The following is a 72,089-nucleotide window of genomic DNA, read 5'->3' as shown; positions in this document are numbered from 1 at the left end:
TTCTTTCTCTTCAAAGATCTCTGAAAACCACAGTTTTACTGTTCTCAGATAAGCCTTGCGTGTTACGCCTATAGCCGACCATCCCTTACGTCGTGGAAAATTGTGTGTATGCACAGCAAGGCATGGCTCGCAAATATCATTAAGGGGGACTACCCGCGACTCTCCTCACGCCCTATATTCCGAATCTGTGTGTTTCCAGACTATGCTCCCGTGGGTGCGATGTAGGTGCTAGGAAAAACCTAGATTAAATGCTCCCCATATTGTGGTTCGGATTTCATGAGGAACTAGGCCAATACAGGGATTATTCGTCTTGCATGGGCCATTCATTTTTGTTGTACCACTAAAATAATTTAATTAATAAGTATAATTCTGTTTACATTTAGCTGATTTTTCAGGCTGGTTCATCGTAGAACTCTGAAAAAAATTCCAAATCTAATTGTGAATATGCTCTTTTTTTTAATGCAGAGACGTGTGGGTGGTGACTTCAATGGATACATTTACCAGCCTTTTGGCAGGATTTACTATATTTTCCATTTTGGGAAATTTGGCCCATGAGCTTGGCATTGAGGATATTGGTGAAGTTGTGAAAGGAGGCACGGGTTTAGCATTTATTTCATATCCAGATGCACTTGCAAAATTTGGTGTTGCTCCTCAGGTAAGTTTTATGTAGTCCCTATCATTCCTTAATTCGGTGTCGATTACAAATTTTGTGGCATCAAAGTGATGTGCAATATTTGATTATGCATTATTATATTATGTAATAAAAATAATGTATACCAATAGAATACACTAGATTGAATTGCTATATATAAATGTTATGGAGTTTCTGGTCTTAATATTTACTCATATTGGGTGTTTTAGCTACGCTGATCAGGATCTCATTATCCTAAAATTCTAGAATTTTTGTTGAAGGTTTCAATAGAAAGTATTTCAATTGAAAATATTAACCATTACAATAAAATACAGAGAATAAAATTTACTTTTACTGTATAACGGTATTCACTAACGCACTGTGTGTAATGGTTACAGCCACATAGTAGACGCCAGAAGCGTATGTTTCTGAATCCCTGTCTCCGCGTACTCCGCGATACTTGCCGTTTAGTAAGCAGGGGGAGGGCTTTGGCTGTGTGGGTGCAGGAAAAAGAATTACTCATCTCTTTTTAGTTTTCAAAATTTTCGATAAAATTATTGCAATAAAAAAGCATATTCCAATCATAGGGCTAGAGATAAAAATTTCAAAGTTATTTTTCTTTATGAATCATTACTCCAGTGTTGCTCTCATTCGATGACTAGTGCACTGGTTTGATGCACGCATACTTTTTGTTATAAAATTGGTAGGCATTGTTAGTCGAGTTCTTTCTCCTGAAAACAGTCTGAAGTGGTTCAATTGAATTTTTAGAAGGAAATATACGTGCCTTAATATATAATTGAATGAATCTTGGTTTTGTGCCATTTAAATGACTTTGTTTTCATTTGTTGATTGTAGGTTTTCTCTGTCCTCTTCTTCATCATGCTGTTCACCCTAGGGTTGGGAAGTGCCTGTGCTCTCATTGGGTCAGTCATTACCATATACTCAGACATGATGCCAAAAATTCCAGTCTGGATCATTACCCTAATATCTTGCATTATTGGCTGTATTTTTGGCCTCATGTATATTACGCCGGTAAGTGATGTCAATTTGAATTAAGTAGACTTGTCATATCATAGTACATGTTTCACTTCTGTCTCAAATAACCTCAAATAATAGCTGAATCACCATCTAAAGAAAGAATGCCTCAGGAATTTTGTCTATGATACTTGACAGAAATAACTCGTCCAATTATTGAGTATTTTACCATTGACCTTTTTATTTTTAATTATTTTTTAGTACTCTGAAAGCCACCGTTATGGTGGCTTTCAGAGTATGGTGGCTTTATGGAAAAGAAGAAGCCTTTAATGACGTTTTATTGGCAAGAGATAAATAAAGTCTGTTTTAATAAACTTGGAGTAGTTTTTAACTTATAAAATCCAATTTTGAATTAGTACTTGCATTTAACAGCAAAATAGTTTTCAACAGGTGACTAAGCACTACTACGCCACACGTAATAACTTAGCGTGCGGCAACTTTCAAAGATGCTTTTCTTTATTGCTGTCTAATCGGCTAGCAAATATTCGTCAGCGGAAGGAATTGTTGCCTTAAAAATATTTTCATTTTAGGTGTTTGAAGAATAAGCATTTTCCTGGACACATAGGACACGTCTTAAGGACATTGAAGGGCTTAATTTGCCAATGAGTCAAAACAGAGTTACGTAACAGCGGGAAAACTAGCAAAGGCTAGAAATTTCGTCGACTAAAGTTCCTTCATGATTCATTCTTGAACAAATTGCTCACTTCTCTCTGTATGTCCAAAGATAGTAAATGTTCACTTCAAAGAGTAACCAGGTAGCCAGATACAGAACTGGCACATTTTTGGATATGTATCCCACCTTGACGATCAATTAGAGGGCATAATCGCTTGGGTTCCTGCAGGCAAACATTGAAGGGGGTTTGGAATGCAACGATAGACGAAGGAAAAGATGGCGATTAGGGGAAATACAGTCTAGGTACAAGGAATTGCCACGGGGAGAAAGCAATGGAGTTCTGTAAGAGACAGAGGTTAGTGATCACCAACACTTGGTTTAGACACCACAAAACGCGTAGGTATACATGGAAAATGCAGGTGGCTCAGAAAGGTATCAGTGAGATTATATTATGGCTAGGCACAGATTCAGACACACTGTGATCAATTCGTACAGCTTCCAGGGAGCGGATACGGAGTCTGACTACAATTTAGTTGCTATGAAGTGTAGAGCCCGTTTCAAAGAGATAAGGCAGAGGCGACGGGCTAGGAAATGGAATGCAGAAGCATTAAATGGATTGAAAAGGAAGGAGTACCAGCAGGCTGTGGAGAAAATCATGGAGGACGGTAAAGAGCTGAGTTATGTCGAAGAAAAATGGGAATGCATCAAGAAAGGGATATCGAAAGCCACAAAAGACACTATAGGAACCGTTAACGGGCAAAGGACAAGGAAACCATGGATCACAGATGAGATAATTACAAAGATGGATGAGAGGAGAAAATGGAAGAATGTAGGTACAGAGTTAGGCAAAATGAAGTACAAAGAATTGAATAATAAATTGAGGCGGGCAACAAATAAAGCAAAAGAAGCATGGTGGAAGACGCAGTGCGAGGATATGGAAAGTTTGCGGAAGGGTGGAATTGGTGCGCTATACAGCAAGGTTAAATCGCTATCGGGAAGTAAGAAGGTAAGATCTATGCCAACAGTTAGATATAAGTCCCGTAAGATAATGGCTGACACAAAAAAGATCCAAGAGAGATGGGAGGAATCTATAGAATAATTGAATGGTAAAGAACTTAGGCCAACAAGGTTAGACATAGAAAAGGAACGTGACGTAGAGGGAGATAGCTTAGGTCCAGGCATACTCGAAGACGAGATAGAAAGGGCATTAAGAGAGATGAAACTAAATAAGGCAGTGGGGGTGCATGACATTCCGTGCCTTGCGTGGGGAATCAAAATTATTGTTCTGTAGTCGTCACATGGTGTAGCCTTTACCTTTTTCGGAATGGGAACTAACATTGACTTCCCAAAGTCTTCCAGCCGGATTCCTTCCTCAAGGATACGACGAATCAGTCCATACAGCCTCTTCCTCCAACATTTTCCTAAGCATTTCAGTTGTGCCGCAGGAATGTCATGCACCCCCACGGCCGGTCCTGCGGAACAACTAAATTGCTTCGGAAAATGTTAAAACAATATCCCTACCGTGATTGTTGAAATATGTTGTATGATATAAAAAGAACGATCGATCATTGACGGGAGTAAAATTATTCATTTTGCAAAATGACTTGATTCTTTTCATTGTAGGGCGGGCAATTTATATTGACATTGGTTGACTATCACGGTACCTCATTTGTTGTGTATATTTTATCAACATTTGAAGTTATTGCTGTAATGTGGGTTTACGGTGAGTTGAATATATTGTATATGTTATGCATTTATAAGATGAATTATTATTTAATCTATGATAAGTCAATTATTCTTTCAAGGCATGGAAAGCTTCTGTAAAGATATTGAATTTATTCTTGGTCACAAAGTGAGCTCTTATTGGAGGATATGTTGGGCAGTTCTCATACCTCTGTTTTTACCTGTGGTATTAATATACTCGCTTGTAAATTCAAAGCCTCTGACATATATAGGCATTCCATATCCAACCAGTGCTGTGGGTAAGATACTAATGAGAAAGAAAATTATGTGAATATGATGCCATTTCGGTATATGTGTATTATTGGCAATTTTTACGTTTAATTTTTGTGAAATTATACATGATGATAAATAACTATCAATTTTCAGTTTGTGGTTGGCTGTTATCAACGGTAGGAGTTTTGCAAATACCAATTTGGGCAGCAAGGGAATATTGGAAATCCAATGAAAATACACCTTATGAGGTAGGTGGAGTGGTGAATATTACTGGTAATTTTATTATGTAAATCCGTTGAATCAAAATTCATATTCCTCTTAGGGTGATGCATTGTTATTATAGATATTGCAGAATACACCTGTTGAAATAACAGCATTAAGTGAGTTTGTATGATTTCTGACTAACTTTGGAATATATTTGACAGCCATGTATCGTGAAGACAAACAAATTAGAAAATTTAATTAGAGTATTATGCATGCAATGCTTGATCCTTTCTGAATCCTCTCCTCTCTAAAAAATAACACATTCTTTGCCCAAAAATCAATATTAATTAATTAAATAATATTCATTTTATTCCAAGAATATTTTTACGTAGCTCTTATAACTATCCCATTATTTTATTCATTCTATGGCCTGATTACCTGCAAATGTTTCCATGCTTCAAAAATACATGAGGTTCAGTGGTGGAACACCCTTTTGTGCGCCTCTTTTCATACTTCTGTCGTACTTTTTGCTTCATTAACAGTAGCCGATGAGTCAAGGTAGGTTTTGATGGACTGAGGGATAGAGCACTGTTACATTACAAGTTACGCCTAACACTATTTAAAATACCTTAAAACAGTGAGCTACGGTAAAAATATTTTTTAACTCGGCACACCTACTCCAAACCTACCTCCTACGGACCTAATCTTTTTCTCTACTGCTTCCTTGCTTCTCTTATCCTACATCGTCCCATAATGCCCGGGCTTCAAATTCAAATGCCATTCGATATGTCCTGCACCAATTTTCTCACTGTCGTCGAATTTCTACCAACACCAGGCCTACTTTAATTAGCTTTATTCTCTACCAGGCCTACAACGCGTTCGTTTGTTTTCCTTTCTGCCCATTTTATTTTACATTTTAACCTTAAGGCTCATCATGCTGTCTCAACGACCAAGTTTCACAGCCGAACCCAAATACCCTCCATTGCAAAGTTTTCATAAATCTTACTGATTTTAGCTCCTCGCCTACTTGTATTCCTACCTACAGCCCATCCTATTCCCCCCGAGCCACTTCACTGGTGTATACGATGAAATACACACGTTAAAATGGATAGCTCTCTCCTATATCCCCGCATCTCACTGTCAATCATTGATTCTCGATCGGCTGCCAGCACTGTTGTAAGGTTTACAAGCTGGGTCATTGAGGAAAGGGTGTAAGCGTGTATTGGAGGATTTTGAGCTGTGGGTTTGAAGAAGAATGGAAAAAATAGACGGGCAGAAAGGACAGGGAACGCTGAAGTTTTAGAAATTGTAGAGTAAGAGAGAAGGCTGTTGGGAGAAATTCGAAGTGGGCAGGATAGAGTTATTCAGAGGAAATGGGTCGTTGAAAATAGCAATAGAGAGGAGTCATTTGGGTAAACAAGGTCGAGGTAAGAAAAGATATTTTGTACGGATTGAAGGGAAGCAGGAAGTATGCTGAGTAAAGAATGTTTTATTGTAACTTAGGCTTTAGTGTGTACATGTAAAAAAGGCGGGGCTCATAAATGTAGCAGTAGTCATGTGGTGGATAAATAAAAAATCTGCCTTTACCGGTCGACTGCTTTTGAATATAATAATATACGAGGGTCATCCGGAAAGTAGTACCCGTTCGTGAAATAAAGACACAAAAGTAAATATTAACAAACATAAAAAATTTTATTTGAAAGAGGATACTTTAAACTACTTCTCAACATAATCTCCAAGCAAATTAAGGCATTTGTCATAACGTGTGACAAGTTTCTGTATTCCTGCTGCATAGTCCTTCGCCGCCAGCTCATTGAGATACGCGAGGGACCCATCTTGCACAAATTTTTGCATAATGCAGATGGTGTTTAACAATTTCATGAACAATTGTTCGAGAAACATTGGGAAAATGCTCACAGATGTCATCAATTGTGACGCGCCGATCGTTCCTCACGAATTCGTCAACTGAGCTCACCAGTTGGTCTGTAATGACAGACGGTCTCTCCGAACGCTCATCGTCGTGTGTGTTCCCCCTCCCCATGTTGAAGTTGCGACACCACCGCCGAACAGACGACTCGTCCATTACATTGTCTCCATACACCTCCTTTAATTGGCGATGAATATCACATGGGCGAACGTTTCTTGCATTGAGGAATTTAATCACTGCCCTCACTTCACAACTGGCGGCGTTCTCAATTTTTTTAAACATTGTAAACAATCACAGAAACAACACAGGCAATGCTAGCGTCACGCAACTTGGCTCAGAGAAGGCAGACAAGCCACTGAAGCTATCTGACCTCGTCCAGCGGCTACTCGCGTCGTCAGCACTTCATGCGGCACGAACGGGTACTACTTTCCGGATGACCCTCGTATAATGTAAAGCATCAATTTTTCTTAGTTTCGCACAATTTTTTAACCTTCCGGTGCAAGGCGTCCATTTCTTACGGTTTCTGTTAACTCCCCATTTCCTCGCACTGCTGTCCACTAGGTTTTTTACAGGATTTAATGTTTCGCTTAAGTTAATTATTTTAATTCTTATACTTTTTACCCCATAGTTCTTTATTTAGGTTCTTTTATGGCCTTCTCTTGCATCTTTTCCTACCAATCAATGTCTCTTTTCATCTATTACTTCAAAGTTCTTCTCCTATTTACCGTTATACAGTTTTGTTTTCAGCTTAAATTACTCCACTATTTTTAAGATATTTGCAAATCTCTTCTACTATACTGTATTCATAGGATTTCCATTATTCACCATTTTTTCACCTAATTTGTGTTTTTCCTTCCTTTTTGTCCCGATTAAAGCCACTTTCCATTTTTATTTTATTTATAATCTGTTTGAGGTAACGCTTGGCATTTGAATCCGCATCCGTCCCCAGGAGACTGCGAATTATGATGCTGCTCCTGGCTATTTTCCTAGCCATTATATGAATTAACGGATGCACTTCTTATCTTCCGTCATTTGCCACGATACCAACGTTTATTGAAGTTTTAAACTTGGCGTTAGTTATATGTAAGCTATTTCTCTTATATAACAATATTACGTTTCCCCACTGTTCAATTCTGATTCGTAAAACTTAATCGCCTACCTCACTTGTACCGCTCCCTTTGTCCACCTTCAAATTCCCATCCGCTGTAAGCATAAATTATTTTCTTCCATGAAAAACTTGATTAAGAATCAAACTCTTTCGCTGTACTTTTATCTCTAGGTTACATTGTGCAGGTGTAAGTTTGGAGGTGGTACACGTACCTTAAGAATTGCGAGTGTGGAAGTGATATGCCTTAAGTAACCTTGAACATATACATAACTTGTCCAGAAATAACATGTTTTCCTATTATAAGAGCTTAAGTATAGATTCCATTGAAAAAATATTTTTAGAATTTCAATGGAGTTCTGACATAATGTAGACACGTATGACTAATATTGTTGTCGCTTCAGTGTCAGTTGACGACTTCTTTATAGTCATTATTAATAAATGGAAATATCGCTATTATTTTCCCCTTTGACGATTTTCATTTTCATCCTTTACCGATTAATTATTTACCTAATGTGCTAGTTTAGAGCAAGATCCTAAAAATAAATTGATAAAAAACGCTACTCAACTAGCGCTATTTGACTAAGGCAGTTGCATTTCTCTATAGTTCTCAATAAACATCGGATAAAAATAAAGAATTTCTCGTCATGGTTAGAGAATTGAAATATTAAAAAAAATATTTGTACTAAGGAACCGTTTGAATTGATATAATTTTTACTCATCACAGCAAAAAAACTCTACACTATCTGAATACTGAATAAAATATCAATAAAAATTCATATTTTTGAAATTTTAATAAAAATTAATTTTACATAAATGTAATCACCAATATGCTTATTGAGTTCCCTGTCGTACTAATTAGCGTGGCATGCCTTTTAATATCCCTTGATGTTAAAGCATTAGTAAGGGGAATCAGTGGGGAAATTCTTGCTGTAGGAGAGGGTGTTTTTAGTTAAATTAAATTGTAAATTAAAATGAAGGTGAAGGATTTTGCCAAGTGTGTCAGTCTTGGTTTAGCGGCATTATAAAAAGATGAAAGGCAGCTTCAGATACATCCTGCCCTGAATGATGGCCCCCGAAGATAATGTTTCAATGTTAAAACATGTGATCTGCTAATAATTTCTTACTTTGAAATTGTAATAAATGTGCGCTTATGTTTTCCTTTTTGATATCTAGAATAATAATTGTATTTTTTTTAGAAGTTAGCATCTCTGTTCAGATCCAGTAGTAAATGGGGACCAAGAAATCCTAAAATTAAAGAAGAATGGATGCTGTATAAAGCTCAGTTTGTCGAACAAAGGAATAAAACTAACAGGCTGAAATACATGTGGCGAGTATTGCTTGGAATAGAAGAGGAATGATTGTGTTAAATAAAAAAAACTTAAGTTATGCTTTGTTATTTTGAAAATATATTAATGTGTATTCTTTTGAAAAATACAGTTTTGTTTTTGTTCCTCTACACAAATGAAGCATTTCTTAATCAGTATGTTTGGATAATTAAATTATAATATAATGTCTCTAGAGTTTTCACACATGGAAGTAGTAACCACTATTCGCATTAGTGGAACGAACTTAAAGCCCGTGAAAAAAAACAAATTCACACTTTTCCACAGGTTTATTGGCAACGTAAAACGCGTTGTACGTTGCCAATAAACATGTGGAAAAGTGAGAATTTGTTTTTTTTCTTATAATGATGAACTTTCTCTACACCTCGCCTGACTCTGTTGAATGTGTTTGGAACAGATGGATTTTGCACCGGATAGACTTTCAGAGGATGGGTGGATTTGGAAATTTGTAAAAAAGTAACAAGTTATTATAAAATATTACGCCCTAGGAAATGGTTTCGTAACTATTGATCCTCCGGATTTTTTAGAAATAAATTTTATCTTACATTATATGTCCATCTCTTTTGAGGACTCAGCAATTTACGATTTTGAACAAATTATGCAAAATCTTCAATCAACCAAGCACATACGTGATTTACTTGAAAAAATAACATATCAATGCTCTTCTTAGGATCAGTGAATAGTAAATGTCTGTAAGTAAAATAAAAGTAACATGATAGCTAAAACTAATGTAAACAGGTCACTATGAGAGGTGTTGCGTTCAACGGGTGACGGATTCACTTGGATACGAGTTCAGCTTGGAAACGAGGGCAAGGATTCAGTTTGGATTCACTGGCGTCTCATCATTATGCTATTCATCGTGTACCTCAAGGATGCTTTCCAACGATTGTTTAAAAAATATAAGTACCACAGTCAGTGAATAATGGTTTGATGCCAATACCTATTCGGATAATGATGGAAGCCAATATTTGTCGTGAGTCTATGGTTGTGTGTGCCCGGCGGAATGAGGTGCAGGAGCTATAATGAAGTATATGTAAATATGTATACACAATACATTTTGTACATTTTTGATACAAAATAAATTATGTAGCACATTGATATCTGCATATTAATTAAAATACTTGGCGCTGTTATTTTATTACGGAAAATTTTGAACCTTTAGTCATCAATTATTTCAATGATCATAACAGGTCTATCGATTTACAAGTTATTTGAAAAAAGAATTAGATATTATGTAAATATTTCAAGTTTACCTACCGAGTAATATAGCTAAGTATCAAGTCATTATCATACGTATGGTGTTCTACTTAATGGCGGGTCCTGCATACCATTAATGTACCATCCACTCTTGTTCCAGGGCTGTCACTTGGTCTCGTTTTATCCCCTTTCTCTCTTAACATCATCATCCAATTCTCTCTTTCAACATCATCTATAAAGTTTAATTTCCTTCCCCTTCTCTTTTACCCATCTGCTCTTCCCTCTATAACCACTGCTACCCTCCCTTTGCATCTTGTCACATATCAAATCCAGTTTTCTTTCCTCTTCTTAATGCCGTTCACTTGTGTTCTGGCTTCCCTGACCCCGTTGAAAGTCTTACATCTGCCCGCCCATCTTATTCTTTCCAACCTCTACGCCTAAATCTCAAAAATATCGAACCTGTCCCTCACTTCCTCAAGGCCCTTGCCTCACATCCATGCATCAGAGCACTCCCTACATAGTGTTTGGACAATCTCTTCCTCATTTCTACATAGTTGCTGCATAATAAGCTGTTCTTCTTATTAAAGGCCTTTGCCATGGCTATTCTCTTTTCAACCTTAACCTCTTTCTTCCGATTTGTCGTTAACATCCTTAACATGTCGTTAACATTCCCAGATATCTGTGCCTTGCAACCTGTCCTATTTTGTCACCATTCTTCATGACACTCATGTCTTCTCAGTCGTTTATTTTCATTACTTTTTAGATTCCCAACAACTATTCTCGTCCCATACTCACTCATTCTCTCTTATACATAACATCATCACCATTCTCGGGTGTTGGAAAGTCCGATCAGTGCCATCATATCTTCAGAAAATCTCATGGCGTTTATCTTCCGTCCCTCAAGATGTTACGTACGTACATCTCATGTCCTCAAAATTAATATTGAGTAAGTTTGACAGGGAGCAATCCTGTCTCACTCCTCTACCCAGATCAATCCAGTTTTTCAGACTTTTTTTTAACTCTTACGGCTTCTTTTTTTCGTGAACAATCCTTTTTTTACTTCTGTTTCTTCAATGCACACCCTTCGTTTTAAGAATCTCCATCAACATACTATACTCCATCCTATTCCGTTAAACGCTTTTTCCAAGACTCTTCCTTTTCCTCTTTCTCTATATCGTCTCATCCTCTTTAGAAATCAAGACGTATCATTCTCAATTCTCTTCAATTAATCTTAAGAATCTCTGATTTAACGATTTCCGAGTATTTTGGTAAAATGCACTGAGTAGGCTTATTGTACTACTTACAATATTTGATCCCTGCTTTTTTTTATTACTGAATTGATTACTCACTCCAGCCTTCAATATTTTAAGACATCTACCATTATCTGATATCTTCTCCTCCATTTCTTTGTCCAATGCTTCGACTTGGATTTGAATAATTAAAAAAAATGAATTTTCAAGAATATAGTAATTGTGCATGTATTCTCGGCTTCTACCTAGACTTAATAGAAACTGAACTTAATACCGAGAAGAGCGAGCACATTAATGCGCATTTAAATATGTGCGAGATGTGAAGAAATATACTATATTAAGGAAGTTTAGACCTGCTGTGAACGTATTTAGATCAATATTTTACAGTTAAAATTTCTCTGTCTGAAAATGAATATTTGAAAACGGTTTATGTGATTCCATGCAATAGCCTACTGGTTTGAAGTTTAATTTAGTCTGCAATGATTCGTAGTAACCACAATTTATTCAATTATCAAAGTATCATTATGGGGATGTGATAATACAGGGGGTAAGGTGTTAGACTACTAACCGCAAGGACCAATTTCCATTCCCGGGGACACTTCTGGGGACCCTCAGCTTCACACAAGCTGTGCGATTTTTCGGGTGCCTGATCTTTCCGGAAGCCATAGGCGGCACAGTGAATGGAACTGGCCCTCACCCTGATATGCGTATTTTACTGGGCCTTAGCACTAGGTGAGCTCTATCCACACCAATCAAACCAACCTACGAGTTGAAAACTGTGGTAATGTTACGAAGAAAGGACGGGAGTTTGACTCTTATTTTGAGCGAAAGTCTCGTGGAACTAAGACATGCACTATTGAGATTAGTACGGAATAATACACATGCATATCTTCACGCATAAAACCCACTTTTGAGTATGATTTTATTACTAAGGATATTCATTTTCATGTGAATCGCATGTTGCGAGACAACTTGGACATACAGGGTCGCACCCAAAAGTGGTAGGACTGATTTTTTTACAAGAATTTTATTGACGATATACTTACATCGACTTAATAATCTTCAAAGTATGCTCCTTGAGCACACACTTAGTATAACGTTAGCTACACACTTAGTATAACGTTGCTCCCATTCCCCGTACGCCCGCTGGAAATTTTCTTTGGGGATGCCGTTGATGACCCTCGTCGAAGTCTCTTGAATGGCCTTTATCGCGTCAAAACGTCGTCCCTTGAGCTGTCTTTTCATCAGGGGGAAGAAGAAGAAGTCCGGTGGTGCCAGATCGGGAGAATAGGGCGGGTGCGGCAACGTGGCAACGCCATATTTGGCCAGGAGACTCAGAATTTTCGTCACCATCTTGGCGCACACCTTGCGCATGGCCAAATCCTGTGAAATAATGCGTTGGACGTTGGATGCAGACAGACCCAACTGGTCTGCAATTTCTTCACTGGTTAAGCGTCGGTCTGTGTTCAGCAGTGTCCTCACTCTGTCCACATTCGTGTCGGTTCTTGCCGTCGACGGCCGTCCGGAGCGATGGTCGTCTTCAACGAGCTCCCTACCCTCTTTAAACAACTTGTGCCACTCAAATACTGTGGAACGGCCTAAAGCAGTGTCCCCATAAGCCTGCTTGATCATATCGAGGGTCTCAGTCGCCGTCTTCCCGAGTTTCGCACAAAACTTCACGGAATAACGTTGCTCTAAATTCAGATTCATTTTGTTTTTCGACGCGGACAAAAAACTTGCTTCACTAAAAACGGTGTCCTCACTCAACGACAGCCCGCAGGCGACTGAGGTTGGTGTTGGTCTGTTGCTAAGAGCTCCCTCCACCTTACCCTACCAGGCAGACCCCCCTCCATCGCTCCGTTCGCGCTAGAGAAAATCAGTCCTACCACTTTTGGGTGCAACCCTGTATATCAGGGATAGGATAATATAGCTAACCCTTATCTAAGCGATCGTGAGAAATAACAAGTAATAATGGTTTCCTATCAAACCTGTTGCGGTGTCACCTCTTAGGATTAATGTAATTACGGAATTTGGGGTGGATGGATGAGCTGCTGTCAATTCTCTAATATTTTCTGGGAGGTTTACTCTCTCTATCTGGAGTAGTATGATCTAATTCTCTCAGTTTTAGGAGGCTAGTCGAGTTCCCAATGCCTTTCTAAAAGTCTAAGTCTAGCTTGATCTATTCGTGACTGAAGGAACTCTCACCCTAATTTCTCTAACAGCCCTAAAACACTTTCTAGCCCTAATCAGTTATAGAAGATCTAGCGAGATGTGTCTGAATCGAGCACCAGGTATTTACCACATTCTAAAACTGCTTATCTAACATAAATGAACTCTTTTATTCAATAAATTCTGCAAAGCACTAATCAGATGAAATAAATATGCATATTTAGGAGAACCTGAATATTCTACTAAGGTGTGTTCTCCTTGAAAAGATGGATAAATCGTAAGTACTTGAGGTGACCCGAGTTGCATAGTTCAATCTCAAACAGCATATACATAATTCTGTTTCCTTATCTTTCACTATAATATTTCATAAAATTTTACTTTACTCTACTGTATTGACAACATTTCGGAATTTTATTCCCATCTTGTGTGGTCTAATTGACTTTACTATATTTCAAGATGTGATAATTCTTCTTTTGAAATTATCTCCTTGTGATTGCGAACGTGAAAAGTCATGGAATTATCGTTTATTATGAAGCATATTTGTTTATATGCAGTCACGTTATCCATGACATTCCTCATTGAAATGCAAATATGCTGAATTCAGTGGTTAAGAAATGCATCCTATTGGCAGCCAATCTGAAGAGCTAAAACTGTCTGCTTACGTCAATTAAAGTCTCCAAGAGATGCCATTTAAATTACGCCAGAAACCAGGACATGAAAAGCGTGGGAATATGATTAAACCGGGATATGAGTATAACCCAAACCCTTTACGGCTTAAGGAAATACTATTTAATTGAGCCCGTCTAAAAAGAGGCCGTAAGAAGCTCACTTTGTTCTTTCCATAGCTCAAAAGTCATGCCAGCAAACAAATATGAGGTTGGGACGTGCTTCCCAACGCATATCGATTAAATACCTCCATTGTCATCCACCCGGTGCGAATAGAATCAGTGTGGTCGTAAGCAAAGGCATTCGATGTGCTCACTCAAGGTAATAATTTTTCTGCCTCGAGGGTGATCTCACCATGGGCGTCATTTGACACACTTTCACTCAAGAGGGCGCTTCCTTCAGCTGTTTTAGGCGGAGAGGAAGAATGAGGAAAAGGTGAGCGAAAGAGGAAGACAGACGAAGCGGAGACAAAACGAGGGGAAGCACGGAGCTGGGTGAAGATGAAGGTCATGCGGGAAGGAGACGGGGGATGGGGCCGACCGGAGAAATCTTGTGGTCCAGCCGGAGGGCTAAGTGGTTGTTGGCTGCAACGGCATGATGCGTATACTTTGAGGAGGAGTGAGGGGGAGGGCATCTTACTGCAGGGAAGGGAAGTCCTGGAATGGGGGCTGAGTTGTGAAGGACAGGAATCCTTACGTATGTGAAGGAGGGGAGGTTGGGAGAGGAGTGGAGACAGCTTCAGAATGTGAGGGAAGACATTAAGAGGTGGGGGAAGGGGAAATAAAGAGGGGAAACTGTTGTTAGGGCGAAAGAAAATTGTTGGAGCAGCTAGATGGCCCGCCAAGAGAAAAGGAAAGTGTTCCTCAGAGAACGGTAGGATCATGTCGGGTGCTGTCGCAGAGCGGGAAGCTCGTGAGGTGAGTCCAACACAAAGACATTTCCTCTCTTCTCTTATCCTTTCCATTGAAATATGTTTTAGTTTTTTTTGCAACTGCGAACCTCTCGCGGAAATGAAATTACCCCTTTGTAAAAACCGTAGGAATTTAAATCGTTGTATCTGAATTCTGGAAAAGGCACTGTAAAACTTTTATTCGAGAGTCTAGTATCGTGTGAAGTGTGACGAGCTATTTTTGACCTAGCAGTGCTGTGATCGGTGAAAACGCCAAGGCAGCTGGGTGAAAACGCCGCGACGGTGCCATTCAAATTTTTTTTCTACGATAACAAGAGGCTTGAAATACCCAAGGAACGTCTCGGAAGTGTATGCGCTCACATACGTCATGCATAGTGAACATTTTGACATAATTTTGCCCGGTATAGCTTTGCCAGAAATAATGGATGGTTTCCGGCGTAACTTTATGGAATCGATTTATATTGGAAATGAAACAATAGTAACTGTGATTCTACTGAAACTTTATTACGAGGCTGACGAGATAGTCTCGTAATAAATTTTCAGTGGAATCACAAAGTTACTATTACTTCGCCAGAAACTTCTCTCGCGTAACACTGGATTCGCCGGCCCTTTTTAGTACCGAAATCACCAGATCAAGTCTCCCTCGAAGGAAGTTTGCGTCGCGCTATTGCGAAAGGAAGTGGATCCAGCCTCATAGCCTCTGGCTATGGCGGATGATTCGTGATAACACCCTAATAACGCAAAGTAATGTTGTTCTTTCGTTGATGATAACGGCGATTTTTCCTTCCCTGAAAATCCCAAGGCCACCACTCCAGCATTGACCCAACTCGTTTGGTTCGTGATTAGGCCTTCGAGAGAGATGAACGCACGTGAATAGCTTTCAACGTTTGACATGCCGGATATCCTGGTTGTGAAATTAATCTGTGTGATTGCTTGCTTGCTGTTGTGGTAAAATTAACCAATGGAGTGCGAAAAATTTAGTTTTCCGAAACACTCTTGACTGTTTTTAAAAAACTTAAATAGTTTATATTTTACCGAAATGCTTCGCCTATAGTTAGCTGAGCCCGGAGGTGGCGGGATACCGTCTCCGTCTGCCGACGCAGAGGTCGTTTCAAACAAGCAATCCCTCAATCTAGGGGATGTGTGTTTGAATATATCTTTGCTATTATTTTCGTGTTAAAAATCCGATGTGAAGGCTAAAAGGGCTTTTGTAGGAATTATTTGAATAAATAAAACATAAAATCAGCCTCATATTTAGTTCATGAGCATTTGATTCTTTTTCCTGTCGAATAATTATGAATAACTTGCTCTTAATTTTTATACTATACATGGAGATGATCGAATGCTATTTATCGTTAAATGTTATAAATTTGTACGTGAAATACACCTTATCAATTTTTAATAAGCAAATTTGAAAAATCAGAAGGTCTATTCCTAATCCTCAAATTAAATATTTGAAATTGATTGGCTAAAAACAATGAGGCTTTAAGGGTAAGAGCTGTTTTGTTACGAAGTGTGCAGTTAAGATTATAACGAATGATTTTAACTTCCAACGGAACGTAAAATATTTCTCCGGTACAATGAAAAAAGATAAAGGACAAATTTTATTTTCTTGGGTCTATGCAGACTTTGTTGCTCCAATAGAATGTTTCATACTTGACCGTTTTCCATAATATGCTTCATAGCTAAGAATATTTTACGTTATATCCGAATTAAATCATTAAATATTAGATCCATAAAAGTAGGAATGTACTTTAATGATACATTAATGTGGTAATTGATAGAAGTAGATAGTTACATGTATTTATTTACTTATAGTTCTTTAAATTTTGAGTGTAGTATATTTTTGCATAATTACTTAGTCCCTACCATTGTGTCGCATGATGGATGCTCTCGGCTCATATCATCTCTGTTCCGGTACCGCTGAAGGCTTTCCTAGAACTGATCGCATCATTGACTGCGTTGACGTCACCACCAGCGTCCCTCAGCTCTGAAAAGAGCTTTCGCGTGAAAATTCCGAGTACCTTGAAACCAAATTATTCGTGGAATGAAGCCAAATGGATCAATTCCTTAACTCTTTGATGTTTGTTTCTCATGTACTAATCGTGTATTTTGAAAATTCGCATTGTCATTGAAAAGGAAAAACGAATTAACTTAAGCCATTTATTATTTTTTCACTAATGTTATTCATCTTGCCTTGAAAGCTGGGTGACGGAAAATTTACATAAAGAGGAATGTTCAGGTCTATAGAACTTTGACGGACAAGTGTGTTGTATTAAAATAATGAGTCAGTTGTCATTGTGTTGTTGATACATACGGAAGTTGCAGCTACCAAATAAACTAATACTTTACTTAAAGTAGTTAAGTATTTCGATCAAGTGCCCTAGAATAATAATGGCTTTATGAGCATCTTAAATTAAATGAAAAAAGGCTCTTTTAGGAAATTCCTATTGACAAAGTTTTATAATTTTGGCACTAAAAGTTTTCTCATTAAATTTTTTTACTGACGAAGAAATCACTAGAAATCCTAGTTACTATTTCATGAATGAGGATAATCTGTAATATTTTTCCGAAATTTACGTAAATATTTCACGAAAACTTTAAGTTGAAGAGTTCAGAGCAAAGTTATTCAACAATGTTAATGAAATTACTAAGCCCTCTGGTTTAGGTACGTGTATAAATACGGTTGGAAAATTATTGCTTTAAAATTAGGAGAGGAATTACATTTCAATATATGTAGAATAGCGCTTGGTCATTTTAAGTTCGATATCATCGGCAGAAAAACATTGAGAAATAAAAATGCTATTAATTCCGTTTGAACGCATATGAATGCATATTTGAACACGTGATGCATCTTCTGTAACACATATGCGGACCAATGAAATGATAGGGCCATTTGGATTTCAGAGGTATAGTCTACTAACGAAACTATTTCCTTAGGATAAATGTCATTCAAATAAGGTAATCAACTACTTAAATGTTTTGAATGCGATTATGTTAGTGACGGAGAGATAGTCAATGAATTTGCTCATGCTTTTTCGCTTTCAATTTGTACTGTTTAAGAATGTTGCAAATTTTGTCCCTAACTGAATTTATGAATACACGCACAAGGAAATACGATGCTTCTCCCAAAGTTTTTTCTCGATTGCCTTCTTTTAACAAAAAATGGGTTATACGTTTAGTTTGTTATTATATCACAAATACTATTTTGATTATATAGCAAGGGGAGATAGGCGGAGAAATCACTTTTTCCCTACTCACCAGAAAAGATACCTGGGAGTCTGTAGTTTATCTTATTCCATAGGCGATGGGCAAAGGGTCTTTTATGGAATATATTTGTGATCCCTTATCTAATCTTCGACCTCTAGGATTGAACCCATTCTCTCAGTAAGCACATATAAAACGCTAAATCACCCCGCTAGTATGAACACGGAAAATATTGGTTTGTGTTTAAAGAGTTGGCATTCTGTCCAGTGTATTATAAACGAATATTATGTAGAATTTGTCATTCGGTTGAGGATATTTAAATTCCCATAAAATAATCGGTGTTTAAAAAGGATCTCATGTGAAAAAATTCCAAGATTATCCTTGTCGTAATAATATGTTCATCGTTGGCTGTGTGACGTCAAAAATTTTCGGTATGTCATAATGGTTTTCCTTCAAATGAGAAATAAATTTCGAAGAACGTCGAGCTCAAAATTTCCTCGAATTTCGAACGCTTAGGGTGCGCGAGCGAAGGTGAAAAACAATCCTCAGGAAATTGGACAACACGAAAAAAATCAAGTTAGATTTTTGTGTTGAATAAGTCATGAGGATCATATTTAAAAGTACCATTCGCATGGTAATTCTTCCATTTAGAAGATTGCTATTTATATCAATGCGGATTTCCCAAAAGTTGATCCTGGCTATAAATAGAAAATTATGTCAGACTCTATTCAATTAAAAGCTCGATTTTTGCATTATACCCCTTCTATTTTGTTATTTCAGGTGAATGGAATACCGAATTTAGCGTTTGACCCGAAACCTGAGAGCAGTACAACGGTCGTCGATGTTTCCAAGGAGAAGAATGGGTATCAACCAGATGGAGTTCGAAATGCTGCATCCGACGCAAATCATGACGGATCAAACCTACCCAAGAGACAGGAATGGGATAAACCCGTCGAATTCCTCCTATCTTGCATAGCTATGTCCGTGGGATTGGGAAATCTCTGGAGGTTTCCATTTACAGCTTACGACAACGGTGGAGGCGCATTCCTCATCCCATACATCGTAGTTCTTTTCGTCATTGGGAAACCGCTCTACTATTTGGAAATTGCCATCGGGCAGTTCTCGAATTCCGGGCCAGTAAAAGTTTGGGAAGTTGTTCCGGCATTAAGAGGTCAGTCTTTCTTTCGGCCATTGATAAAACTGCAGAAAGTGTGCGCCTCTAAATTCCAGTGTAGAAGAGATTCAAAGGCACTCTAAAAAAAATTGTTATGGTACAAACCATCAATTTGTGTAAAATTTCTCTTTTGAGATGCTCAAAAGATATTTGTTTCATAACTTTCGAATAATGCAAAAAAATGAGTTTTGGTTACAATATACGATAAATTAGTTTCCCACAGGATTAATTTTTATTAGATTTCATGTATTGAAAAGGTCATAGAGTAAGACAATGTGTACTGTAAGTACATTATGTAAAAAGTAAGCACACTTCGGTAGGAATTCCTATATTTGGTGGATAATATGTTTCTGTTTTTTGAATATATTGGATTTTGCAGTAAGGATATTATAAATAGTAATATAAATTTTCCTCTAAGAGAATAAACATTATATTTATTCTACTCGGACGCTCTTACAGGAATTGGTGTGGGGCAGTCAATATCCGTGGGCTGGGCTCTTTCATACTACTGCTCACTCACCGCCCTGGCAACTTTTTATTTCTTCGCCTCATTTTCCGAAGAGTTGCCATGGTCAACATGTGATCCATCATGGAGTGACTGCTTCGACTCCAAGCCTCGAACAAATCTGCTTGAAGATGTTGGATATTCCGTGGCATCAACAAATATTTCTAATACTAGACGCAGTTCGTCGGAGTTGTACTTTTTGTAAGTATTTTTCATCTCCAAGCTTTCTTGTTGTTTAAATTTTGTCAATAAGATGAAGCTAATTTTTTTTCTTTTTAAAGTCTACCTATATTTACGCATTGTTTTCCTGAACCATGTTTAACTCTTTAGTATAATGCTAAAGACATTGATTTTTTTAGCAATTCACTTCAGTAGCTACTTTTTTTAGACCTCTCTGTGTTTAAAAAATACTTTGCGCACTGTGATCATTCCAAATAAATGGGAATGTAGGACTAAATATCGACCTTATATTTTCTAGCTAATTTATGTCGATCAAAGAGGAATTGATTTTTCGCATAATTTAATACAGGAACTGATTTTAATGGTATAATCCATTTATTAATGCAGGGTTTCTGTAATTCCCTATCAAGTTTTGTTGCTTATGCTTGTATATTTAGGTTCAAGACTACATTAATGGAATCTCCAGATACTTAATGATATCTTTTAATTTAAAAATGGAAAAGTACTCAATGTCAATGAATTTTGGCTAAAGAGAATAAGTCTTGAATTGCACATTCGTTCTAGAGTTTTAGAGTTTATTTCCTGATGGCGACTTCCGGTATCGCTGAGAGGTCTTAGGAAGTAGCAATTAGACTTATCACTAACTTGGAATTAGTTCAATCGGCACTCTTAAATCGGAGAAGCCTTTGGATTTACAAAGCTAGTGCTCTTTATCCACTTGATAATCAGAGAGTTCTCAAATGTAGAGATATTTGTGATGGGAAGTTGAGATTCAAGAGTTGCTGGGCCAAGTAAATGATTCCGATAAGAGGACCACCAAGCTGCTTGTTTACTAGTTATTGTACTATATTTACAGTGTTCATTACCATCTGGTTTAAAAATAAAGGATTAGGTTATTTTGACTACAATTGAGGGTGTTTAATACTATTTTCACCTGTATATCGATACCCTATGCCCCATTTCCATTTTGTTTCTATAAAATGTACAGATTAATCTCTGTTTGAGTGAATTAAAAGATTTTTGTATTACTTTTTGGACTTCATATTAGGAAGTACGTTAGGTAGAATATCTGCCATTTTCAAAAACCCTGAAATGAGGGGTACTATCTCTTTGTATGTCGTAAGAAAGTTTGAAATCCAAATTAGTCCATCAGTATATTTTTTTAATTCGACACTTTAAGGGTTTATGTAAATAGTAACCATCGAAATATACTGATGGTGTTTAGTTGAGGTTTTGCTTGGACTTCAAATTATCATAAGCTATCAGTCCTGGGATTTGTTTTCCACTGTCTACCGAGCTCTCCTCGCTTTGCCAAGAATTTCATTTCTTCTCAGAAACTTGCGCTGACGCCTTTAATGTTCCTTGGCTATGAGTCCTTGGCTATTTTCTGTCCTTCTTCATTGATCCCTTCCATCATTGCCTTTAGTTGTGAATCATCGTCCTCAGCATTTGTTCACATAATTCTTCTCTTATTCTTTGCACTCTCTTCCATAGTGTTTTACCCAATCGTTACAGGACTTTCTTTCTCTATTGCTCAGTCAGGTATCCTTTATATTTCCATCATTCTTTGTTGCTGCAATATTTCCAATGCTTCTAAACTTCTATTTGCTTCTGCTTATTCGCTTCAATTCTGCTTACTGCATAGTAAACTCCACATGCCTAAGGGTTTTGAAGAATTGTTCGATAATGAAACTTCTACCAACATTATTATCTATTGGAAGTTATTTTGTTCTAAGGCGGAGACTTATTCGTTTTGGCTATTGTTCTTATCATTACGTTCTGGACAAATATTTTTTTTGTCTAGGCTCTGTAACATATTTAGGGAGCTGGAAATTTCTTGAGTTGTCCCGAAGAGTTAGGGAAAATTAAATTCACTTTTACTTAGGAACAATTGAATTTTTTCAATGGAAAAGTAGGATGGAGAGGTTGTATTATCTGATATTCACGTGTTCATTAATTAGCGCAAGAGTAGGGCCATAAATTGAGGGAAGTATGCACTTTGAGGGGCCTGTACAATTATTGTTCACCAAGTGAAATATTTTGCAATATCTTCTTGTTCCTGAGTAAAATTCTACAGCAACACCTTGGAAATACTTGTAAGGTGACCGAATGCAATTGACATGTAACGCGCCCTAGTCAATAGATGCCACTGAAATTATCATGCTTGCGGTTTCTGCAATTGGATGATTCAAAATATAATTATTGAACATTGATTTTGGAGTGTTGGGTGATTTACATGGTGTCTCAGGAGGTATGTGCTGAAGCAGAAGGACAACATTGAGGACGGAATCGGTTTACCAGATTGGAGACTTACCCTGTGCCTACTCTTCTCCTGGGTCTCCATTTTCCTGGTCTTCATGAAAGGTGTCAAGAGCGCCGGGAAGGCGTCCTATTTCCTTGCTCTTTTCCCTTACATTGTGATGATAACTTTGCTAGTGAGAGGAGTCACTCTGCCGGGAGCCGTGGATGGAATTTTGTTCTTCATTAGCCCACGGTGGGGCGAGCTTCTAAATCCAAAGGTAAGTGCCCTCCCGTTTGGTTCTTTGGGGTGGTTCACCTCCTCAACCGAAGGTTGCGAGTTTGCATTCTGCTTGGGCATGGACATAGTGTTTACCTTGTCATGACCTTACGCAAATTGTGCAAGCGGTCCAAATTAACCTCGACCGTAGGGTTACCTAGAATCTCATTATTAGTACTACTGTTTAGCGTATTCCCCATTTTTGGGTGAATATTTACCTTTGTTTCTGTGTTTTGAGGGTTCTAATGTCCCATTGGCTTCCTTATTCGAGTGCCAAAATTGCTGGTGACCTAAAAAGGTTTCCATTACCTTGAGTATTGATCAATTATCACGTTCTTCAAGGGCAGTATTTATAAGCGTCTTATGCTGCTTTAAATTAATGCGGTTTATTATCAGATGGTAATTTATAGAGTTCATAACGAAACAAAGAATTTATTTCCTTGGACGTAGAAATGGTAGGATCAGCTGGCTTTCATGCAGAAAAAATACAATCAATTAACTATGCGGTGATTTTTCATTCGCAGGTGTGGTATTCCGCAGTGACCCAGTGCTTTTTCTCACTAAACGTGTCTTTCGGAACCGTAATTTACTCATCTTCGTTTAACAATTTCAAGCACAACTTTCACAGGTGTGTATGATTTCTTTAAACTTCTTGGTATGGATTTTTTTCACTATGATAACTCTAACCGCATTAAATCCCCTCTTCGCTCAACAGGGATGTGCTGATTGTCACAACATTGGACACTTTCACAAGTCTTTTGGCGGGCTTCACAATTTTCTCCATTCTAGGAAACCTTGCTTACGAATCTGGAATGAAGGACATAGCGTCTGTAATTCAGGGAGGAACAGGTCTGGCTTTTATTTCGTATCCAGATGCTATTGCCAAATTTGACACAGTGCCACAGGTAAGCACCTGAAAATCCCACTCAGTGAGTATCGTAGCCGTCAAAGTAAAAAAATATTATCCTCAAATTAAATTATTTTAAGTGGTTTTTATTTCATGAATATTATTATAATATCATCACTGATACTCCAGTAACAGTACGGCTACGTAGATATACATATGAGTATACGACTAAATACTACGCACTATAAATAGTATATACTAAATTGCACATAGAGGTATAATATATAGCACTATTTGTTGAAGAAATCTTATTTGTTAATATATTTTGCATTATTTAGTAACATCAACAACAAAGGTCAATAATTTATACCAGGGAATAATTCTAATTTCATTTACGAATTTTCATAGCTCTTCTCGGTCCTGTTTTTCCTAATGCTCTACACCTTGGCTATTGGAAGCACTGTCCCACTTACTGGATCCTTCGTTACCACCATCAGAGACTACTATCCTAAAACCAGGCTCTGGGTCGTCACGCTAATCGTTTGTGTGATTGGATTTTTATGTGGCCTTGTGTACATCACACCGGTAAGTTGAAGAACAAAAGGAAATGCCCTATATGTAGAATAAGTAAAAAAATATCGACCACTTCCTGCACAATTTTCAACCACTGTTCTACTGGAGGAGTGGTCAAGGCTTCCGACGTTTCCATACTCTATAAAAGCCTTTGCTGAATAAGTAAATTCATGAAATTTACTCAGTTGATACAAAACTCAATTAAAACTTAAGTTAAAAACCGTGTGCATTATTATTTGCCATAATATTATTCTGGAAGTAGAAATTTCAGACCCTGAACCAGTATTTCAATTACTTCACGCGGCATGGATGATTAAACATTTTTAAGTTATTGACATGTTCCCTCTATTTTGGGAATATTTCACCACCTAGAATATTCCGATGTAAATTATAAGTTATGCTCGAGAACCTAGGGGTCTTTAACTCATTATGCATCACAGCTTGTATGTAATTAATTAACGTTATACTTTTCCTACCGTTTTGCTTGAGTTTCAACTGGAGGCTATTCCATTTTTCCAGGAGACTATTCTAAATTTTAAAAATAATTTTTGCCATCCAAATTCAAAAGTATACCTGCATTGGAAGTGTGTTGTTGGAAAGATTATAAATTCTTCAGTGTATTTTAAACCACATCATGGACACTCTTTTAATATGCAACTTATGGATTTTATTCTTTTCAACAATAGTTTGCACTTTAATAACTTGGGCGTGGATATCCATAAAAGTACGAGGATTCGCATGAAGAGGAAAAGTCAAAATGTTTAATGATTTACTTAAAATAAGGGAAAATATGATGCAAAATCACGCATGTGTTGAATTGAGTAGATCCATGAGCTTATCTATCAAAATAATTTCGGAATTTAAAGAAAATTACTTCCTAGTTAATATTGTATTTAGTTTAACGAGATTCTGACCACTAAAAATGATGAAGGCTCAAATTAGAGAGAAGAGGAGTAGAACAGATATATTTAAGATGTCATTTTTTTCCACGAACGATAAGGAATCAGAATAACATTGTCCGACCGCGGTAAGATCATATTCGGGTCAAAATTGGTCTGGTGTGTATTCACCTCCCGCCACACACCCTAGGGGTGGCTAACAGGGTACTAAAATAACTTTAATAAATAAATAACATTTTTTTCGACAAGTCAACTATAAAATTTTGATCAACTTCGGTGTCACAAAAAATCCATGGAATTTGAATTAACTGGGAATAATAATTTTGAAAAAGCTTTACGTATTACGTTTGTCAATTTTGAGCGAATCCGAAGGCTTCCTGGTATAATTTCTCAAGAATCGCTCACAAAATAAAATAAAATGTCCAATTTTTTTTCAATTTTCAGGGTGGGATGTTCGTGCTCACTTTGGTTGATTATTATGGAGCTTCCTTTGTGGTTTTTATATTATCAGCAATCGAAGTCATGGCCATAAGCTGGATATATGGTAAGAACATTTTATTCATTCCTGTTATATCCATTAATTTCATCTCAATGTAATTATCTTATTTACTATTGCAAATACTTTATAAGAAGCCCCAACCAAATTCATTCTAGGTTTTATTACGTATACGAATGACTGCGAAACATATAAGACCCAATTGGTGCGTTATTTTCATTCTAGGAAAAGTTGTAAGTGGCGTGATCGGTGTGACTATCTTGCGGAAGCGGGCTGGTGCTATTCAACCATAGAAACATGTCAACGCTGAGCATTGTTTGTGAACTGTTTGAGCGAAACAGAATTTTTACAGAAGAAAACATTTTCAAGTTTCCTAATTAAGATTCACGTATTCTCACATTTCTTCATGTACAGATGCAGAATACAGATTTTTGCACTAAAAATATATTTAGAAGCTCAAAGTTAGAGAGACTATGTTTAAGATTTCTTGAAGGTCAAATTTTTCAGTTTAAATTACCGAAGTATATAGGATTGTATTAGGTATCATTTTTTGTTACCGATGAATGAGTTTTACGCCAAAATCCTTGGAGAAGGAAATAGTTCGGCATGAAAAGTTAAATAGTCAATTTGCGTCGCAAAATCATAACTTGGTGTAGATATTGTAGAGGTGCTCATGGTAGGGCTGAATAAAGTGACTTCTCTGTAAGGAGAAACTGTGGAGAGAGAGAGAGAGGAGCAGATGGTAAGTGGAAGGAGATGAAGGCAGGGGCTGAAAACTCGGAGAAATTAATATGGAATAGCTCGGAGGAGTACAAGACTTGACTCTGGGAAATTAAATCCTATGGTTTTGGAAGAAAATTTTACTGTGACGGTTCTTGATTCCAAAATTGTCTCATTTAAGCCTTTACTTAAGTCTAAAGTTGGTTGTCGTTCGTACTCTGCGTAAATCGGGCGATGTTAAAGAAACATTGTTGACATCCTCAACACTCTGACATGGGTAACTCTCCTCTGAAATCAGTGTCGATGGTGAACGGTTTGTTGCGATGTACATGGGGTCTTCCCTTGTGGTTGGGGAAACAACTGATCCTCTTCCCTGTGCCTACGCCACTGAGGACAGGAAATTTATTGCACACGAGAGACCGTTGGCAGTTGCCGTTTGCACTTATCCAGGGAATATTCCGCATTCACTCCCCTGCATGTAGAGGGGAAGAAAATATCAAAATATTCCCGTTGGAGGAAATGGGCTAATTAGGCCAAATCTTAAAAAAAGGGCATTAGACCATTCATCCGTATATAAGGGTTTAACTCGAGTTTGAAATATAAATAGGAAAAACTTGTTCCCTGCAGACGTATTTAGTAAATATTTGCACCTGGGTTGATTATGGAATGCGTCAATATGGATGTTTTACAAAGGGTGCAAGTTTAGAGCTAAATAAGGAAAAAGAAACTGCTCTCAACTTAAACATTTCCCCTTTTGAGATTACCTCCTGATTTTGTTGTTGATTGTTCTAGTATTTTCTGCATTCTCAAATGTTTTACTCAATTATACAAATATAGTATTTCTACTCCACAGGCTTGGAAAACTTCTGCCAAGACATTGATTTTATCCTAAATAGGAAGTTGAACTCATATTGGAGGCTTTGCTGGGGAGTTCTTACACCCTTTCTTCTTCTTACAATATTTCTATACTCAGTATGCAATTTGAAGCCGGTTACCTACGGTGGAATTGAAATACCAACCACTGCTCATAGTAAGTTATTCTTTCCTTTTAGAGATTCATAAAATTTCCTATTTTAACTCGCGTATTTTACTCACTCTTCTTACGAAAATATCTTTCAAGAATAATACACATTAGCGAGCTCATTAAATGGGCTTAAGATTGAAATTTTCTCCTGAACTACTGAACATATATATATATATATATATATATATATATATATATATATATATATATATATATATATATATATATATATATATATATACATATACCTATATATATAATATATTTCTATATATTTATATGTATATTTTTACATATTACAGTTATAGCACCTAATAAAAAAAAATTAAGTTATCAATCCCGAGATTGATAACTTAGTTCTTCCAATACGATGCTACTCACAGCGTCTTGGGATAATTAGTTTTAACTTAGATGCATGTACCTACTTTCACTAATCTCATGTGTATTGTTGGCAAATCCCTTCCCGCATGACCACATGGGACGGGGTAATATGATGACTGTGGTGGCCGTTACAATATTCCCTACCCTTTTTTGTTGTGTTTTCAAGCTCCCCCTTCCATCCCTCGTCCCTCTCTGTGGGGGTGATGCCTCACGCCGTCCGTTGCCAGCGGCGGGGTGCCACATTTTCTACCTGTGACCTTAGGGGCGGGGACCATGAGTTCGAATTTTCCCTTCTTACTTTCCAGTTCTGCATTACCTGTCTTGATATCGTAGACGTCTGTCGTTTGTGGTTCATTTTCATTCCTTTCTTTTTCGTTCGAATGAAATTTTTAACGGGGGGAATTGACACGTTTTTAGAACTAAGTTTTCCGCCAGCATGTATTTTAATTTGTACGTTTTTTGAAGGTTTTTATAGAGAATATATTTGTGTATTTATGTCTCCAGTCTCATTTTGATGATCTAAAAACACAATCTTGCTATTTTCTGTTTGTGAATCAATTAATTTCAGTCTAAATTATAGAATTTTGCATTGTAACGTCTTCCATCAATTTTTCAAATTTTAAATTTATGGAATATGATGACTAATAATAATTTTCTTTACAGCAATAGGATGGATTTTGATGACTTTTGGAGCCATCCAATTGCCAGTATGGGCTGCTGTCGAGTTTTACAAACAACGTGACAAACCATTTAAACAGGTGTGAACACATTGCCTAGAAAAAAATGCAAAGCGAATCATATTTAATTTAGTTGGCCATTGTGATGTTATGCCCTTTTTTTCTTATTTTTGACAGATGATTAAGTCATCATTCAGCCCAAGTTACGAATGGGGCCCCAGGAGCCATAAGGAGAGGGAAGAGTGGTGTAAATTCAAGAAAGAACAAGACATAGAGTATCGTAAAGGAAAAAATGTTGTGCAGAGGTTATTAAAATCTCTCTTTGGTTTTGATAGAAATTTCAGAATTTCTAGCGTGTTTGGTAAACGGAGAACACACAATATTAGTGGTGATTGAAGTTAAATTTGTGCATTGGTGAAGCAAGATACCATAATTATTAATCTTCAGTATTGTTACATGTTACTTTTAAGTACGTATGTGAAGTTAGAAAACTACATTTTTGAAGTTTAAATGATGAAAAATAGTGAAAAAGCAGTGGAATTTGGAAAAAATTGCTCAGTTGAATTAAAAATTGGTTTGTATGCTATTCCTCAATTTTGTGATCTAACAATGTTGCAGCATTAAGGGTCCTTTATAATATATTATATTCCTGTGATATATTACGATAAATTAATTAAATATTTTATTATATATACATTTGAAGTTCTTCTTCCTCCCTTAAGAATTAAATATGCTCAGAGGGGTATGAGATAATGGGAGTAATTTAACAGAAGTTCTCAAGATTGTATCTACGAGTAGAGTCGTCGACGAATCAGGGCTCTCAGTTTGGGCAACACCAATGGTTTGGGTAGCTGGGTCTGTGATTGATTATATGGACGATGAGTGAGGCCCATGTTCAAAAAATAAACAAACAATTCGATTAATGGTGTCACAAGTACTTACTGGCTCAGTCCCATAGCAAAAATTTCACAATGAATCCAAAGAACTTCGAGATATGCCTGGACAGTTACTATGAAGGAGTCATCTGCTGATGAGATTCGAAAGCAGAAAATTCGCAAGGTAGAAATAATTTTACTTGATCTAGATCCCTCTATTTCCGGCCGAGAGCTTTGACCAATGAAGCTACCAAGGCATCCTCTTTCACGGACATTGAAGATTCCTGGGTCGATTCCCGGTCAAGGCGGATAACTTTCTCACTGTGAAATTCCGTAACAACAACTTTTCCCGTGGAAAAACGATTTCACGGCATAGAAAAATAACATAAATGTAGTTGTAATAGAAGGGGCAACAGGCAGCAAAAGGAAATTTTCGCCATCAGTGAAATATGGGTAATTCGGTAAAGTAGTATTTCTGGGAATGGGAAGACGGTTGAGGCTGACCAGGCGTTGGCAATAGTCTCCTCTTACGAAAGGCACCAAGAGCTTCACTGTTGAACGTCTCATTTCGGTCGGCGTACTTCGCTTGATGTGCTCTCCAAATGGCACACAGGTATCGCAAGTATCCGGACAACTCTAAAAAAATCTGCCATCACCCAAATTTGAACTGAGTACACTGACTTCCCACAGAGTGGCAAGTACACTGGCTTCCCACTCTGTGGGAAGGCAGTGTACTTGCCACTGAACCAACTCGGTCCCCAGTGGAATAATGGAACAATATAAATTGTAGGATATTAAAAATCTAAGAACTTGATCTCAAGGATATTAGATATTCTGCAGACAATTAGTAAAAAGTTGCAAACTCATTTGTTGACAAATATACAAAATTTAGAGCGTGATAAATGGAAAAAATTGAATGGCTCTCATCTAAGGTTCTGAAGGTTTAATTTTATTTTTATATTCTATTGCGATGGACGGGTCACTGCCGCGGTCAATGTCTAATCAAATTCAGCTCAGGCAGACCCACAGCGATAAAATTCCTGATTACCCAAAGTACGGGTATGCTCATTATTCAAGAGGTTCACTGTGCATTGCCAGCCCCAGGGGATTGTGTAATGTAATATTTTCTCATTTGATTGTAATTTATCCCTATTTCCGTAAAATTCCACCTTCACCAGTTAATGCCCGCAAGAAATACGTGCGGTCTTAGGATTAATCCTTATCCTTCCTTTATTTCAACGATCGTTTATTTGATTATTCCTCTCCCTTTTTGGGTAAGGTTAAAAACTGAAAATAAAAGGAAACAGGCATTTTACCCGAAATTATCGCCGGTAGTAAAATATTATATATTTAACTTGTTTTTGAACAGTTTGAAACTAACGCCAACGCTCAAGGCAACCGCTTACAGAGTCTCCACCCAAACAACGGCTCTTATTACAAGTAATGACAAATGCCGCACGACAGGCATGTGACACGCTGTGATTCGGTTGCAGGTTTCATCGCCGTCGGGGGTAAGGTACCGGCTTAAATTATGGTAAGTATAAAAGAATGGCATGATTTAAGCCGTGCCAAACGTTAAATGACTTTACCACTGTTTATTAAAATTTTTGTTTTAGTATTCCTTGCTGAGTAAGAAGGCAAATGCACACGAAGATAGCATTTGGAGTGTAGCTTGGGGCAGAATAAAGAAATCGAAGAATTCGGAAGAGCAAAACGACGATGGGGACAATTCAAGGTTAATTTTGAAAACATTGCATACATACGGCTTAATAATAATTTCCATCATTAAAATTTTTGTATTCATACGACAATGACAGGGATTCCACAGCCGGTGAAAGTGATATTGACTACGTTGTTACCGGTGGTGTTGACGATTTAGTTAAGATTTGGTCTTACAACGAAGGTAGACTTGATATCAAACATAAACTTGAAGGACATTCTCTTGGTGTTGTTTCTGTTGCTGTCAACACAGATGGTACAAGTACGTATTTATGAGTGATTCCATTTTGCAACTTGTATTGACATTCCTTGTTACTGAACTACAAAAGTGAAATGTCTAATTTTTTTCATCGCTCTGAGGGCTAAGTGCACCTGGTCGCTCGATTAATTGTAGAATCTGTAAATGAATGTTCCTATTTAATCTCTCCATTCCATCTGCCTTGTGAAATAGCTTATGTGGGAGATATTAGGAGGATCTCTTGGATTTTTACGTCATTAGATAAAAATAACTTAATTTTTGTTGAATTTATGGGTGGGTGCTGAGTTGACGAAACACCGTATGGACTGATAAATTATCATTATTTTGTAGATATCTCTTTGAAAAAGTAGACTATTTGCATTGATTTTGATTGTTATTATGCGTTGTAGTGAAGTGTTTTCAATCTATCCCTGTCGCCGAATGTTTTTTAGCTATCTAATACTTTTTCTATTTCAGTGATAGCTTCAAGTTCACTGGACTCAAGTGTTCGATTGTGGGATGCCTTATCAGGGGACAGAGTGGGCAACATTGATGTTGGACCCGTGGATACATGGACTGTCACATTTTCTCCTGATTCTCGTCATGTTGTTTCGGGATCTCATTCTGGAAAAATCAGCCTGTTTGGCGTTGAGTCAGGAAGGTTGGAACAAACTCTGGATACCACTGGGAAGTTCACTCTTTGTATTGCCTATGTAAGTGTTAGTTACTGTAACTGAATTGACAAAATATTTGATGGTATGTTAGCATCTTATTAAGTACATAGACATGCTTACCTATATATTTCATTGAGCAACTTCGCTTACCTTAAAAGACAAGTTTCTGGCTACACTTTAAGTTTTTGGGGTTCAACCTCAAAATGAGACTGAGAAAACTATTTTCTGCAATAATAAAACTGTCAGGATGCATGCTTAGACGAAAAACTTGCTTTATAGCAGACCTTGAAAGTTATCTTTCCTGATATCTCAGTATTTTGTTTTCAGGCACACACTAGAAATTATTATTTTAAGCATATATTAATTTTCATACATTGTTGACAATAACTTCTAATGATCATGACTTAAAATTAGCCTTGTAAAAGAGTATGAAGTGTGGAAGAAGAAAGTAATTTCCACACAATTATTTTACTATTTTGTAATTAGAGCTAATTTTCTTGATTATTTTTTAATGACCCGATAATCTTGGTTCAACAACCATAGTTTGAGTGTATATTTGGTGGGACATACACACACTGCTGATGCACAACCACCACCCATAATAGCCCACTGGGTGAAATATCTGGCTACTGACGAAACTGGGCAATTCACTTAGACAGCCCCATCTTAAATATAAGCACTGAGATTTTTTTATGACTAGAACTTTGTGGGAAAACAAATAGTGCCTCAGGGAAAGAAACTCATTCTCCCACTCTGGATGTGTGAATTTAGCATGCTGCAAAGGAGCACTTAAACTAGCAACAGACCCTAGCCTTGATTCTCGGTGGGATTTACACTGGCTGCAATAGATTTGTTGGACATTCAACCTTAAAATTTTATGAACCTGCTTACACTACCCTACTGCTTGCAGTGAGCTATGGGGTGCAAGTCCCATCTTTTCCAATGCAAAAACAACAGGAAAGTATATGTATGGATTTGAGATACTGGAGGAATAGATCACTCGAATGCTTTTGAAGAGTTTGATATTGACGTAAAGATACATCTGTGGGACATTCAGGCTTCCCAGCGTTGATTATATGCAAAGTTTATGGCATGTTTGAAAAAATTTATTTCCTATATTCCATTGGAGAGTCATCAATACAGAAAATGTCAGTAATGGCAGAAAGTTTGAGCAGCTGCTGTAATGTTGCTAAAGAAAGAACAGTTGGTTTTGAATTAAGGATGGGGACATAATACGATTCATTGCTGGGGCATGTAATTCCATGTTTTCATAATAATACATTAATTATTAACTTAACTCTCTTCCCCTTCCAAACTGTTTGAGAGAGAAATACTATTAAGGATTACAATTTGTACTTTATTTATTTTACATAATTTTGACATCAATATTTATTTTAATTTTGAGATTCAAAATTATATTGAATCAATAAAACTAAATGGGCAAAATTGTGTCTCTTACCTCTATATGAGTTTTGATTAAAATTGTTTGCATGCAATATTAATTTTATACAATAGTAGTATAATCTTCATCATACATTCTATACAACAGAAAAATTTCAATGAAAAATACAAATATAGACAATATCATGTACCATAGTAGTTATGTAATGAATTTGAAAAATGGAATACTCATTCTTGTCCTCCTAAGCCAGTCAGTTCTGGCTTGTCAGCAGGTGCCCCTCAAAAAAGATAACTTAATGTGTTTCAATGATAAACATACATATAATATTGTGTCAAATTTTGTTCCAAGCTGTAGTCTCTTCTGTGTAGTAGACAGTCTTTTATTCTTCCTATCTGACATTTACTGACTGTAGTATTCTTAAATCTTAATGTATTTAATTAAAAATTAGTGGTACAGTAATCTCCAATTTTCTTCTACCCTGGTTTGTATAATTTTTTTTTGCAATACACTTATTATTAACTTACCTTAATGGTAACTACTTTTTATGTAAATCATGTATTTTATATTTGCCATGAAAATAGTTTTTATTGTGATGTATGTTACTACACAGCCTGTTTACAGGCAGAATTCCCAATTTTGAAAGATATCTCTTCCATCTAGAATGTTTTTTGATCTAGCCTTAGGCATTTTCTCTAGGATTTTTTGCTGTTTATTTTTTAGTATATTATTTTTTGTAGACTCAGTAGATCCCCATACTGTAACACCATATCTTAAAATACTCTTAACCAGTGTAAAATACACTATCTTGATGGCATTCTTACTTAAAAACTAGTAATATAGTGAACTTGATGAAGGATGTAATTTCATTTATTTATTTTTAAAATATCTTCATCAAAGGTAATACTTTGAAAAATCATTACCACCAAGAAATATGGTCATTTACTGGTTCCAGTATGGGGCATATACAGTTGTCTGTTGGGTAATGTGAGTGAATCCATATTTGAATATCTATGATGTCAGAGGTTTTTTGTTTCACAAACATAACTTTGGATTTTTTCTCATTGATAACGAGATTATTATCATGCACCCAATTGCTGATATTGTCTTCAAGTTTCATGCCCTGAACTGCTGCTTTTAGTTCCCTAAGCTTTTTGAAGATCTATTAATTTTACTACTGTGTTAAGCCTCCTATCCATTCCATCTCTGACACTGCTAATGACTAGCTCAATGGCTTTTGTGGTTCTTTTATTTCTTTGGAAACTAAATAGAAATATTGTTTCAAACTTATCCAGGAAATTCAGCAATTTGTCTGCCATAAATCTTTCATTGATGTTTGAAATGCCATATTTTCCTAATGCTACCTGTATTTTCATTAATTTGATCTGTATACAATTTATTTTTACCTTTCCTTATTTAATTGTTGACATAGTTCCTATATTTCTAGTAATTTATTCTATATCTATGATTAGAAGGTGAGTTTTTCCATTTTTAAACAATTTATCCATATTTCTGGTGCTTTCCCGGCAAATATGCTTCATGAAGTTTTCTCTCAAAGATACACGAGTCGGACATCAAAATGTTGACCAATATGGAACCCCTGACATGGTAGAAGACCCGAGACAACTTCATGAAGCATATTTGTTATAATTTCTAGCAGATTATTAGACATCCTCTCCCTCTGTACGTTCATAATTCTCATGTTGGTATTTTTTTAGATTTACAATGTATATCCTGTATTACCTTTACAGTAGCCTAATAGAGTGAGTCAGGTTCTGAGTTCAGTGTCAATTCACCTCACTTATACTGAGAGAGTAACATTATAACCGATCTAGCATATATTACTTCTTTGATCTCATTATCATACCTTGAATTTCAATATTTAGTCTTGCTTCAAATCCTCCTTTGACAAACATAGCCTTCCAAAAAACAGTCCCTAGTATACCCAGTTATGACCTCATAGAATCCTTACGTGGCCAGTGTATTTCTATAACTAATCACATAATTATTATTTTAAATTTTAAGATTAATATTTATATCTCCTATAAAAATGAATTTCTTCAGACCTTCATTATCGACAAAAGAGTTTGTAAATTTTGCAAAATCTTTTATACTTAAATGTGGTGGTCTATATAGGTATTCATGAAACATACACTTAAATTGTCCAATACCAGTTCACCATAAAATAGCTCAGATGCATATGAGGGTAATTTCTTTTCATTGAAAATAACTTTATTGTGTACAAATAACATAATGCCACCACATCTCGTTTTGATTCTCAATTTTTGGTGTTTTATATATGCCATTAGTTTATAAGGATCATTTTCTGTTTTCCTTATATTCACCTTAGTAAGAATCACAATATCAAACTGGATATACATTTGCAGATAAATAAGAATTATATTCAATTCACTCCAATTTTTCTCAAGGATCTAATGTCTAGGTGCATAATTTAAGATTTTGTTTGAAAGAGGAAAGTGATATGAAACACAGCAAATTTTTGGATTAACTGTTGAAAACCAATCCATTATAGTTATGATTTCACAAATTAATCTCTTAGATTCATCCAAGATCCTCCTCTGACTTTATTCTGATAGTCTTGGAATTTTCAGACCTCTGTGCTAATATTTTTCCAACTTTTACTTATGTCTGTTGGTATTTATTTCTATTTTCTTTTACTTTAGATTACTAGTTTTTATAATGTCCAGTTAGGGCCTCATTAATAAATATGTTGCAAATGATTGCACAGTAATATCTCTATAAGTAAGATCAGTAATATCTCTGTTATCAATCATTTTGTTCCTGGCAACCCATTTCTCTTTTTTGTTTTTGAAGGACCCTACTAGTTTGCTCCTCTTATCAGCAGACTTGCTTTTAATGAAAAATGCATCATCGACTACATTTTCACAGTAATCTTCTTTGCCAATTTCTTTGGCAATTTTTTCCACAGCTGTGATTGGTGAGATATCAGTGTTATTAAACTCAAGACCAACAATTACACTTTATTCTGCATAAGATTTCGTTCAAGTTCATCAACCTCATCATGTAAATCACTAATTTGTCTGTTTTTATTGTGTAGTTCCCCCTTTAAATTGTTGATTATGTTTTTTAGGTCCTTAACCACTGTTATATTCTCCCATAGATCTAGTAGTTATTGCACCTAAAAGGACTTCTAGACATAACACTTACGATTTTTATCAAGGTATCAAATTGTTGGCTGATTTTGAAACGCCCATATATATCTCTGTTATTTATGCCCCTTCCATATTGGCTAGATTAAGGTTCATTTGTTGCCCACTTGTCATGCTTGACTTCTGTGTAGAAGTTTCATCGTTGCATGTTGACAGTGATCACTAGCAGTCAGGACATCTCCACTCCTGTCTCGTCTTATTAGACATGTTCCACCAAGTGCTTTCAGATAGTGCAGAACAGGAGAAATGTGTGCTTTTATCCCACACAGTGTAAGCAACATAAAAACCATCTTTTAGAAGTGATTTATTGCATTTTCCACTGAACATTTTCCATTCAGAACTCCATTGTTTTCGGACCAAATGTAAACAAAGTATTTTTGTCGATATCAGTCATATTAGCATATATATGTGCAAACATCACCACCAATTCCAGGAACATTTGAAAAGCAAATGACATTGAACCAACCATTTAGCACTGCACTCACATAAACATAATCCTGAAATACCAGATGCACTAAGAAGAAGATGACTCATGAACAACACACCGTGTTGCCCAACTGTTCAAAAAAGTATATCTTGGCAATTCCTTAATTTTTAAAAGGGGGATTTAAATTAAACTCCCCTTTTGGTGTTGTAAATGTTTACTCCATTCAGCAACATCCCTGAAGCCTGCCTACACTTGTCTCCCAGGACCTCTTTTGATTTTCTTCTTTTCCTCTGGCATGGTAATTGAATTCTAACCTAGCAGCAAGTGACTGCAAGTTTCCATTTAGTGAGAAAGTGCAATAGTGTAATATAACTTCCCAATAAGAAACTCTACACTGATTACACTCTCACTGCAGAAAGTGCTGCTGCACTTCAGTGACCTTTTCTCACCAATATGAGTTCCATTGGGTGTTGACATTATGGAGGTCCCTCTGAGAGATCAAATTTTTAAATTTTTACTGTGTCTTAACCAACCTTAAGGCTTGATTTGAGCTCCATCCTCAGCTTTTAAACTAACCTTTGGGGTGACTAAATTAGTGGATGGCTATATCTGGGAATTGGAAAGTAAGATTAATCTTATCATGGAAATTCAGCACTACTCACTTGCCTACATTGCCTAGTATGAGAATTTGACACTTGTTTATTACATCTAAGACAGTTTTCTGAGCAATTTTCATTCAAATTGTTGCTTTAAGAAATTGTCTCAGAGAAAAGAAACGCCATCAAAGCACCTATGGCTGCTTAAGCAGCTATTGGCACTGATAGAATTAATTTAAATTGGTTTTAATATTTTTTTCTTGTTACAGTGGAACAATTAATATTCTTATGCAATATTCATTTTTAAAATGAATTAGGCATTTTGAATTCTCTTTTAAGTGAAGTGAATATTTGAGTGTGTGTGTAGGGTTTTTTATGGGCCTTTTTAGAAGTATATCAAATATGTGCAATGGCATAGTGCTTTGAATTAAATGTCATTAATTTGAGCTGGTGAAATACTTTCATTTTAGAGCCCAGATGGAAAACATATTGCAAGTGGAGCGATTGATGGAATGATCCATGTATTTGATGTTCCTTCAGGAAAAGTTGTTCACACACATTCAAGTAAGTGATTGTCTTGCTGTGGTAGTATTAATATTCTTGAACTACAATATTAGATTGGTACAGTGTCATTCATTTAATACCATCTGTTCAAGTGTTAACCTTATATCCTGTTAAGTGGTTGTTTTCATAAAGAGTTAATTTTATTAAAGATTCAATGCAGGATTGTGGCATGAGTATTATAGTATTTCTATGATTTAAGTTTTTAGTGATAAGTGAGAATTAATGCTCATGAATCTATTAATTTCAGCTATTATGCTTTTGTTATATCAAATGCAACATTTATAGTTTTATAATATTTACTAGGTGTTGAAATAAGTGCTGACAAATAATGACATAATTGCTAAGCCAATGATGACTGAATTATTTAATAATTTAAATTTTTTTGTTCATAATCAGTGGTGGAGTAATAAGTGTGTATTTTAATATTACTATAATTTGAATAGGTACTAATAACTCTTATAATAAGGTAAATTGCTGTAAAATAAAGAAGATGAAATGTTGTGTTGTACTTGAAAAAAACCAAACTATTTTCACTTGTTGGGCGGTTAACTAGAGTTGCATTTTTGGGCATAATGGTAATTTAAGTATGTTTTTGTTTCCATAAATTGAACAGCCCCAACTTCATTCACAAAATCAATCTCCCCTCATGTTGACTTCCTCTCATTGAAAGAAGTATTTTTTATGCTTACCTTATTCACCAGCCATTACTATTTATTTTAATGTTTGGTTAAGCCAAAAAATGCAAAACTGAAAGTGAGGTAATGTATCTACCATAAGTGAAATTTTTATTTTGGTGAATCATCACATGTTACAATCTTTTTATAAATGTATTATCAACCCATGTATTTCAAAAGGAGAAAATGCTGAAATATTTATGGATGCAAATTTAACAGCTTTATATCATAACTGAGAAATGAGATAGTAATATGAGCAGCACAAAATTTGAAAAGGAATTTTTTTCCTTGAAAACCTGGGAAAGAACTGGAATCAGAAAAAAATTTAATTTCCGGCTGCCCTGTACATATAATGAAATGTACTGTAAATATAATGAAAAAGGAATGGGGCGTTGAATACATAATAACATTATAGAATATTGATGGTGATATTTCAGTATGTACATAAACACATTCAGGTTACATAAAGACAAAACCACTTCCAATGATTGGAGTTCTGAATGGTGGAGGAATCAAAGAAAGTTGAAAAAACAATTACTAGAGAAATAGTTCACCTAATTTGTGCAGGCTGGAATTCCACAAATGAACAATTCTGAAATTGCTTCAAAGATTAGTCATTAAACTTCAGGTTATGTGATTACCAACATGTGTCTCATGTAACAGAGAATAGAACAAATTAGTTGATTTTAAAATGAATAAATATTAATTTCTGTTATAATTTTTCCTTAAACCATGAAGGGTTAAGTTATGTTAGACCCTTTTCATTATTCATTAGTCATTATTAAAAAGGCCATGAGAAGCTCAATTTTACCTTTCCATTCATTTCTGTAATATATTATGCATAATTTAATTTTGAAAAATTGTTAGCTTAATGTGTATGTGGTACTTAAGTTTCACTGGTTTAACTCCATTGATGTGTCAATAGCAGCGGTAGTAAGTTAAAATATGACCAGTTAAGCTATGCCTGTTTCTGATGATGAAAAATGATTTCCATGGAGGTGTTATTTCACATTTGGTGAGTCGAAAAAAGTCATATGGGTCTGGATCTGTTCCATAGATAGGATGAGGAACACACTGAACATTCTTTTTCTAACATAATCATGATTTTGCGGTGTGTTTTGGGGAACCGACTGCACACAAATATATCTGCGTAATTTTTCTGTTACCAAGCAATGGGTGGCGTCTATTGAAATTTTAAATATATTTCTGATAATGCATTTTATGTGATTTAATCATCTTCTTTCAATGGCAGCAGGGATGGTAATGTTTACTTCTGTGATTGTAATATTGGAAATAAAACACTCAGGGTTTATAAAACCTTAGCAGTTAATATCTGGCATCTAAGTTTGAACTTTTGAGTTAAATTTGATGACTTGCTTTAAATATCAGAATTAATATGTAGAAATATAGCTATTCATCAAGCTAACATGGAATGCATTTTTAATAGGGGTGAAACCTCTATGAGAACCCTTTCTTACCATTTAGAGTTTTGCATTAGTTTTTATATCCTTGATAGAGCATAAAAGCTTCATTCAGCCTACATGTCATTGATTCAATAAATAATGCAATAGTTAAGCAAGCATTACCAATTCTGGATATACCTTCTCTAGCTTTGTGTTGCTTAAATGCTGACAAAGGTTTTTTGAGGTTACTTGGTGGAATTCTGGTAACTCGCATAAGATTTTACTTACAAGCATTATTACAGTGGAATCTCGTAATACAAGCATGATCTCTTCTGCCATATTTCTTTTAAAATGAAACAGTCATTTTGTGAATTCTTGTTTTTTCATATAAATTAATGTAAAATACGATGATCCATTCCATGCTGAAAAAAATAAATTTTGTGCAAAGTTTATTCGAATAAAATTATCTGGAGATTATTTAGGATCATGGTTCTCCATCACCTTTTCTTCTATCATGGAATGAAACCACCTGGAATGTAAATTTGATCTGTAGAAAACAATAGAGATTCGAAATTATTAGTTTATTATTATGATCCATTCAGAATTCATTTTTACAAGAAATCTGTTGAGACATTTGTTTTCGCCAACTTCAAATTTAAAAAAAAATGCGACAGCATTATCATTATGTAAATTTTTAGTATGTCTTATTAGGGTAATGCTTCTCAATATATGATGCAACAGAGAATTATAGTCATCATCTCTTCCTATATTGTAGAATGAGCCAACCTGGAATACGAATTAGATTTGTTTAAAAAACAAATTAAAATAATTATTTTAAATTTTATGACACACACCTAATTCTTTTATGCTAGAAAACTGTGGAGATGTATTTGTTTTTGCCAACTCTTCAAAATTTGCAAAAGGATGAGGCGGAGCATTGCCCATAGCAAGCAAGACAGAAGATGGAGTGGCAGATTCAGCTCAAGGAAATACTTTTTCCTAGAAGGACAAAACATTTCATTGATCCTGTCAGTAAAAATGCCACGTGTCACCCAAGCCTTGTTGGACCTCCGCATTGCATTTAGCATGCTCCTCTGGACTAGGCACTCCTTGAAAGCTCGTGGAGTTTCTGAATGGTGAACAAATATGGTTTTAATTTTCAAATCACCTCTTGCATTGGCCCAAAATAACAGCGTGAGGCATTCTTTCATTGGCTTGTGGCTGGGCAATCCATTCTCCTCTGCTGTTATATAGGTTCACTTGGGCATCTTTTTCCAGAAGAGACCTGTCTCATCACAAATAAAAACCTGTTGCGGCAGGTAACCCTCGGAATCTAGGAGCTTCTTGAAGTCACTGATGAAGTTCTGTGCGGTTTTGAGTTTGAGCTTGCTGCTCCAACACAGCTTACAATGCCGTGAATGCCGGTTCTTCTCTTCAACTTCTCAAACCATCCATGGGTTCCCTTAAATATTTCTTTTTCTTCCATTGATGATCCTGGTGTTTTCTCAAAGAGGTCGGCAAAAATCACTTTTGCCGTCTCAGACATTATGTTCTCGTTAATAGTGTTGCCTTGCAATTTTTGGTTTATCCATATGAGAAGCAGCCTTTCAACATCGTTCAGAATATGCAACCATTGCTTAGATCAGTGTTTCCCAAACTTTTTCGAGCCACCGTCCTCTTGGATCCATAAACCTATACTCGCTGCCCCCCCAATCGAAAAGCTTTAAAATAATAAAATCATAACACAAAATAGCCAAATGAGGAACATTGAAATAATTAAATTAAAAGCAATGACTAATCAAATGTTTAATTACAATCCTATGGATGTATAGTTTTCATATCACATTTATGCAAAAGACTTTATACACAATTAAATGAACTTAGGTGAGAATATACTTTTTACGTAAAAATAAATTATCAAAACCAATAATGTAAGAAAGCTTTTTTTAGAATTTTTTGTCGTTTTTTTACTTAATTTAAGCAATTATATTACATGAACATTTTCAATTATGCTTTGTTAAAAAAGTTAAACAATTTGGTGACTATTGATTATAGTTTTTCATGGTCTAGAAGTCATTTAAGGAGATTCTATTGCCTAATTTAATAAATATTTCCATCAAATAAAATTTGAATGGGATGGATGGGCTTGATGACCTGATACCAAATTTTCCAATGTACGGTTGAATATCACTTTGCAGGACTCTTAAATCACCGTGCTCACAAACCTGAAGTCTGTTTCTCTACTTGGGATTAAGCTGAACGACTGCACTAAAACCACTAACCCTAAGCTCCACTAACTATGAAGTCAGAAATGCAAGGAGTGTTTTGGCCACCATCCGTAAAGCAGAATAACAATCGGGAACCTCCTTTTATAACCAAAAGTCTTGATAATTTATCCTGAACTTTAGTTTCATTTCAATGTCATTTTGTAGTCCAATTAATTCTTCCTCTAAAACTCCAACATCCCTAATATCTACAAACAGATTTTTCACCCAGTCTTGAATTTCCAATGAAAGAAGATCCTCAAATTGCTGCGTTATATTTTTATGCAAGGTGGCTAAATGGTCACAAAAGACTCAAATCATCACCACCCATACCAGCTTGCTCTTCTAGCTTAAGCAGGGAAGGAAGTGATAAAGCTTGTGGCGATCTATGTTCAGTGTAAGTAAAATCAACTGGGATATAAACACAGTCGCCACAGATTTCGCCTTATAAGGTTAGTATTTTTTCCCCTGCAATTTTAAATTCATTCCATTGAACCCTTCAAATAGTTCAGACAAAAGCACAAAGTCACTCCGAATCTCTTTAAGGTTGTCATTGAGAAAAGCATTTTTCTCCTAAAAAAAACTCCATGACAGTGTCAAAAAGATTATAGAAGCGCCTTGTACAATTGCCTTTTGAGAGCCAACAAAGTTCCGTGTGTAGTAACAATCGTTTGAAATCTTCATTGTTCTCGTCACACCACTCTCGAAAGAGTCAATCATTAAGAGCATGGCTTTGATTTTGTTAACCGCTGTAATTACAATGTTTAAGGACTTGTGTGAAGGAGATCACTTAGTATTTTAGCCGCTAGATGCTGTTGGTGAATGACACAATGAATAGCAAAAACATTTGGTTCATATTTTCTCACTATTGATAGATTTTCATCTTTAATAGAGTGTACGTAAGACAGAACACAGATTCATTACCTGACAAAGTTGATTCGTACAACCGTAATGCTAATTCTGTTGTTCTCAGGATGTTGCACAATATATCTTCCACATTTTCAGCCATTTCATCTATTTGTCGTTAAACTGAAGTGTTGCTTAGTTTAAATGTTATTGTATAAAATAAATAAATAAATATTGTTTAAATTTTATTGTATAATATAGGTGCTTATGGAGAACAGTACTCAGAACTTCACCCACTGCCAGTAAGATGAGTTCTTCACCTATTGTACATGGCTTTACAGATTTGGCAATCAATAGTGAAATATTGTATGATGCATGCAAACCATCAGTAATATGTTTCGAAGCATTACACAACATACTTGAAAGTGTTGGGTGATTTTGCACTTTGACACGAAGTGACTGAAAAAATGTTCGAGTCTTTTCTATCTTGTGAAAATGTGTCTTTCTAAAATGGTCAATTAGCCTGGAAAACTCCCTTTCGCATAGTAAGCACATAGCCATATGCTTGTTTACAAGGGATTCTATTTATTTATATACACTCTGCAAGCCACCGCCAGGGGGTGAATAAGCACCAGAATAATTTTACCTAAATATGACCCTACCGCGATCGAACTATGCTATTATGATGCCCTATCGTTCGTGGAAAAAATGACATCTTAAATCTATCTGTTCTACAATTAATCTCTCTAATTTTATTAAGATGATCTCACCTACCATAGTACAATAGGGGTAATAATAAATTTTCAACATCACTGCTAAAGAGATGCCCTTCCAATTTATGCAAGAGCTTCAATCTGTAATTTAACCTTTGCTCTGTGAGTGATTCCCAGCCTAGCTGCTCTAATATATTGGATGCACTACTAAGTTAATCACAACAACGTTTTACAAATCTTTTAAAATCCTCTGTCTTGCACAAATCCTCTATGCTGCACGCAATACAATTCAGCAACTAATCCAGCTTAATGTGGATCCCATATACTTGCAGTATATTCTAAATGAGGCCTAACCAATGACAGATAACATTTCTGTAATCAATAATTAAGATAATCCACATTATACTGTCCACATTTCCTATTTGATGAGTCATTTCCTGCCAATCTGTTTCTACAGTAAAGGTTTAAATATTAAATTTTGTTAACATAAAATTTAATATATAATTAACTAAATAGAATACACGTGAGTTAATGATAAGACGTGATTCAATCTTTAGGTGGTGCTTTTTAAAATAAAATTACTAATGATCATATGACAAACATCAAAACAAAATATTCATGTGCTTGCGGCATAATTTCAAACATATATAAGCAAGGCTGAATATATGTATTTGTTCTGTTTACCTGGTATAAAACAAGATTTATTTACGCATTATTTTACTCTTGAACAGTTATAGTTTTACTTCAGTGCACTGAAAATGAATGCAACTTATTTATTTTATTTAAATATTGTACATTTCATATAGTAATGTATTGCATTTATCACGTGAGTGCGAATTCAAAAATGGTTCGTTGGGAGTTTGTACCAGACCTCTACACATGCAACTTTGCTGTCTTTCATAGAGAAGCCTAACACAGCTGCAAAGTAAGCTTCTCTCAAATTCGATTTATTATACTATCTAGTAAATTGAGAGTGAAATAATATGCTTTGGCTCCTATTCTGTTGTTATGAATCATATTAATTGATGCAATATCCTAAATTGTATTCATAAGAAAGGCAGTTCAAGGGACTGTTGCGGTGAAATTGGCTTTGGTTCAATTTTTTAATACTAGTGTGTGCATTGGTTCAACTAAAGTTTATTTCAAAACAAGACCACCTTTTCATTTGATGGTATATTATTAAAAGGATTTTTTTGAAGACGTATGTTTACTACTCAATTTACTGGTGAAGGCAAAATATCTCCGAAGTTTTCTTTTTATTCAAAGAATTATTGTGAATGATACCCATTGTTTGAAAAAAGCTATGCTTCAAGGAAATGCTCAGTGGCAGCAAAACCATGACTTAGATCAGTGAACTGGGAATTAATTTAATTGATATCTAGCCGGCAAAGGGAAAATTCAATCGTATATACTTGAAGTATGAGAGAAAAGGTTCTCTTTTTTAACTATAGATTACCATTTCATGAAAACATAAACAATATACTGGCCGTTTCTTTTCATAATACATATACTTCCCCATCATTAAATAATACAAAAAATTTTATAAATGTACTATAACAAGAATGATATCATGTGATTAATGAAAAATAACTTCCAATACAGCCTTGATAATAACGTTGGAATCAAATTGTTTTGAAAATCATTATCCAGGTTATTATTTGATGTAAAAACATTGAATCTTACTATTGAATGAGCTGATTCCACTCAGGATTCACATTTGTTTTATTCACACTGAATGTTACTGCCTAATTACTCAGTGTTGTGAATTTGTGCCATCGATAGACCTAATGAGGTAAACCACTTCAAAAGTTTCCGTTTTGCGAGAAAGATTTTGGAAATATTTTTCAGCTGTTCTTACTTTAAAATGTAAGTAAACATATGGTTTAAATTACTTCCAGATGTGGGCAACAATGTAAACTTTAAAAACGAAGCTTAAAAATGGAGATAAAAAGAAGGTTACCGAGCCTTTGCAAATGTCACATTGCCAGGACCCTCCAGTGCCCCCCTGCTGTCCCCCTGCTGCCCACTAGCCTCTTTTTGCCCCTATAGACTAGAGCACTTCCCCACGGGGGGCGCTGGGAACCATTGGCTTAGATATTCTTGTCCCTTTGAAGCATCTATCTCCTTAATTTTTTCCTTGTTCTTGAGGATAGTACAAATTGTTGATGTTGACCAATTTTGTTTGTGATAGATCAGCTATGCCTTGTTCTCACTATGGATGCTTTCACATTTCGTTCCTACGGTTATTTTTATTCTCTTTTGACTGCATTATCATAACTACAATGATATCCATATGAACTTATATGATTTTATGACCTAGGCCTAAATGCTCCTCAGAGGTCTTTTGTTAAATCCTGATGCTTCCTAATATTTCCTATAGGTAGTAGGTTTTCATTTCTTTCATGTTAATGATTTAAATATTTATAGCAAGGCATTTTTATGTCATTTGAGTTCATACTTCACACCATGCCACATTTTGTGTTAAGATTTTAGTTGACTGAAGATTTGATGCCACGAGGCTACTTTGAGAGGCTGAATCAAATTAAGGTTTTACAAATTTGTTGAATTGATTGATTGTCACTGTGTATTCTTTTTTTTTCAGATCATGCTATGCCAATTAGGTCACTCTGCTTTTCACCAGACTCGCGCTTTCTCTTAAGTGGTTCTGATGACGGGTACATGAAATTGTACAATGTGTAAGTTACTAAAGCATGATTTAATTCATTTGTTGCTTTTGTTAGGCCTTAATCTTGATTTTGATAACAGATTTTTTCCCTCTACCCCATTCTTATTCATTTCCCTCATAAATTATTTCAATTGTGATATCCATTTCTAAACTATTTATTCCTCTTCAATTTTTCATGCATGATAATGGCTTAAAATTAATATAATCAAGGAATTCTACCCCTTAAAGGCATATTTTAGGTGTTCTCTAGTGACTCTTGTAATCTTTTACATATCAAGAAAAACTTCTTATTTTCCCAACTTTTTTTCCATCCTTTGTTGTTGATAACTTCTGCTTACCTTCTAAATAACTTCTGTCTTAAAATATTTATTTCCTTTCTTCTGCTTACACTAAGTTACCCATTCTCTCAGGGCCTTCAACCCGACTAACTGTTAAAATTTTCTCCATCAACTTTTTTTGCTTTTCAAATTTCACCAATCAACTCCTTCTTTTCCCCCATTATATTTTTTTTTAAATTTCTTCTTCTCTGTCCAATCTATTTTCTCAATTCTTTCCCATATTCACTTCTCAAAAGTCATAACATGTACCCTCTTGCCTTAAATATCAGGTTGCAGCTCTATACAGTGCTACAGTATGTGTTAGTCTTCACAATGGTGCTTGTCTTTTTGTCTTTCTGTAGTATAACTGCCCTTAATTCTTTTCTTGTAAATGAATTGTCAATTCAATTCTTTTGCTAATGTCCAAACTACTGTGGCCATTTACCTCTAAAATGCTGCCTAACTACAGAAATTCCCCTAAACTAGGGTATTTCTTCCTACATTAATGTTTGACTTAGCTTTCTCACTTCTCAAGAATTTCATTTTTTTCATGTTATTTTGATTAATTTTCATCCCTCTCATTGCTCCGCTAAACTGACCTATCTTGCCTCTCTCATTGCTCCTGTAAAGTACTCAACAATAATGTGGCTTAGCTAAATTAGTGCTTTGGTAGAAATGATTAATACTTTCAGTTAATTTTCAGAATTTGATATTAATTTTTCTGGCAAATTCTTCTTATTTTGATTACTTACAGACAACATGGAGTCCTTGTCAGTACATTGTCAGATCATGCATCATGGGTACTTAGTGTAGCAGTTTCACCAGACAGCAAATATTTTGTGTCTAGTAGTTCTGATCATACAGTGAAAGTATGGGACTGGAGCAGTAGGGCTTGCATTCATACATTCAAAGAACACACAGATCAGGTAAGACCATAATTGTTTATTCATCCAACTTATGATTGCATAAACTACTTGTAATGTAAGTTTGCCTGCTAATTGGTTAATTATTGGAGCTTAAAAAGCATATACATGTATTTAATCATCATTATTTTATATTTTCATTTATCACCAGATTCACCTATATGCATGTACATGTTGAAAGGCATATTTTATAATGTTAAAGCAAATGCCTGTATTTTAAAGAACTTTTTGGTATTGTTTTCAAAGCATACAAATAATATTTTCCCCGGGCTTAGAAAAGTTGTAGTAATTCACAAGTTAATACTTAGTAAAAAATGTGATATTTATATTTAATTAAGTTTTTGACTAGGATATAAGAATACAGAAATTTCAAAGTGTAAAAATCATTTGCCTTGACCAGGACTTGAACTTAGATCTACTGATTTCCATTCATGCCCTTTTCTTAATTATGCTTCAGAGGCATCCTCTTACACGAGGAATTTCTTGAGCTTTTTAAGGATTAAGATGTTATGATTCTTGGTATGCAATGCCACAGGTAATTCGTTCTTTGACAAATTCAAAGAACTGCAGGAGATGCCATGAGAGTTACATGTATATCTCCTGCAGTTCTTTGAATGGGGTATAAAAGCAAATGATTTTTACACTGTGAAATTCCTGCAGTTTGGTGTGAAATTCCTGCAGTAAATTACTCTGGTAAAGTAATTGTTGCAATATCTCCTGCAGTTCTTTGAATGGGGTATAAAGTACCTATATATTATCCTATCTTTTATGAGGGGTTGGCTGGAGTTTAAAGCATCTTGTAAGCACTAACGGTTTTGGTCTGCATTAGTATTGTAATCATTAAAATGTGAGTCAAGATCGGCAGCTTTAGCATTTGAGTTTGCACCCTAATACATTTTTGTGCTTTCTCTTGGATTGATCCTGACCTGTTTATATATGTACATATCAACATAATGCATCCCACGTAATGCAAGGGCTTAAACTCACTTTCAAGAAAACAATTAACTTTTTGTCTCAGTGAAATAAACTGGTGTTTTAAGGGTACATATTTTGGAAACTACTCATAAAAGTTGTTTACCTTAGGTGTCAACATATCTTGCTGCAATTAGACTATTTGTGATAACTTAACATTTGTGTATCTGTGACTAAAGAGTTAAGTTAAAGTCTTTTAAGAAAATCCATTTAAAATTGAAAATTCTCATCGCTTTCAGAATATAAATTCATTTTTGAATTAAGTATTGACTTTTGATTAATTTCATTATGTTTTGTTGATGGTGAAACTTTTCTCCTGCCTAGGGTTACTAAATCTTTTGAGAATACGTAGAAAAAAGGTTTTGTGGATTTAGGACAAAAGGATAGCATTTTGTCCGAAAATGAGGGTTTATTGTATTTATAGACATAAAATATTAATATGTGTACATACTAGTATGAGCAAATTTGAGGAGATTTTGATTTCAATATTCAGTATTCTGAGTTCAACATTTTGTACATGTGCAATAATGCTTGCCCCAAATAAGAATGAAATAGCCATGGCTAAAATGGATGTTATTGTTTTTATAAGCTTCAAATTTCTCTTGCTCATGTGACTCTCCCAGTATCATAAATTATTTTTAAAGGCAGTTGAGATTATTCTCTATTATAAATGAAGAAAGTATGGTACCTGTAAAACCCTGTATCTGAAAAGATACCGTAATAATGGTATTGGACATCAAATCAAAATGACTGTGACTGAGTTTAAAAATAGCATTAGTTTAGGGCACTTACATGATTTGAACTAGTGTGTTAAAAGAGGTATGATTTCTATTGTTATGGTTATTCTGGAAAATTACTGAGTTGTTTGTTCCTTTTCATGGAGGTCATAATCACATTTATTCTTTTAAGAAAAAGTATTAATTTCCAATATTAAGTGATTTTGGCAAGTATAGTCCAAATGTGGATCTTAGAGCTAATATTCAATATGAATCAGGTCAGGTTATTTATATTCTATATGGACTCATTAGGGGTCCTGATAGTCCAGGGGTACAGAGTTGAACTTACCGACACAAGGAAAGGCAACTGGCCCCCTACCCTGGAGTGTTGAATTTCACACAGTGTATTGGTTTTAGTACTGGGTGAACTCTACCAATACCTACCAAACCAACCTTGGGTCGATTACTGTGTTAATGGTTTTTTTATGGACTAAAAAGATAAAAAAATCCTATAGAAAAAGTTCCCTCTTAGCTTTGAAATAAACCATGAGCACAGTAATCAACCCAAAGGTTGTGTGGCTAAGGTTGGTGATGGTAGCATTCACCCAAACAGAGTGAGAAATTCTCACAGCAGGGTAGAGGGTCCAGTTCCTTTCCCTGTGGCAGCTATGGTTTCCCAGGAAGATCTGGTACCCGAAAAATCACATAGCTTGGGTGGAGCTGTAAGGTACCCAGAGAGGCTGGCCCGGAAATCGAACCCGGGCCCTCAGGTCAGTAGTCCAATGCTCTACCCCTGGACTACTGTGACCCACTTCTGAAAAATATAATTTTTTAGTATAAAATGTTTAAAAATTCCTGAAATTTGCCCATATACTCTCACATTCATAAATATATTCGGCTGTAAAGAAATGTCCTGGTATAATAAAAATCCAATAGTGCATCCACCATGGATGTTCTATTCTGAGACATTTCGTTTTTATTGATTTTTCCCTTTTTCAAAAGAAGAGACATCCAGAAAAATTTTATGTCCAGTAATCCTAATTATGTATAATATTTGGTGTAAATGGCTTCTTATGAGGGAGGCTACTTGATTGGAAAAATTTTAATAATGCCTCATCATATTTTTATGACACATTCTTAATTAGGGCCAGAGCTCAAGGTGGGAACCAAAGGGTACAAGCCATTTACACCAAACCACTTGGTGTAAATGGCTTCTTATGAGGGTGGCTACTTGATTGGAAAAATTTTAATAATGCCTCATCATGTTTTTATGACACATTCTTAACTAGGGCCAGAGCTCAAGGTGGGAACCAAAGGTAGAAATCACCCAATACAAAAATTAGTGGTTAAACTTGAGCTCTAGACATGAAGTTATGGTTTGAAGTTCATTATTTAGAAGTGACATTCTTTCATACACAGCACACTATTTACTTGACTGTAATTGAAAGAAAGATATAAAACATTTGGAAACTCACCAGTTTTTTAATTTTTAAGATTGATATAGGTTTTTGTAGCAATTAATAATATTATAATTATTGAGAATCGTTTTTTCAATTTATTCATTTGATATGATTCATACAAACCAATCTTTATGAATGTTGCCACTTCATTGTGTCATGCTACTTTCTTCGTTGTGTGTAAAATGATAAATGTCTCTGTTTACTTCTTCACATCTTAGATTTGCATTGATATTGTAAAAATCAATTGGTATCTTTCATATGATTGAAACTGTTTTATATGACCTAACTTTGAAAATTTCAAGATTGTTTTTATAGGTTGATGTTGATATTTGCTTACTTATGATACATCAAAAGTTCTTAAAAATTACTCTGTCTTAAGTCAATAGTATTAAATTGGTGTTATAAGTTTTTTTTTGTTTTTTTTTCAGGTCTGGGGAGTCAAATATAATCCAGATGGACACAAAATAGTCTCAGTATCAGAAGATAGGTCCATAAATATTTACGAATGCCCTAAATAACAAAGGCAAGGTTTATTAATTTTGACCTTTGTAATATAGGATCTATCTTAACCATATACTTTTATGACTAAATATAACTCTCTGAATTCTTATTTTAAATGATTAATGCATTTTATGTGACACTGCTCTACCAGTTATATGACTGATGTTTTTGCTAATTGGTGCAGGTGCACCTATTTGTATTTTATGCCACTGAATTAATTGGCATAATCATTACATGCATTAAAATTTCAGCTTGAATATTATTCCGCATAACAGACTTTGAAACAGTCAGGTTTATGTGGTGTTCAATATCAGTCTTGTGGTTGTTTTTGTTTGATGAAACTAAAGTCTGTATTTGTTTTGATTTGATTCTCATTACTCTTGTGTTAATTCACATGCTGGTGGATATTTGTTTTAAGATATCCCAAAAATGTGCTTCTGAATGTTATCACATTTGTGTAACAGTACTGAAAGAAAGATTACCATCAATTTTTACTTAAATCCTCTTTGATTTTGGTTGAATCCCAAACAATAATGGTTTTCTACTGGATCAGGGTTGCCTGCTAAAACTCTTGAAGACTTCGCTAGAATTGTGTGATGGGTAAACTCTGAATGGGCTTTTATTTTAAAAATCTACAAGTTAATTTTACTTGCACACCGCAACTTTTATGTCAAACTCAGTGTTTGTTTAGTTGAACCACTGAGTAATGTGGAAAAACACTCATTAAATTTTATGTCCATGTTGATGAACGACTTTTAGTATTTCTGGCTTTTATGCCAGATTTCTTATTCATGCTATGAAATCCTGAAGAAAAATTTCCTTACTTCACATCAATTGTCAATCAGTTGTTCCACATGAAAATTTCAAATGCCCCGCTTTAACTTGAGTTGACGTGAGATGGGTTTTATAAGGAAATATTGATTCCTAGAAGTCTTAGAATAGAGGTATTGAATTTGTTTAGCCTAAAGTCAAATATATGCGACTAGGTTCAACTAATTGCTCATTGATGTATGTGACATCTCAATGCATGGTACCTGAGGAAAATTACTTATTACTTTTTTCTATTGATGCATATAATTTTTTAATAACATTACTGTATCATTTATGGAAGTAAGCATGCTAACAGGAAATACTCAAGGAAGGGACGATGTGGAGGTTAAATAGTCATGATTTGATAATCAGCTATATGACTCTGTCATTCCTAAAATTGACTAATTTGAGGGTACGGTGAATGGTTCTTGGCCTGACAATGAAAGATTGTGGTTTTAAGTTAAAAAATGGTTGTATTTTTTACATAATCCCCCTTGACTTCAACACATTTGCTCCAGTGTTTCTCGAACATCAGTATTCCTTTCTGAAAGTGAGTCTGGATGGCTGTGAAAATATCAATCTATGGCCTCAACTACTTCATTGGGCACGAAGTGCTTCCCAGAAACAAACTTCTTCAAGTTTGGGAACAGATAAAAGTCTGAGGGTGCTAAATCAGGAGAATATGGGGGGTAGCCGAGCAAGTCGTACCCCAAATCCCGTAGTTTTCCCATCGTCAACTCACCTTTGTTAGCAAGTGGCAGCAGGTTGTCCTGGTGAAAGATGATTTTTTTTCTTCTTCAAGGCAGGCCTCTTCTTTCAAATTGTATCTACCTGGTCAAGAAGGTTGGAATAATATTCACTTGTGAATGTCCTGCCTCTTTCAAGGTAGTCAATTTACAGGATCCCTTTTGCATCCCGGAACACACTTGCCATGACCTTTCTGGCAGATGCGATCGACTTTGCTTTCTTAGGCGCTGAACCACCGGCTTCCCCTCACTGCTTCGACTACTGTTTCATTTATGGCATGCAGTGGTGGACTCATGTCTCATCCATGGTTACAAATCGCTGGTCACAATCGATCGGTTCCTTCTTGAATAAGTCCAAATATTGCACGTTTGCTTTTGATTGGCATTCAGCAGATGCGGCATCCACCTTGTGCCGGACTTTTGCGTCCCTAATTCTTTATGCAAGATGTTTCGCACCTTTTTTCCGATATCTCCACGTCTGGAAGAGTGCCTTTGGCCAAATATTCTTAGCATGGTTGAAATCACCCAATTGTATTTAAGTATTGGGATTTTATTCGTACAGGGGTCACCAAAATATTACTTTACTCCTACTGTGGTGATGATTGTTCTTTTTTAGATTTTAAATTTTAAAAAGGAAGTTATCCATGACAATCACTTTTTCTAATTGTCTCTTTTTTGGATGGAAAGCAGAATACCTATTACACGATCATATTCATAATCAAAATGAACTTATTAAACTATGTGATTGAGCAGTCAATATTCTCTTGTCAGTTGGAAGGTTTTTTATAGATGGTGGCTTGAAGGAGGACATAGGTTTTGGTTCTCCTGATAAGGGAGAGTTTGTGAGAGCTAGTCCACTCTGTGATCATTACCATCTGATATCATCAGCATCAAGGTATCTTATTTGATTTGCTCTTGTAAATGTACATTTGCTTTTCTGTGTCTTTCTTGGTCAATCTCTTATTTCTTCCTTCTTCTGGTTTTTAGTTAAAGAATATCCGTAGAATTAGGGCATGTGCAAATATATGTATTGTTTTTTTCTGCTTTTGTCTTTGGTTTGCTCTTCCTCCAATTATATTAGAATGTCAATTCTCTTTCATCATTCATTCTCCTCTCTCTGATTGTGTGCTTGGTCGTTAGTGCTCACTGATGGAGCAGTAATAGAACTTATTTTTGATATGGTTCCTGAAAACTGTAATCATGTTGAGAGATTTTCTTGGGTCTAGAGAGAAAATGCAGTACCAATAGTAACTTTTGTTTCCTTCACCTTCCCTGCATATACTGATTATACCTTAGAGTCAATTGTTAACACCTTCCCTGCATCTACTGATTATACCTTAGAGTCAATTGTTAATTCTGTTATAGCATTAATAGTGATACATAGGAGAATTGATAACCTGTAAAATTAAAAAGTTACATAATTGCCATTGAAAATCTGGAAATTATGGGGATTTTTTTGAAAAATTTGTCTGCATCTAAAATTTTAAGTCCTGCAAAGACACAGAATTCATATGAGTATCAACAAAATTTTTGAGCAGGTTCCTTGTTTGGCACCATAAATCGACATGTAGTGTTCATAAATGTTTATAATATAATTTTAAAGCATCTGTTGCCATTGTAATTTGAAACAAACACTTTATAACTACATTGCAGTCATACAACTCCATTGCACTGGCACTACTGTCAAAAAATAAAAATCACTTGAGTTTTGGTTAGTAGTGTGATTCATCTGCCAATAAAAGCACTGATTTGGCAAAAGTCCTGGTCCAGTTACCCAAGTTGAAATTTCTTCCTAAAAAAAATGTAATTTGGGTCTGGAAAAGGGTAAGATGAATAAATTAGAATTTCGGCATAGTACAAATTCAAGTCACTGTTAGGTGTGTGGCAGGGGGTGATTACACACCAGGTATGCAACATAAAAAGTTAAATTTTTTAAAATTTTTATTTACATCATATTTCCATAAATAATTCAATTATGGAAGATGATGATCACTACTGGCACATGCAGTATAGTATCTAATTGAAATGCACTTCTCTACGCATATGAAAGGAGTTGTAACCAGAAGGACAATAACCAAAGCTAAATGAATTAAAGACAACTCACTAGGGTACTTTAAAGTTACCCTGTTAATTAGGTTCCTCAAGAACTAAATTAGCATTTGAGTAACTTTGTTATTGTGCATGTTCCTTGAAATGCCTGTTTCCTGTTGATTGCTTGCTTTCTTATGTGATCCCTCTCTAGAACCTTGGCATGATAGCACAACTTCCCATTGATGTTTGTATCTGAAACCGCCATTCCAATGTTTTTAATCCTGGTATTTTAATATTCTACCAGAATTATAGATAAAATAGTTGGTTTTCAAACTCTCTCTAGTGTTCATATATTCATTCCATAATTTTAACTGGATGATTTGTATCTAGTTTCAAAATTGATTGTTCCTTTTTGATCAATTCCAAAATTTTCCTTTCTTCCATAGCTTGATACTTTTGGCTTCCCTTCACTTCAACGTTATCAGCTTGACCTTCATTTGTGCTCTTCTTAGGTGCCCAAGGGAAAGTTGCATAGTGTTCTTGTGAGGTTTGTCTCTCTGCACTACACTCATTAGTTGTCTGCACTAATACCAGTAGCCAATAACACTTTTCATTAACTAAGTATTATTTCAGTTGGCAATAAGGGAGTGAATTGATAACAAATATGTGTCATTTCTGAGCTTAAGGTTAATTATAATTTTTACATTGTATTGTGCTAAGTTTCTAGGTTGTTTTTCAGGTTTTGAGGATGTGCAAAGTTTTGTATAGTGAATCATCATTGGTGAAACATGTTAATTCAGAATATAGAATATGAACGAGGCCTGAGTGGACAAAATTGCTTTTTTTAGAATACAGTGATTAAAAGTTACTAAAAGATAGCTAATGAAATCTTTTTTTTTTTTTTCAAATACTGGCCTCCGTTATCAGTGAACTGTGCATTTACAATTTTCAGTGCAAACAGAGAGGTAACTTCTAATAGATTTCAAATGCTGTTTTTTATTCTGATATGCTAACTGGCTAGGGATACTCGGTTACTAGATAACATTTTTAAGCCATCATTCAGTAAAGCACTTGGCCGGACATCGAGGGGTTCGGGTTCAAATCCCAGTCAAGGCGAGTGATTTTTACACCCTGAAATTGTTGTATTGTAATCACAGTAGTTTTAATTTGTGATAGTACGAAAAGTAAGGCATTCTTTGAATGCACAACTTAATTTAAAATTTATTTTTTTAAATTGTTTAATTGAAATGAATGTCCTCTGGAGTTTTGGTGCTTTTGGTTGATTGATTTTTTTTAGGAATTGGTTTTTCTTGGAATTTTAGCATAAGCATCTTGGGAATTAGTAAATTTACAATTCAGAAATTTCCTGAAATCAAATGCTCGCCAATAATCACAGTTATCAATTCAAAGGTCGTTTGATAAGGAAGGTTAGAATTCGCCCAATACCAATTTCAACAGCATGTGAAATTCACACATCAGGGTAGGGGGCCCTGTGCCATGTATGATTTCCTTAGAAGATTTGGTTCCTGAAAAATCACACAGCTGCTGTGAAGCCAAGGGTGCCTACCAGATGCAAATCAACAATTAAAACAAGCATACGCTGCTGCCCTCTGGTCAGTAGTCCACCACTCTACCCCTGGACTCCCATGTCCCCCCCAGCTCACTATTATGGTCCTTTTATATTTTATTGTACAGTGAAAGAGGAAAATCTTTTTTAAAGTGGAAATGATTCACCAAACCAAACTTATTAGTCAAATTCAAAGAAACTGCTGGATATGCTGCGGCAGTAACATTTAACCGATCCATTCACTGATGTGCATTTCCATGGGTAAAAAATCATTCTAAGTATGAATTCATTTATTCATTTGGAGTGTATACTAATTCATTTCAAAGTGTAAAAATCATATAAATTTCAGAGTGTGAGAGAGAGGACATCTCGGTAGCTTGCTGTACATGGAGGGATCTGGGTTTGAATCCTAGTCAAGGTGAATGATTTTTATACTTTGAAATTGTTGCATTGCAAACTTATTAGATCATTTAATTTTTCTTTTGCATAGCTATTCTTTCTTTAATTTAACGGAATCGCTTCTTCAGGATTCTTGTTTTCTGTGATGCATATTTAGGTAGCATAGTGGGTAAGGGCTTTGGGTAGTGACTGCAGGATGTCTGCTTCAATTTTGTTTTGTGGACGCCTTCATCTAAAATCCCTGCTGTCATTTTGTGACTACCAGTATTTTTATGATATGGGCTGCATGGAAATGTACTGGTCCTCTTAGGCTTAATTTATGGCTTCACACAGCTTAGGGCTTAGCATGGAGTGAATTCAAAACTCATTCATCAAAACCAACCCGTGTGATTGGATTTGATATGTTATGGGCTTGTTTTTGGTTTGTCCACTGTATGTACCAACTATATGTTTCTATGTATTTCCTGTATGTTTCACCAAATATTTTAACTCGTCTTCTGCTGCCATTTCACTGTTTGAAAATACTTAACAAGTAGAAATTGTGCAATTGTGATTTTTTCGTGTTGATGTTCTTTATTAAAAACTTATTTTTTTACTGTAAATATTTTTCTGTTTCTAGTGCAAACTTATAATAATTTTATTTTAATTAGCATTCATATTTTATTATTGCTGAATACATATTAATTTGTTGTCATTTTTCAAATGTTCTTTTTGAAGTCTTTGCCTTTACTAATTCTCCCCAGATACTAATAGTTCTTCAATTGCACTAGTGAGAAAATTTAGTGGCCAAGTAGTACATAACTTTAGTCTGTTTTGAGATACTGTGTTGTGACCCCTGTGCTGTTGCTTATTATATTTAAAAGATTGGTTTTCCTAGTCTAGCAAAAATAAGGATGAGTGGAAAAATATTTTGCTCCAAAGATTCTCCCTTGTCATCAGAAAAATATGATATTAGTGTTAATTGATAAAAAAATAGTAATGATGTTCATTTTATGATGTTATATCTCTTTCTATTATCTGGGCTGTTTCCTGTTCTTTCCTAGCAAACTAGGTTTTGAGACAATTTATCTATTATGGTATTGATGTCATTTCATTTCAAAATATATACAACCCTTGGGCATATGTTACCTTATTTTAACTGTTTACTGAACACATTTCATTCTAACCACCTAATGGCATGTTAATAATTGCGTCTGCAGTTAGTTAATCTCTTCTTTGATTTTAGATGGAACTGTTGGTAGTCATCTTTAAAAATGTCAATATACTGGTGTTTTATTTTTTGTTTTGGATTAAAAATGATTAGTGAGTGTATTGGCAATATAAACGGAGGAAGGGGGTTGTCTCTATCTACTTATACATTTTTAGAAGCGAAATGATTTTCTCCACATCGTAGTCTAATAGTCTGGCTCCCAGAGAGTTCTCATATCTTGAGTTCAATGTTCAGATTGACCCTACTCCCACTATCTAAAATAATGCTAATGAATTTCTTACAATTTTATGGTTATAGTGTCCACATTTGGCATATACACGCTTTCTTCAATCCGTCAAATTTGCCTACCAGGATAGTTCCCGTTTGCTCCAAATCAGGGTGTCTAGCGGAAGGTTCTCGGGTATTTTTCACTGGCGGGAACATCAAAAGATTTAACCAATATTTCGTAATTTTTTCCAATTTATGAAAATATTCGGTGTTAATAGTTTTGTCAGGTTGCTCCATAGTTGGTAAGATAGTTTGTGTGAAATAATAAATATTTTGATGAGAATAAATTTTCACAGTCCCTACCCCTATAATTCATTCCGAAAAAATGCTATGTACTGCGAAACAGGAGATTAGTCCGCTTTGACGGTATTCTCAGTGTGGTTGCGGTAAGCACTGTTGACACGGGAAAATGGGGTACTTAAATGCGCATTGGGAGTTTTACATATGTCTACTGCGAAGGTCATCAGTATTTTTGTGCTATTGGTTTTCGGGCTGCTTTCTCTGTCAAGTATGCGGTTTCTTTTTTATCTTTTAATTGTGAAAACTTTCCCACAAGAAATGTGGTGACCAACGTAATGCTTAGCCATGGATAAAATGTACAAAATTATTAAAGTGAAAGGAACATTTTGCCTTTAATTCAAGAGGACTCAAAAGATTCATCCTCTGGTTAGTTTTATTTCTACGGAAATAAGTGAAAATGTGTGACCCCATAATGTTGGCAGTGAGTAAATGAATTTGATATTTCTTAAGTGTAAGTCCGAAAATGTTTATTAATATTCAACTTGGGCGGAAATAGGATTATCAATAGAGGTGAATGTGTGACCTCATACTTTCAATGAAAAAATAAAATATATATTTCTTGATTCGGTTCCCTTATTTCGTAGGAGTTTAATAAGGAGACGACTGACAGCTGAGGTTATTTGCGCCATTAGGAACAAATGGGAATGGAGGAAGGCTGGAGAGAAACTCGACGTCGGTACGTTCCTACTCTTAATGAAAGGTGCCAAGGGGTCCACAGTTTAATCTCCCATCCGACGGACGGCGTACCCGAAGTGTTCTCCACAAAGCATCTTAAGTATGGATAGGGATACTCCTGAAAAAAAATCCCCAGGATCCGAACCTTGGTGGGAAGTCAGTACATTAGCATCCAAACTATCCCAATACCCCTTATTTCTTTGCATGAATGTAAGACCAACAATAATCAGCTTCGACCTCTGCACGCTTCGTTAGTAGTTTTCCCTTTCTCAGTCATGTTTTTACTTATTTGCAAAGAATGCGTCCAAATAGGATGAGTGCAATGATTTCATATTAGTGGCGATTACGAATACGTATATGCGCGATTAAAGTATGTATAAAGTTTTCTGAAAAAGTAAATAAACTTTTAATTGATGGAATGATTTCCTAAAAAAAGGTATTCATTCTTACATTCCGCTTGCCGTGAAAATATCTGCAAACATTGCCCAATTCATTAGTCGCAACCTGTATCGTGAAGAAATGTATTCGACCTTGTTTCTTATATGCATTTTGAAATAATTTTGTATTAGCTAAACTAATGACAATGTATTGCATTTTTAATCATCGTATTTGTGGCAACGCTATCACAGAAGGTATTCACCATAGATATCAAAAAATTCCCAACAATCTTCTTTTACTCATGAACCATTCGAAGAAAAGTCGAAACGTAGGTCATAGCTACCCTGAAATTAGCCGACAAAATCCGTAGATTTAACGAAAAACATGCCTAGCATCTCACCGTTTGCTTACCTTTCTGTCCATTTCAACTTTTCCGGGGATTGTTGAGAGAAATCCAAAGGAGTCAGGTAAGTTGAATGTAGAGCCTTTGGATTGCCGATGGGAAATGAAGACAAAGGAGAATGTTAAATTAGGAAGGGGTAGGGATAGGATGGACATCTTGGACATAATTTAAGTAGGAAAGAAGTTCGAGGGAATGAAAACGGCCTCACTGATGTGTCAGCTGTTAGGTTGTGTTTTGTTAGGCGTTGCAAGGAAATATGTCATTGTGTCGTGGTATAGTTCATGTCCAGCCAAAAGCTACTATACCTAGTAGAAAACCGATTATGTTAATAATAATCCAGAAGCATGAATTTATTTCAAAATTTTCATATGCTAACATACATTCAGTTTGTTGTAGACAATTTTTCACGCTACCCTTGACACATGTCTTCAAATGATTATCCAGGATTTTGATTGATAAAGTAACAAATCATATTTCATAAGTTACCGTCATAATGTATAGGAAAAGGCAAAAGTGACCCCTAATCTCCGTCCACGCAATTAATGGCAGGGTAAAAAGTGTTTTTTATATGTGAGCGTTTTAAAACGAAAATAAACTCGTTAATATCAAAACAGTTTTTTTCGAAGTGTACGCCCTTAAAAATTTATTTGTGCACTTAAACGCCGATTTTCCAAACTTCTATGGTTCTACTATCCATGCCAATATTAACTGATAATTGTCTATTTCAGGTCAATTTATTCAAAATAAAATAGAAATAAATGATGAAATTTTCTTGTGAAGGTTCATAAATTGAGAAATTTGTCACAATCTTTTAGAGAATCATATGTTTGTCAGTATTTCACGGATAGATTAGATCACGTCGTTCGCGAACTTGGATGAGTCAGTGTCAACGTAGACATGTTTGGCAGGATGGGCATTCGACGTTCTCATTTCGGGCCGAGACGTGGAGGCCTGCCACAAGTATTTATCAAAACTCGAACATTCCATGCCACAACCTTGCTGAGCTATCTCATCCTCATATTCCCGATTTTTCCTTGCAGCTACAAGAACGGTTACGGCTCTACGCAAAACTTGCGGTTTAACGTAGCCCCGCAAACATTGCTGAAACCTAGGATTGTACCAGACACTCAACATAATCGTAATTCAATGGTTATTGTCATTTGAATGCAGTTTTGAACGAAACACGGAGAGAAATAGGGATTTTTTCTAATGGAAGAGGGTGATGTGGCGTGCTCGTTTATAAAGAAAGACGTGCTCATTAGCTAAAACAAATAAGTGTTTTTCATCGGTAAATGATCGATTAAATCGTTGATTACGTGCGAAAACCGTGATTTGCAATGGTAAAAATCCTCTCCCTTATATTTACTTCCTCTGCATTCCTTGTACTTCCAGATTTTTTGGGGTATGTCCCTCATTCGCCCCTCTTCCCCATATAGATAGATACCCGTTAGATCAGTGACAAGCTAGAACATCTTTTGCACCAACTTTGGTCACTAATCTGACTTGCAGGGTATCATGATATATAAAGCGTTTTGTTCCTTCGATAATGTATTTATGTTTATTATTGCCTTGAACGAGGGTTGAGTGTCCCTCTTTTAGTGTCCACGTTCACTCGGGCCAATGCGTAAAAGAGTAAGTACAGTCTGTTCCCAATCCGCGCGGTGATCTCAACACAAATGAGACCAGGTAGATTGGAGCCTCCTTTTGATAGTTAAGATTAATTAAGATTAATTAAGCTTGAAACGCCGTAGCAGTTTGGTTCGGAAATCCTCTTCGATTGAAGGTGCGTACGGAAGAATAAATCAAAGAATACACAATCAACAAATGCACAAAAATGCATTTTCTTAAAAAATTTTCATTTTAATCTGAACTAATTGAAATTTCAATCACTCTATGACAAGGTATGATGACTAGATAATATCTTAGTGGACTTTTTATTTATAGAGGGTGAGTATTATTGTTACTTAAATTTTATTAATTTTCTGGCTCATTGTCTTAAAGTATATTATCATTTTTAAAATTGCGGGCAAAATAGTGAATTTTTGTGGATCAATTCGATTGACACACACTGTTAAAGGTTAGCGGTTTTTCGCCGCATTTATTTAGCATTGCATTAGCCTCGATCAATTAGAATGGAAGCAAAAGACCTCCTCCCGATGACCTACTCAGTTGGCAGAATGCAACTAGAAAACACTAAACGCTGCGAAAAATTCAAACGATTCTGAAGTTTAGGGATGTGGTATAATTGTATTTTTTATATTGTGGTTAACTAAAGTCTGATTTCTGTTTCTCCAATCAGTTTAAACTACCATAAATTTTCATTTTTGTTTCTCCATTCAGTTTGGATATCCACAAAGTTTTGGCATCGACTTTCATTCTTAGATAGCTCCTCTTTTACGTAACTTACAGTGTTATCATTTGTTGGGGAATTTTTCTGCCTTTTGTTCCATTGTAGGATTAGCAAAATATAATCCTATCGTTCTATTCTTCGACTTTTACGATGTACCAAAGTCACCACTAATTAAGTATTTGAACTGGGTATTAGAGATTGAAGGCTTTGTTAGTAAACGGTTTATCTATTGAGGTGTAATCGAGGCAAGTTCATTTTATTTGAAGCTTTGTGTAATTTGACTTGACCAGGGAAACAAATTTCGAAGTTTTGAAGAATTTCGGCCAAAATTATCGAATTTTGTAAGAAATTGTTTCACTTATCACGTTTCAACTTGTCGCGTATTTTGCTGCGTTGATAACATGGTCAAGTTCTTTTCTCATGAATTGCAGGAGTTAAACGCGGTGCTTTTTATGTCATTGTACCTCAATGAAAATTTTTTTCTACTTACGAACATTCAGCTCTGTTTGCTTTATGTGCTCTTGAAATGAAAGTCTTGCTATATTCCACACAAATAAAATTTATTATGTCGACCGCAGTTTTGATGCTATTGCGTCATTATCAAAATAGTAAGTGATTCTATTCCTTACGTGTAGTTACCTTCTTTGACACAGATTGAGACCCCGAAGCATGAGCCGGAGTTTTTGTTGGTAGAGAAAATTTGTTGGAACTCGAAAAATGTGTCTATTCAATCAATTTCGCATGAATGCTCGAGTTTCCGCTTATTTATGGTGGGATATTGGCACTTGGTTCCAATTGGTACGGAGCGCTTGAAAATGCAGCAAGTTTTACCCTTCCCTTCGGGTTGTGCAAGTCATTTCAGTATACCCCTTCTACGTTTTATGTTGGTGCCTATTATTTTTCTGTCTACATTACCGTGACCAGTGACAAACCGTGCGGGTTGGTCGCTTCACACTACTGCTTTTATGTGAGATAACCACTCTTGGGATTAGCCGATCACCCGCAGGCCAGGGCACTCGAAACATATCAAACGCCGCATCTCATGGCCGTAGCTACCATCGTGTCCTCGCGAATTTTGCGCTCTCTTGTGGGGGCGGATTTAGGGAGGAGGAGAAAGGCGGTATAATATCCGGACCCAATCTCAGCCCGAAGAGAATTTCATCTTCAGCGAAAACGAGATTGATGGCCGGGTCATTATAACAGCGTGTGACTCTTTAATCCCGGAGTCAGTGGAGCGGGTGGGCGGGGTGCTTTTATGCCTCATGGAGCAGTTACTGCTGAGGGTATGCGTGGGGATTTATTGCCCACGGGTAAAGAGATATGGCCCGCCTCCTCGAATAGGTTCGGCAGCGGCCAATCGCGTTCCTCACCCGATTGAGAGGGGAAGTGATCGGCAGAAGTGGGGTGGGGCGATTGAAATATCGAGGGAGAAGTGCGATGCCGAAGAGGAAGATCCGATTTTGAGATCAATGTAACCGCTCCCCTTAACCGTCGAGAGCCTCCTTCTATTAAAGCGCACAATTTCCGTTGCGATCTTGGATCTGCAGTGAGCCCTTCTCCCATTCGAATAAGTCACTCCATTATCTTCCGTGGCGGGGGGTGGTATTCGATTCGTACGTATCCCTCTTTCGCAAGGGTCGGATTTAATGACGCAGTTTGGATACTCGGGCGAATCGGTCGTGAAGGTTATATGCTGGTATTCAGAAGCTAATTTGAATCTTTTGCTTTTTGTGGGTTGTTAGGCAGTTATGATTCCACGTTTATGTTGGCGTGGAATTATATGCTGCTGAATAACACCGTCTTTGAGAAATTCGAGCGGACAAAGTACGGCCAGTTTAGGTAAGCATGAATCACATTGGAAAATATCGGAAATGCTTCCTAGTTTGTTAACATGTAGCTCTTATTGAGTGAAGAAGTGGTGCAGAGAATTTATAAAATACTGAATAATGACGAATTCAGAATTTATTGCAGTTTTTTTATGTTGATAGTTTACTAGATTGGTAAAAAATGAAGCACCTACATATTTTTCTGCTAACATGTGCTCAATTAGTACCCATGCCGGTGACAAACGATTAAACAGTACGAAGGTATTCTAGCTATTAAATCTATGTTTTGGACGGTATGTATAAAATATTTAATTACCTACATGTCGCATGAACTTAAACATTCTGTATTCTGTTACCTTCAAATTTAACATTCCGCTAGCTCTCAGCCTCTTCTCCATTGCCATAATCTGTATTCTTCGAATTTTACCTAGCAGGCTCTTCTCTTTTCTTTCCATATATAATACATACTCGTTATTCTTCCTCTCTGCCCACATTATTTTCTTAATTCTTCTCCAAATCCGCATCTCATAAGCCTTATCTACTCCCATCGTACCACCAATACTAGATTACGGATCCATGTAAAGCAGGACTCCATATTTAAGTATTTACTTATTTGTTACTTAACTCGTATATCTGTCATACATTTCATTATTATTGTAAATGATGTAATTGTCAACTTAATCCCTTTGTTAATTATTATGATCGTTTTCCTCCATTGTGCTACGGAAAGAAATTGACTCTTCCACCAGCTCTAGTTTATTCCCTCTCTTCCTTTCCCTTAATTCAATTTTTATGTGAACCTTCATACTTCTTGAGATTCTAATTACCTTGCTTTTCTAATGGTTGATCTTATCCCATACTTACTTATTAAATTGAGTCTGTAAAGATTTCAACCATAACCGCTATTTATTGACTTGTATGAGTAGCTTGATCATCTGCAAACTTGAATTACGATAATCACCTTGTCGCCTACTTTCATTCCCACCTAGAACCCTACCCTTGGCATCATGAATATTTCCAAAGTTGATAGTAAAGTTGATAGCAATCGACGATAACAGCTACCCAATTTTTCACCCTTGCCTAACATATTCTACTCTCCATCTGCTAGCATAACTTGAGGTGTCTGATTCATACGAGTCGTCGAATGCTGGAATTTCCGACGTCCGTATGTCCGATTCATCGCATACTGATTTCGAATGGATCGTCTATCACTCTGGTCGACTCAAATTCCGTATTACATTGTCCACTCTTCTCTGTCGAATACCTTCCCAAAGCTACGAAGCGCACTAAGACACCCAGATTATATTCTATGCTTCTATCTGTGAATGTTCTTTTCACATACTGTGCGGATATTGCCCGTTTTCCACTGCAGTGTTGGATTTCATTTTCTGAGCTCTTTTTCTCTCTCGTTTTGTAGTATTCCAGAACCTAAATTTATTTTCTTTTATTACCCAGGCTAGCCTCCTAATCCCCTTTCCATAAAGTTCTTCCACGTATTTTTTCGCACTCCTATTTCTCTTTCGATTTGTATCAATAACTGTCCTCTTTTATCTCGTGTTACCCGTAGAGTTTTTCCTTTGTTGTATGAATTGAATTATCTTATCTCATATGGCGCTTTTACGACTAATAGCGTAAAATTATTCCATGTAGGAATATTCTATGCTTAGTAAAGTAACTAAACTAATAGATACTCCATTTTGCAATGTTTTTCTGATAAATAACTATTGTTTAAGCCATTAAATTTTAAAAATTAAAGTGTAGTAGCTTAAAAAGTTACTGTGGCTTTATTTTGCTGTAGAGTATGGGCAACTTCAGTATTGAAAGTTTACCAGTTTTTTATTTTCAGCTTGTCAGTCGCAGTTGATTTGAAAAAAATCATTGATGGTAAAGTTTCCATCTCATATTCGTAAGTGTGACGCTTAAAAACTGAGAAGATATCTGTCCCGTGTGATATTGCATTATTTTTTAGAATATTCTCACCATCAAGGTAGAAGATGACATTGAAGTACAAGGTGTTGTAAAAATAATTCAATCCGTCGTCTCTAAAAGTCACGAGCCAAATTAATAGGTCTCAAGGAATTTTTGATAGGTCGTCTTGCTGGAGTAAAAAGTGGCAGTGTTAAAAACTAATGGGGAGTGGAATTTGTGGACTGGTTCAAGTACTGGGCTTCAAAGTCGATATCTCTGCGTTGAGTCTTGGCATTGATGAATTTTTAGTGGCATTTCGATACCCTTCTAGGATTCAATATATGGGATACTACTAATTCAGTACCTAGTCTTTCGAATGAGACGCTATAATGCGGAATACGTAGACAGTTTCGTTAAGAAGGACCGAATATTGTTTCTTCCTATTCTCATTTCCTTACAATCCTACTGTACATTATTCTTTTGCCCCATCAGCAGTCAGTCGTTTCTGCAGCTGCTGGTAATAACTGAGATACATAGATGAAGCCAGTATTCTTCTGTGGAAACTTCTGCTCGAATAATTTATCAATAGAAAGCAGAAGTACCCCTTTTCTATCAGGATAACCTTATATTGACTGCAATTCTTATTTCCAAAGTTTTCAACGACTCCTGAACGAGAGCTCATTCACGGCTTCAATTAATTCACGATTGCCTTCTAAAGTGACCTCCGTCTCCAATTACGTACCTCCTACAACTGCAAGACTTGACGAAATTCACCTGCGTCTTCGGAATTCCATTGATTTCATTTGACTTGGTATATTTGTATCTCCCTCTAAGTAGCCCTTAATTGTATTTTCCTCGTACTTACTGTATTCCCTCAGCTTGTTGACTAAAGTTTTATGATCTTCGAAATTTGACTCGGTCATCTCACTGTATAGTGATAATTTAATATGGCCTTCTGCAGTACTTCCCTGTATATGCAAAGCAATGGCACATTTACGTATATACTTACATGTCTTGTCGCTGATCAAATTTTATACCGACTAACTTTACTGATGAAAGTATTAAGAGATAATTTATCAATTCATGTATTCGCCGGACGCCTCATGTGATAGCGGTTAGATGCTATAGTTCAATGAATAGAGGGATATGCTGTCCATAATAAGCTCTCTCTGCTTATCCTCTCTGAAGTGGTCTCCGTACCACTTTGACCAACATCTAATGTAAGATACTACTTCCGAAGGGTTTTTGGGAAACTATTAGCGTACAGGAAAACCATTGATTGGGACACCATGCTAAATATGTTCATACACCCTCAAATAATTAGTAGTACGGGGTTACATTATATTCTCTATCTCATTGGATTTCGCTCTAGTTTTGGGTGAATAGGACTTTGGCAACATTGCCCTTATATAAAGGTATATTCTTGAAAGGTTATTGCCACATTGATCCGTTTTGCAAAAAATCATTTTAGGAAATTAATGAATTTATTTGGCTGTTTTCTATGATGTTCTAAGTTTTAGAGCGTGAGTGAGAGAGCAAGCTCCTCGATTGGTGAGAAAATCATTTACTTTTTTAGATATTAGAAATTAAATTGGAATTTCTCGAATTTCGCGTCGTGAATAAGTATTCTGAACTGAATTAGTCTTGTTTGCTGCTCTTCGGATTGTAAGCAGGGCGAATTTATTATTTTGAATTATGCTTACACTTAAAAATGAAGAATCGTTGATTTCATAGAATTCTAAATCCAATATTTAGCCTTATTTACAACACAATTGTTCACCTTGAGAAGCACATTGCGTCTAAAATGACGGTCAACTTGACGCACTCTTGATCCAGAATGAGCATTTTCAGGTCAATTCAGCAAATTCAATGGCACTTCAAATGATAGTCATGTTGTATGGCAATAAATGATTGCCATTAGGTGTAAAAGAGAAATCAGTTTCTGGAAAAATGGAATTAAAGTATTGAAACACAAGCCCTATTACTTTGCCTTGCTCCATTAATTGTTTAATCCTGTAAACCGCTATCAGTGTCAAGAATACTTCAAAGAGTACACAGTGTCTAGTGTACTTAGTAGAGTACACAGGAGTAAAATTGGGTTTCTCAACGTAATGTTGAGGGATATCGAACTTACCCTTGGATCAGAGTTTTGAGCTCCTTCTCTGAGTATGTGTTTGGATGTTAATCCCTTAAGTTCAATAATCGTTCTTTAAATTCTCATTTTCTGCCATGAAACGCTTTGGTAGCACCGTAATCAATTTTGAATCATAAGTTTTAACTGAGATTGTACACGCCTCTCATTCAGCCTTTGTTTCGCCTCCTTTTAGGTAGTCAGATAGTTAACAGCATAATATAAATAGCTGGCTGGAATATGTATTATAACTGTTTGAACATATGCCCTCAAAGAAATTTTCAAATTAACAAATTAGTTGTTACACGACTACATATAGCTACTAAGCATACTAGATGTTTAAAATTTATCGGGCAATTTTCTAGGATTGCTTTGAGGTTGGCCGGAGAAGTAGTTGACGAATGATCACATACGATTCGTTAATAATGATGTGGCAACGAAGAATTGCAAATATATTTTGCGGATATATGTAGGTAGTCGTTTCAGTACTTGGGGTTGCTGACAAAGGAGACGAGGTCAACTGTTATGAATCACGTTAATTCCTGAATACATTTCTATTCAGGATTTCATATTTGTGTAGTGTTCATAGGACATTACACCATTCCCCTTCATTGAAAGGCTTCCGACATATTTCATATACATTCCTTTTTCTATTGTTTTTCATCACTGTGTACATCCGTGGACATCTATCAAATATTGAAACGTGTGTTTCCTATACCCATGCAAGGCGACTTCCTGGATTGTTTTGAGCCGCAGAATAACAAATATGAAAAGAGGGACTCTCGATGTAACGTAGACATTAATGAATTTGGAGTACACTGTCATACATTAAATTATGCAAGTGTATTTCAACCTCTATAGAAAACTATATTTACGTAATCTTACTCTAAGAATATCGATTTGAACAACTATCCGGACATGCATTGATATATATTTCTTATACTTATTACACAAGACGATTGTCTGATATTTAAAAAATCTATTTGTGGGAAAGGTATTATTAATTTTAAAATTGAATTTATAAATGACATATGCTCCTTTTCAAATTAGTTTCTGTTTTTATGGATACTTCATTCATGTATTTATTCTTAGCATGAAAATGAAAAATTCTCTGCTAAAGTCGTACATGTAACGTACGATGAAGGTGATTACGATGGAAAATTGTTAGGGAAACGAGTTAGAATTTCTTATTCTTTTATTTTCCCTACTTGTAAGGTAGTGGTTAAAGGAGTCCGTAGGTAATTTATTGGCAATATTATCGGAAAGATTATTTTATTTCTTCTGATAGCGTGTTTTTGATATAACACTTGGAAAATGTATTTTAAAGTTAAATTTTATTTAAATCGGGATTTGAATATTTTGGTAAACAGGAAGTTTCCAGCCATTCAACTTTTTTCATTTGAAAGGATTTTAGTCGTTTCCTGGTAAAAATATTTGGAGGCTCGTTATTAAAGTTTGAAGATGAATAAATTGTCCTTTTGAATACTTAAGTAGTCCTTTCGAATACCTTGGTAATACCTGTGAAAAAGTTAAGAGAAAATCCTCATTACCACACGCATGAAGTAAGTGCGAATAAGTTAATATATTACTGCTGGAACACTTTTTTATTCCTTAAATCCACTTCTGATCTGACCTTTGATCTAGACTCTAATATCCTTTGAATGTAAAATAAAAATATTACCAGGCGAAGGACAAATCCAATGCTTAAAAAGTAGGGCCGTTGAAGCATTGACTCATAGAAATTCCCTTAGCGGTTATTTGGTATCCTCCACGGACTTATCCTTTTGTTAAGTAACGTTTGACGAACGTTATTGAAATTTTTGAGTCATGAACTAATTGGGTTTATAATGGGCTCCGAGGGCGGTCGTATCCATCGCCATCAAGAATTCGTATTCGCCATCAATTCCAGCGAAATGGACGCTCGTTTTCCCAGCGTGCACCACCAAGGGGAGAGTGGCGGCGGGGTCTGTGCGAGAAGGGGAGCCGGTTCACGGGGCGGAGCGGAGAATATACGGGCGGCTGGCTGTTTCGCCCGGCAAGGGGATGGGTTAGTGCTCTCTCATTGGCCGTGAATGGAATGGAAAAAAACGGGAGGTCTGGGCTGAGTGGTCGTAAGGAGGGTCGTAAAAAGACCCTCCGTGGCTCATCCGAGGGGCGTCTCTCGAATCCCATTGCACGTAATTGCGTCTCCTTCCACCTCGCTTCCCTATCCGGCTCCGTGAAACCGCCTCCTGCAGGAGGTAGTCTCCTCCCTCCCTTCTTTCCCACTTCTATTCGCCCCCTCTCCCCCCGCACTCCGGGCCCTCATCCTTCATGAAAGGCCATAGTGTCGCAGTGCGGTGCCTTGTTGGACTTTCTGCTCTTCTTTCCCAAACTACCTTCTCACCTTCTACGGTTGTTCGGTGCACCTTCTTCGAAGGTTGTTTCAACCGTTCTGTCTTCTTCGTCTTCGGCGAGCCTCCATATCTTCCAAACGAGTCTCAACAAACTTCTCCTCTCTTGAAGTGTTTTCATGGTGGTGGTTTTGACCTTTAAGTATCTAGGCTGGCTCTCTTAAAAGGAAAAAAAATGATTAGGATGAAGAATATCTTACACATAGCTATAATATAGCTCTACAGGAACGAATATTTAAGAACATGATTGCTATATAAAGTTTATGAACATTTTTAAATGGAGTTTACACCAAATCAGTTTGCATTATTTGTTGAAGATTATAAATTGCGAAATTACCTTTGCATGATGTTCTTAAGTTTAAGCAATCACATACATTTTGTTTGAAGAGGGGTTATAACGTAGTGTACCAAGTTTTTACCAAATTAAAGCATTGTAACTCATAAGCAAATATTGCATCTTCCTATTTAAATGTACCTTATGAGGATGTTTCAATGTAACTAATGATTTCTCTCTCTCTTGAAGTACATTTTTGCGTGTTTCTGGAATTTATTGGCTGTCGAATTCTATTAACATAGCCTAAAAATTAATAAAAAAAGTAATGCGGCGGAAAAGTATCACTGCCCGAAGCGTATTTTAAAATTAATTCTTTTGAATTAACTGGTGTGATAAATTTCAACGGAACACGTAGTTAGGATTGACTTAGGACTCTATCTTTTGCTTCAATTGGCATAAAATTTACTTAATTTATTTTTATTCAAAAAAGTCTGTCTTACTGACTGTTGTCAAAGAGAAAAAGTTATAAATGTAGAAAGACGAATTTCCATTATTTGGTGGAAAAATCTCTCGCATTGTTGGGCAGGCACTTCCTAAGTTGCAAGAATGTCGGAATTTGCTCATGAAGTTCCCCGTGATTGTAAATAAATGCATTGAAAAGCTGTGGGTTTGTCATGGATTTCATTGACAGCGAAGTTAAGACAGCTGTCGTAAATTAGTTTTAGTTGCTCCTTACTTTTTTCGACATTTTTAGCGCTCTTTGTGTCAGTCTGCTCTCACTCCGTCCGTTATATTTATCTCCGTTGATCTCACAATGCAGCAATATATTTGCTGTTGACCGGTGGAAAACTTGGAATTTATTTTGCAGTATCCTGGTCCCTCGTTGTTTGGGGATTATATTTTGTTACCCACGTGAACCTTTTCTTTGAGGTTACGGGAGCGAGTTGGAAGAAAAGATGCTATCCCACGGCAGGTGTCAGTTTCTAGAGTCGTATCCTATATCGTTTTTTCATAGGTGCTATTTTTTTCATGCGACTGAAGCTAGTCGGCTGC

At 35.9% G+C, this 72,089-nt stretch overlaps 3 protein-coding genes across 3 annotated transcripts in view; all 3 read left to right on the top strand.

The window, feature by feature from the left end:
* The window catches only part of LOC139690479 (sodium-dependent nutrient amino acid transporter 1-like), a 14,763-nt gene extending 5,931 nt beyond the window's left edge, over nucleotides 1-8,832 (top strand). Inside the window, exons 5-10 of the mRNA XM_071587936.1 lie at nucleotides 466-655; nucleotides 1,487-1,663; nucleotides 3,903-4,002; nucleotides 4,085-4,261; nucleotides 4,389-4,483; nucleotides 8,671-8,832. Of these exons, the coding sequence (XP_071444037.1) occupies nucleotides 466-655; nucleotides 1,487-1,663; nucleotides 3,903-4,002; nucleotides 4,085-4,261; nucleotides 4,389-4,483; nucleotides 8,671-8,832 (901 nt within the window). The remainder of the gene's footprint in view (nucleotides 1-465; nucleotides 656-1,486; nucleotides 1,664-3,902; nucleotides 4,003-4,084; nucleotides 4,262-4,388; nucleotides 4,484-8,670) is intronic.
* A 6,148-nt stretch (nucleotides 8,833-14,980) lies between these two features.
* Nucleotides 14,981-28,630, top strand: LOC139690478 (sodium-dependent nutrient amino acid transporter 1-like). The gene is made up of 11 exons (XM_071587935.1): nucleotides 14,981-15,016; nucleotides 18,997-19,387; nucleotides 19,850-20,096; nucleotides 22,324-22,594; nucleotides 23,118-23,221; nucleotides 23,309-23,498; nucleotides 23,849-24,025; nucleotides 25,357-25,456; nucleotides 26,982-27,158; nucleotides 28,197-28,291; nucleotides 28,388-28,630. The coding sequence occupies exons 1-11, from the start codon at nucleotides 14,981-14,983 to the stop codon at nucleotides 28,604-28,606; spliced, it is 2,007 nt and encodes a 668-aa protein (XP_071444036.1). The 3' UTR covers nucleotides 28,607-28,630.
* Nucleotides 28,631-30,546: 1,916 nt separating this feature from the next.
* LOC139690148 (superkiller complex protein 8) lies at nucleotides 30,547-52,029 on the top strand. Its single transcript, XM_071587410.1, has 8 exons — nucleotides 30,547-30,619; nucleotides 30,702-30,820; nucleotides 30,903-31,066; nucleotides 31,520-31,755; nucleotides 37,800-37,893; nucleotides 46,396-46,489; nucleotides 47,551-47,722; nucleotides 51,296-52,029. Exons 1-8 carry the CDS (start codon nucleotides 30,617-30,619, stop codon nucleotides 51,383-51,385), a joined length of 972 nt encoding a protein of 323 aa, XP_071443511.1. The 5' UTR covers nucleotides 30,547-30,616; the 3' UTR covers nucleotides 51,386-52,029.
* Nucleotides 52,030-72,089: the final 20,060 nt, after the last annotated feature.

This window comes from Hetaerina americana, unplaced genomic scaffold, assembly GCF_022747635.1.
Source record: "Hetaerina americana unplaced genomic scaffold, ioHetAmer1.1.p SCAF_3, whole genome shotgun sequence".
NCBI classification, from domain to species: domain Eukaryota; kingdom Metazoa; phylum Arthropoda; class Insecta; order Odonata; family Calopterygidae; genus Hetaerina; species Hetaerina americana.
This window is presented reverse-complemented; position numbering and strand designations above follow the sequence as displayed.

Coding starts and splice junctions, on each gene's coding strand:
- LOC139690478 (XM_071587935.1), top strand. CDS start 14,981: ATGTCGGGTGCTGTCGCAGAGCGGGAAGCTCGTGAG. Junction 19,388..19,849: donor AGTTGTTCCGGCATTAAGAG/GTCAGTCTTTCT, acceptor ACGCTCTTACAG/GAATTGGTGTGGGGCAGTCA. Junction 20,097..22,323: donor TCGTCGGAGTTGTACTTTTT/GTAAGTATTTTT, acceptor ATGGTGTCTCAG/GAGGTATGTGCTGAAGCAGA.
- LOC139690148 (XM_071587410.1), top strand. Junction 30,821..30,902: donor GACGATGGGGACAATTCAAG/GTTAATTTTGAA, acceptor CGACAATGACAG/GGATTCCACAGCCGGTGAAA. Junction 47,723..51,295: donor TCAAAGAACACACAGATCAG/GTAAGACCATAA, acceptor TTTTTTTTTCAG/GTCTGGGGAGTCAAATATAA.